Raw genomic sequence first — 72,089 nt, 5'->3', positions numbered from 1 at the left:
AAGTCAAAAAGTCTGCGAAAAGGACCTGTAAAAGGGCCAGGTTCAACATGCGGTAAAGGTGTGAAGAGCGTAGGCAGGGTTATTTTGAAGATCAAGGTAGAAGAATGGGTTTGGGATGAGTCAGAGTGGGGATGGAGGATAGTTTGATAGAGCCATAGGGTGATGGGGAGACAGAGAAAAGCTTACAATAGAGTAAAAATTATATTATTTAGTATTTATTTATTTATTTTTTAATTTTATTTATAGATTTAATTTTGTTCATTTTTATTTATGTTTTCTCAAGTACAGTAGGACTAGAGTAATAAAGATATGTAAATACCTAGCAAGGGAATAGATGTGCAAGGAATATATTAATGGTTAAAATATTATGAGAAGTAAAGTTGTACTGTATAATCACAGACTTTCAAGATTTGTAATATTTGATGTTAATTAAGTAGTGTACTTTTATAACATTAATTTATCTTTCCTCAGTTTTTCAGTAGGGAAATGCTTGCTACTCAACAGTTAAGATAACATGTGCCCATTGTGATATAAAAAAGAAAGCAGGGATTTGTGAGAAAACAGGGCTGATTGCAGAGGCCCCCTAACTTTTTGCCCCCATTTTCCACTTTTTGCTGGTGTTTTCCTGACTCTGATGGTGCTCTGGGTACTGCTAACCAGTCCCAGGGCCTGTGCTCTGTGTAAAATCAATATGCAAATTAGGCTAATTATAATTGGCTAAGTTAACCTACCTATAAGTCCCTAGTATATAGTGCACCCATAGGTGCACTGCTGAGGTGCCCAGTGTCATTTTAAAGGCAGGCCTGCCTTGCTGGCTGCTTTTAAATTAAAGTCATATGCAAATTCGACTTTGGAATTAAAAGTAGTTCCAAAGTCTTAAACTACCTTATTTTTACATATAAGTCACCCCTAAGGTGTGCCCTATGTGCCCCTAGGGCTGGGTGCCATGTAACTATAAGCAGGGACTTTATAAAAATAGTTTTATAAGCCCTGGTGAGGTAAAAACAGCCACGTTTGTTTTTCCCTCATTGTAGTAAATGGCCTTCATAGGCTAGAATGGGGAGACTTTGTTTTAAATTTTAAAGTCTCCTTCAAAGATGCATACCAAGAATTTGGTATCAAATTAATTGTTGTAATAAATCCCACAACTTCCAGTTGTTGGATTTAATATAACTTGTTCAGGTAAAGAGTTTTAGACTTTACCTAAAAAGTTGCCAATTTCAGCCCTGCATTGTTTTTGCTGCTGTGCTCTGATTGGCCAGCCTGTAGCAGCTTAGGCAAGCTGCCTTGATGAGGTGTGAAGTGGCCTGGCTTCACACAAAGGAATGTGCCTGTGGGAGGGAATCTCCCCTCAGCAGATGGTGAGGCAGGAAGGGGGAGGGCTGCCAAACTGGTATTCAAAGTCAGAGAAAGACATTTGGAGCAACCAGCAACACCCCCACATCCTGCAACCCCAGACAACTAGGTGCCCCCTTGATTAGATTAGGAGAGGGCAGGAGAGGGGTGTGTTTATGATTTTTAGCCACACCAGTGGGTGGGCTCAGCCAGATGTAACCTCCAAAAATCAGATTCAGCCATGTTGGATTTTTAGAGAATGTTGCCTTCTGGGATGGATTTTTGCCACACTTCCCAGGAAGTGGTCATCACAGGGGGACAACCCTGTACCTGATTGGAGAACCAGGACCCCCCTGCTTTTCACCCAGGAGCAAGGATAAAACTGGCAGACCTGCACCCACACCTCAGATCCCCACCAGATTTCAACAAGAAAAGAACTAAAGGAGAAGAAGGACTGCCCTGCTGGACCCCTGGCCTGCACCTGGAACCTGCACTCAGAAGGACTGCACCAAATGCACACTTGGGCTTCACCACCGGAAGGACTTTGCCTGGCTTCAACTGGTTCAAGGAGGGACTCCCTGTTTGCTACAGGTGAAAACTTGCTATCCAGAGTCCCCTGCTCCAACTCCTGAAGAAAGTGACCAGCTGACCAATGTCCAGTGGCCAAAAAGGAGTTTGCGCCAGGTGCATTCTGGGAGTGGTAGTCCGCACCCCCCAAGGACCATCTCAGAACTTCTGGACCCTTGGGGTGAGCTGTGGACCCCAAAAGAACCTTAAAAGAACATCTGGGTGAAGCCCCAGAAGTTTGGAGAAGATTTGAGAATTTTTGTAAAAAAGCTCCATAGAGGGACCGACCCGCCGCGGAAATTCTAGCCGGCTTGCCTCAACCGCGACCCGGCCTGATTTGGTGGTTCGTCCCGGTAAAGAAAAATCTCTGAAAAAGAGACTAAGTCCGAAGGTAAAAAGTCGACCGGGACCTCCCAGCCATCGTATCCGAGAAGGGCTCCATGGACGTCGGATCAAGATCCAGGTTTACCCCGGTCGAAGGATTTTCACCTCGAAAAAAGACTAAGTCCGAAGGTAAAAATCTCCACCGAGGATTCCAGCATCGCGTATCCGGAGAAGGGCTGCAGGAGGTCGGACAGGACTGGCAGGTTCGTCCCGCTGAAGAAAATCTTCAAAATAAAGACTAAGTCAGAAGGTAACTTTTTAACCGAGGCCTCCCGCGACCTGTAGCCGAGCAGGGCTCCATCGCGGTCGGCCTGAAATTTTGACTTTGCCCCGGTCGAGGTGCAACCAGATGACCCGATTGGCGCTTTTTGTGTCTAAGCGCTAGAAAAATAATAATCCTTTAAAAATTCATATCTCCGGTTCCCTTTATCCGATTTTATTCGTTTTGGTGTCATTTTAAAGATAAAAATATAAACTATTTTTATAAATTGGTTTTGGATTTTTAAACTGTTTCCTGTGTTTTATTTAATTACTGTTTTGTGATATTTGAATGCTTTACACACTGTCTCCTAAGTTAAGCCTTGACGCTCGTTGCCAAGCTACCAAGGGTTGAGCTGGGGTTAATTTACTGAGACCTAACTAGACCTAAGTGGAGGTTAGTGGCTTGTTGCTAGGTGTAGGTACCTACCTGCCCTTACCAATAACCCATTTTCCAACATTTTTGGTGGCAGCGTTGGGATCCTGTACTTGTGTTCAGTATCACGTTACAGTTTTAAGTAAAACAAATTAAAAATCCTTTAAATTGTCTTAGTGCAAAATTATTATTATTTTTTTTTATTAATTTTTTTTTAAATTAATTTTTTTAAAATTTTTAATTTGGATTAATTTCTATTATTGAATTTTTGTAATTTTTCTAAATTATTGTTTCCAATTTTTGCAAAAAGGTTTTTTTTGACACAAACCAGGGAACCATGGAGCTTGATCTGGCTAGCCTACCCACACTGACAGTAGTCCAGCTTAGGGGGTTGTGTACTGAAAGAGGGTTGCCTGCAACCACTGACCTCAGGAAGCAAGTCCTGATCAAATCCCTGACAGCATGGGCTGAGGCCCATGAGGTAGACCTAGGGGAAGCTCCAGAGGAGGAAGAAACAGGGGAGGGTGCTAGCTCTAACCACTCAGGGGAGGGAGGGCATCTGAGCCTAAGTGAGGATGAGGAAGAACGGTCCTCAGTACATACAGTCACTAGGGGCAGACCCAAAGCTAGTGGTGGGAAGGGGGTCCCTTCAGGAGGAGAGAACCCATCCATCAGAGAAAGAGAGCTGGAGGCCCAGCTAGCATACATAGCTTTGGAAGCAGACAAGCTGGCCCTAGAAAAGAAAAAGTGGGCAAAGAAAGAGAAAAGAGATGGTGGCAGCGACAGAGAAGTTAAGTTGAGAAGTTGAGGTGTCCATGGGTGGGGGAGTTTGCCCCAGATTACCCAAGGGGGTGGTTCCTGCTTATGTAGAGGGGGATGATATAGACAAGTGGTTGGAGGCCTTTGAGAGGGCACTCCAAATGAGAAGGGTTAGGCCTCAATACTGGGGTTCCCTTTTGTGGGAGTTGGTCCCCAACTCAGGGAGGGATAGGCTTCTGACCTTAAGGGGGGAGGAGGCAGATTCGTACCCTAGTATGAAGAGGTGCTTAACTAAGAAGTTTGGTCTGACCCCAGAGCAGTATAAGCTCAAGTTTAGGGACACCCAGAAGGTCAGTACCCAGTCTTGGGTTGACTTTGTAGACACCTCACTAAAGGCACTAAAGGGCTGGATTATTGGTAACAAAGTAAATACTTATGAGGGGTTATACAATCTGATCATGAGAGAGCACATCTTGACCAATTGTACCCAAGAAAGGTTACGCCAGCATCTAGTGGACTCTAAGCAGACCAACCCTAGAGAGCTAGGGAAGGCAGCTGATAAGTGGTTGAGAACCAGGGTGGTTGTCAAGTCCCAGGTGGGAGACTCCAAGAAGGGGGGGTCAGGTCCCCAAAAACCGAAGGAGGGAGGGGGTAAGCCCCCCACTTTACAAGGGACTAATAGGTAAATTAAATATGCCAATTAGTATAAGCCAATCATACCAATTTTACAAGGGAGAGCACATGCACTTTAGCACTGGTTAGCAGTGAAAAAGTGTTCAGAGTCATAACGTCAGCCAACAAGGGTCAGAAAAATAAGGAGGCAAAAGTCAAAAAGTCTGCGAAAAGGACCTGTAAAAGGGCCAGGTTCAACATGCGGTAAAGGTGTGAAGAGCGTAGGCAGGGTTATTTTGAAGATCAAGGTAGAAGAATGGGTTTGGGATGAGTCAGAGTGGGGATGGAGGATAGTTTGATAGAGCCATAGGGTGATGGGGAGACAGAGAAAAGCTTACAATAGAGTAAAAATTATAATATTTAGTATTTATTTATTTATTTTTTAATTTTATTTATAGATTTAATTTTGTTAATTTTTATTTATGTTTTCTCAAGTACAGTAGGACTAGAGTAATAAAGATATGTAAATACCTAGCAAGGGAATATATGTGCAAGGAATATATTAATGGTTAAAATATTATGAGAAGTAAAGTTGTACTGTATAATCACAGACTTTCAAGATTTGTAATATTTGATGTTAATTAAGTAGTGTACTTTTATAACATTAATTTATCTTTCCTCAGTTTTTCAGTAGGGAAATGCTTGCTACTCAACAGTTAAGATAACATTTGCCCATTGTGATATAAAAAAGAAAGCAGGGATTTGTGAGAAAACAGGGCTGATTGCAGAGGCCCCCTAACTTTTTGCCCCCATTTTCCACTTTTTGCTGGTGCTTTCCTGACTCTGATGGTGCCCTGGGTACTGCTAACCAGTCCCAGGGCCTGTGCTCTGTGTAAAATCAATATGCAAATTAGGCTAATTATAATTGGCTAAGTTAACTTACCTATAAGTCCCTAGTATATAGTGCACCCATAGGTGCACTGCTGAGGTGCCCAGTGTCATTTTAAAGGCAGGCCTGCCTTGCTGGCTGCTTTTAAATTAAAGTTATATGCAAATTCGACTTTGGAATTAAAAGTAGTTCCAAAGTCTTAAACTACCTTATTTTTACATATAAGTCACCCCTAAGGTGTGCCCTATGTGCCACTAGGGCTGGGTGCCATGTAACTATAAGCAGGGACTTTATAAAAATAGTTTTATAAGCCCTGGTGAGGTAAAAACAGCCAAATTTGTTTTTCCCTCATTGTAGTAAATGGCCTTCATAGGCTAGAATGGGGAGACTTTGTTTTACATTTTAAAGTCTCCTTAAAAGATGCATACCAAGAATTTGGTATCAAATTAATTGTTGTAATAAATCCCACAACTTCCAGTTGTTGGATTTAATATAACTTGTTCAGGTAAAGAGTTTTAGACTTTACCTAAAAAGTTGCCAATTTCAGCCCTGCATTGTTTTTGCTGCTGTGCTCTGATTGGCCAGCCTGTAGCAGCTTAGGCAAGCTGCCTTGATGAGGTGTGAAGTGGCCTGGCTTCACACAAAGGAATGTGCCTGTGGGAGGGAATCTCCCCTCAGCAGATGGTGAGGCAGGAAGGGGGAGGGCTGCCAAACTGGTATTCAAAGGCAGAGAAAGACATTTGGAGCAACCAGCAACACCCCCACATCCTGCAACCCCAGACAACTAGGTGCCCCCTTGATTAGATTAGGAGAGGGCAGGAGAGGGGTGTGTTTATGATTTTTAGCCACACCAGTGGGTGGGCTCAGCCAGATGTAACCTCCAAAAAACAGATTCAGCCATGTTGGATTTTTAGAGAATGTTGCCTTCTGGGATGGATTTTTGCCACACTTCCCAGGAAGTGGTCATCACAGGGGGACGACCCTGTACCTGATTGGAGAACCAGGACCCCCCTGCTTTTCACCCAGGAGCAAGGATAAAACTGGCAGACCTGCACCCACACCTCAGATCCCCACCAGATTTCAACAAGAAAAGAACTAAAGGAGAAGAAGGACTGCCCTGCTGGTCCCCTGGCCTGCACCTGGAACCTGCACTCAGAAGGACTGCAACAGCTGCACACTTGGGCTTCACCACAAGAAGGACTTTGCCTGGCTTCAACTGGTTCAAGGAGGGACTCCCTGTTTGCTACAGGTGAAAAATTGCTATCCAGAGTCCCCTGCACCAACTCCTGAAGAAAGTGGCCAGCTGACCACTGTCCAGTGGCCAAAAAGGAGTTTGCGCCAGGTGCATTCTGGGAGTGGTAGTCCGCACCCCCCAAGGACCATCTCAGAACTTCTGGACCCTTGGGGTGAGCTGTGGACCCCAAAAGAACCTTAAAAGAACATCTGGGTGAAGCCCCAGAAGTTTGGAGAAGATTTGAGAATTTTTGTAAAGAAGCTCCATAGAGGGACCGACCCGCCGCGGAAATTCTAGCCGGCTTGCCTCAACCGCGACCCGGCCTGATTTGGTGGTTCGTCCCAGTAAAGAAAAATCTCTGAAAAAGAGACTAAGGGGGTTATTCTAACTTCGGAGGAGGTGTTAATCCGTCCCAAAAGTGACGGAAAAGTGACGGATTTACCACCAGCCGTATTACGAGTCCATTATATCCTATGGAACTCGTAATACGGCTGGTGGTATATCCGTCACTTTACCGTCACTTTTGGGACGGATTAACACTCCTCCAAAGTTAGAATAACCCCCATAGTCCGAAGGTAAAAAGTTGACCGGGACATCCCAGCCATCGTATTCGAGAAGGGCTCCATGGACGTCGGATCAAGATCCAGGTTTACCCCGGTCGAAGGATTTTCACCTCGAAAAAACGACTAAGTCCGAAGGTAAAAATCTCCACCGAGGATTCCAGCATCGCGTATCCGGAGAAGGGCTCCAGGAGGTCGGACAGGACTGGCAGGTTCATCCCGCTGAAGAAAATCTTCAAAATAAAGACTAAGTCAGAAGGTAACTTTTTAACCGAGGCCTCCCGCGACCTGTAGCCGAGCAGGGCTCCATCGCGGTCCGCCTGAAAGTTTGACTTTGCCCCGGTCGAGGTGCAACCAGATGACCCGATTGGCGCTTTTTGTGTCTAAGCGCTAGAAAAATAATAATTCTTTAAAAATTCATATCTCCGGTTCCCTTTATCCGATTTTATTCGTTTTGGTGTCATTTTAAAGATAAAAATATAAACTATTTTTATAAATTGGTTTTGGATTTTTAAACTGTTTCCTGTGTTTTATTTAATTACTGTTTTGTGATATTTGAATGCTTTACACACTGTCTCCTAAGTTAAGCCTTGACGCTCGTTGCCAAGCTACCAAGGGTTGAGCTGGGGTTAATTTACTGAGACCTAACTGGACCTAAGTGGAGGTTAGTGGCTTGTTGCTAGGTGTAGGTACCTACCTGCCCTTACCAATAACCCATTTTCCAACATTTTTGGTGGCAGCGGTGGGATCCTGTACTTGTGTTCAGTATCACGTTACAGTTTTAAGTAAAACAAATTAAAAATCCTTTAAATTGTCTTAGTGCAATTTTTTTTTTTTTTTTTTTATTAATTTTTTAAATTTTTTTTAATTTGGATTAATTTCTATTATTGAATTTTTGTAATTTTTCTAAATTATTGTTTCCAATTTTTGCAAAAAGTTTTTGTTGACAAAAACCGGGAAACCATGGAGCTTGATCTGGCTAGCCTACCCACACTGACAGTAGTCCAGCTTAGGGGGTTGTGTACTGAAAGAGGGTTGCCTGCAACCACTGACCTCAGAAAGCAAGTCCTGATCAAATCCCTGACAGCATGGGCTGAGGCCCATGAGGTAGACCTAGGGGAAGCTCCAGAGGAGGAAGAAACAGGGGAGGGTGCTAGCTCTAACCACTCAGGGGAGGGAGGGCATCTGAGCCTAAGTGAGGATGAGGAAGAACGGTCCTCAGTACATACAGTCACTAGGGGCAGACCCAAAGCTAGTGGTGGGAAGGGGGTCCCTTCAGGAGGAGAGAACCCATCCATCAGAGAAATAGAGCTGGAGGTCCAGCTAGCATACATAGCTTTGGAAGCAGACAAGCTGGCCCTAGAAAAGAAAAAGTGGGCAAAGAAAGAGAAAAGAGATGGTGGCAGCGACAGAGAAGTTGAGGTGTCCATGGGTGGGGGAGTTTGCCCCAGATTACCCAAGGGGGTGGTTCCTGCTTATGTAGAGGGGGATGATATAGACAAGTGGTTGGAGGCCTTTGAGAGGGCACTCCAAATGAGAAGGGTTAGGCCTCAATACTGGGGTTCCCTTTTGTGGGAGTTGGTCCCCAACTCAGGGAGGGATAGGCTTCTGACCTTAAGGGGGGAGGAGGCAGATTCGTACCCTAGTATGAAGAGGTGCTTAACTGAGAAGTTTGGTCTGACCCCAGAGCAGTATAAGCTCAAGTTTAGGGACACCCAGAAGGTCAGTACCCAGTCTTGGGTTGACTTTGTAGACACCTCACTAATGGCACTAGAGGGCTGGATTATTGGTAACAAAGTAAATACTTATGAGGGGTTATACAATCTGATCATGAGAGAGCACATCTTGACCAATTGTACCCAAGAAAGGTTACGCCAGCATCTAGTGGACTCTAAGCAGACCAACCCTAGAGAGCTAGGGGAGGCAGCTGATGAGTGGTTGAGAACCAGGGTGGTTGTCAAGTCCCAGGTGGGAGACTCCAAGAAGGGGGGGTCAGGTCCCCAAAAACCGAAGGAGGGAGGTGGTAAGCCCACCACAGAGACTCCCTCTGTACCCCAGAACCCTAAGAAGGAAGAGAGTAAATCCCACTCCCACTCTGACAAGCAGAGACAGGGAGACCCAGGGTTAAAAAAGCTCTTGGACAGTAGGGCTTGCTTTGACTGTCAGCAGACAGGTCACTTCAGAGGAGATGCAGCCTGTCCAAAGAAGGTGGTTAGCACTGGGCTGTCCAGTGTAGCCATGGAGGAGGACTCCTCAGATGATGAAGTCCTCCTAGCATTGAGCTGGGAGACAGGACCAGATGGTAAGCTGGTGATCCTGAGGGTGGAAGTAGGCACTTCCACCCCATTCAGGTGAATGGGATCCCTACCACTAGCCTGAGAGACACCTGTGCCAGTCACACTATAGTGAGTGACCGGTTAGTGACCCCAGACATGTATGTCCCAGGAGAGACAAGGAAAGTCAGGATAGCCACAGGGGAGGTCACCACCAAACCTGTAGCCATAGTGCCCCTAGAGAGGGAGGGTATCCTTGACTGGTTTAGGGTGGTAGTCAGTGCTGACCTCCCCCTAGATTGTATCCTGGGCAATTACCTCCCAGAGGTGGGTCTGGTCCCAGATGGGGCGGTCGCCCAGGGTGCCCCCCCAAACCAAAGTCCCGGGGAGTCAGTCCCTACAGTTAGGAGACAGGGGTCCCCAAGAAAAGGAAAGAAGAAAAGGAAGGGTAGGCCACTCTTAAAGAGAGTTCCAGGGAGCCAAAGGCCTTCTGCCCCAGTAGGGCGGGAGCCCAGAGTTGGCACTGGTGAGGCCTCCCCTGACCCCAAGGAAGTCCTGAGTAGTCAGGCAGCTGTCCAGATGCAGGGTGTTGCCCCTGCACTGACAGAAGGGAGAGTGGAAGGAGGGTGTCTGCCACAGGAGGTGGTAGCCCCCCACTCTAGACAGCAAGAGGGGTGCCAGGACCCCAAAGTTGCCCCTAAAGCAGCTCAGCCACCTGTCAGTGGAGAGCTTAGGGTGTGGTTCTGGGTACTGACAGCTGTCAGTAGCCTCTGCTGGGTGCTAGCCTTCCTGGCAGCACTGTACTTGGCCTGGGAGGCAGACCCCAGGGCCAATAGCAAGGTAGGGCCCCTGACCCTGTTGGTCATGGTGGGGTTGCTCAAGTGTTGGGTGACCTCTTTGGGTAAGCTAGGTGTTGCCCTAGCAAAGTTAGGAGTAGGGGAGGTGGGCACCTCACTACCCAAGTTGGCAGAGAGAGAGGAGGAAGACCCCCCTAGAGGGAAGTTTCAGTTTGAGATGGGTCCTTTCACTGTTGGGATGGCTTCACTACCCAGAGGGAGTGACCATGACAGGAGGATGTAAGGCAGAGTAGGCCCTGCAAAGGGACAGTCAGTTTTCTTCACTGTCTTCCTCGCCTAACAAGCCAGGAAGACTCTCCCAGGGTTGGGCTGAGTCTCCTGGGCGAGTGGGCTGGGGGGGCTTGTGTGAGAAAACAGGGCTGATTGCAGAGGCCCCCTAACTTTCTGCCCCCATTTTCCACTTTTTGCTGGTGTTTTCCTGACTCTGATGGTGCCCTGGGTACTGCTAACCAGTCCCAGGGCCTGTGCTCTGTGTAAAATCAATATGCAAATTAGGCTAATTATAATTGGCTAAGTTAACCTACCTATATGTCCCTAGTACATGGTAGGGCATGTAGGTTTAGGGACCACAGCATAGGTAGTGCACCCATAGGTGCATTGCTGAGGTGCCCAGTGTAATTTTAAAGGCAGGCCTGCCTTGCTGGCTGCTTTTAAATTAAAGTCATATGCAAATTCGACTTTGGAATTAAAAGTAGTTCCAAAGTCTTAAACTACCTTATTTTTACATATAAGTCACCCCTAAGGTGTGCCCTATTTGCCCCTAGGGCTGGGTGCCATGTAACTATAAGCAGGGACTTTATAAAAATAGTTTTATAAGCCCTGGTGAGGTAAAAACAGCCAAATTCGTTTTTCCCTCATTGTAGTAAATGGCCTTCATAGGCTAGAATGGGGAGACTTTGTTTTAAATTTTAAAGTCTCCTTAAAAGATGCATACCAAGAATTTGGTATCAAATTAATTGTTGTAATAAATCCCACAACTTCCAGTTGTTGGATTTAATATAACTTGTTCAGGTAAAGAGTTTTAGACTTTACCTAAAAAGTTGCCAATTTCAGCCCTGCATTGTTTTTGCTGCTGTGCTCTGATTGGCCAGCCTGTAGCAGCTTAGGCAAGCTGCCTTGATGAGGTGTGAAGTGGCCTGGCTTCACACAAAGGAATGTGCCTGTGGGAGGGAATCTCCCCTCAGCAGATGGTGAGGCAGGAAGGGGGAGGGCTGCCAAACTGGTATTCAAAGGCAGAGAAAGACATTTGGAGCAACCAGCAACACCCCCACATCCTGCAACCCCAGACAACTAGGTGCCCCCTTGATTAGATTAGGAGAGGGCAGGAGAGGGGTGTGTTTATGATTTTTAGCCACACCAGTGGGTGGGCTCAGCCAGATGTAACCTCCAAAAATCAGATTCAGCCATGTTGGATTTTTAGAGAATGTTGCCTTCTGGGATGGATTTTTGCCACACTTCCCAGGAAGTGGTCATCACAGGGGGACGACCCTGTACCTGATTGGAGAACCAGGACCCCCCTGCTTTTCACCCAGGAGCAAGGATAAAACTGGCAGACCTGCACCCACACCTCAGATCCCCACCAGATTTCAACAAGAAAAGAACTAAAGGAGAAGAAGGACTGCCCTGCTGGACCCCTGGCCTGCACCTGGAACCTGCACTCAGAAGGACTGCAACAGCTGCACACTTGGGCTTCACCACAAGAAGGACTTTGCCTGGCTTCAACTGGTTCAAGGAGGGACTCCCTGTTTGCTACAGGTGAAAAATTGCTATCCAGAGTCCCCTGCACCAACTCCTGAAGAAAGTGGCCAGCTGACCACTGTCCAGTGGCCAAAAAGGAGTTTGCGCCAGGTGCATTCTGGGAGTGGTAGTCCGCACCCCCCAAGGACCATCTCAGAACTTCTGGACCCTTGGGGTGAGCTGTGGACCCCAAAAGAACCTTAAAAGAACATCTGGGTGAAGCCCCAGAAGTTTGGAGAAGATTTGAGAATTTTTGTAAAGAAGCTCCATAGAGGGACCGACCCGCCGCGGAAATTCTAGCCGGCTTGCCTCAACCGCGACCCGGCCTGATTTGGTGGTTCGTCCCAGTAAAGAAAAATCTCTGAAAAAGAGACTAAGTCCGAAGGTAAAAAGTTGACCGGGACATCCCAGCCATCGTATTCGAGAAGGGCTCCATGGACGTCGGATCAAGATCCAGGTTTACCCCGGTCGAAGGATTTTCACCTCGAAAAAACGACTAAGTCCGAAGGTAAAAATCTCCACCGAGGATTCCAGCATCGCGTATCCGGAGAAGGGCTCCAGGAGGTCGGACAGGACTGGCAGGTTCGTCCCGCTGAAGAAAATCTTCAAAATAAAGACTAAGTCAGAAGGTAACTTTTTAACCGAGGCCTCCCGCGACCTGTAGCCGAGCAGGGCTCCATCGCGGTCGGCCTGAAAGTTTGACTTTGCCCCGGTCGAGGTGCAACCAGATGACCCGATTGGCGCTTTTTGTGTCTAAGCGCTAGAAAAATAATAATTCTTTAAAAATTCATATCTCCGGTTCCCTTTATCCGATTTTATTCGTTTTGGTGTCATTTTAAAGATAAAAATATAAACTATTTTTATAAATTGGTTTTGGATTTTTAAACTGTTTCCTGTGTTTTATTTAATTACTGTTTTGTGATATTTGAATGCTTTACACACTGTCTCCTAAGTTAAGCCTTGACGCTTGTTGCCAAGCTACCAAGGGTTGAGCTGGGGTTAATTTACTGAGACCTAACTGGACCTAAGTGGAGGTTAGTGGCTTGTTGCTAGGTGTAGGTACCTACCTGCCCTTACCAATAACCCATTTTCTAACAGGATTCATAAGTATCTAATATAACAACTTATCTAGGGGCTATGCAAAATATGCAATGACCTATGAACATATTAAGCATGGAATGAAAAAACATAAATATGTACAGACACAGACATATATATACACATGCACATATATATATATACATATATGAATTAATTTTAATACATATGTGTGTATGTATATATATATAATGATATATATATATATAAATATAGATATATATAAAACAATGAATAAAGAACAGGCTTAAAGAGTATGTGTATAAATTATCATTATGAAATAGTAACTATACATATTTCTTAATGAACTATACATATCTAGAATATGCACATAATCAGATTATAAATATTTATCAACACATGCATATGCAGTTCATTGCTGTTCAAATATGGTGGTTATGAAGGAAATAACTAACTTTTAAGTAGTCTTCTGAAGACAAGATAGTTATTCTTGGATCGTATATTAGGGAGTAATGAACTCCATAGTCTGGCTGCTTGAGCAGAGAAGGATGTACCACCTATTATCTTTTCCATGATGGTGGTGTTTTAAGGCGGAGTGCAATCTTAAGCGGAGGTTTCTTTGTTGAATGTATTTGGTTATTTTGTTCCTGATGAAAAGCATCCCTGTTCCATGTATAGCTTTCTAGGTGATACAAAGCAGCTTGAAGGTGGATTTTCTGGCAACCTGTAACCAATGTAGTGCTCTCAAGGCAGAGGAGATGTGGGCTTGTAGTTTACATGTAATAGTAGCCTGGCAGCTGAGTTCTGAATATGTTGTAGATTTTTCATACTAGGTACAGATGATCCATGGTCGAGGCCATTGCCATAATCCAGTTTAGATAGTACAAGAGAGATAGTAGACTGCACGTTGTGTGGAAATCTGAGGTGGGGGAAGATACGTTGCAGAGTGTTCAAGGTGGTGAAGCTTTATCGTACTAATTTGTCCACTTGGACATTCATTGTTAACATAAAGTCCATGGTGATTCCAAGGTTTTTAACTTCCTTGGATACTTGAGAAGATGGTCCCAGATTGTCAGGCAAGGTGCACAGTGGGTCATAATTTTTCCACTCACCACATGTGCATATTTCTGTTTTGGGAGCATTCAGTTTGAGATGACTGCAAGTCATCCACAGATCAACGGCTCTGTGGCAACTCAAGATTTGTGAGTTTTCAATGTCTTTGGTGCATTTCAATTTAAGTAGTATTTGTGTGTCATCTGCATTGTTGAAGCATGTGAGTTAAAAATCATTGATCAATTCTGGCAATGACATCATTTGGATATTGAAAAGCATAGGTGATATGATTGATCCTTGGGTAACCCCTGCTTTTTTGAGGTAGGATTTAGACAAGAAGGTAGGAGAGTAGGTAATGTTAGTTCTGCTTTGAAGGTAGGATGTAATCCAGTCAAGAGCAGTCCCTTCTATGCTGGCTTCATGGAGTCATTGAATTAGGGAGTCATGGTCAACAGTATCAAAGGCAGCTGAGCGGTCCAAGAGAAGTAGTGCAGCAACTCCATTGCAGTCAACTGTGTTTTTAAGATAATCCCAGATTGCTTTGAGTGCCAATTCAGTGCCTCTTCCTGGGCGGAATCCAGTTTGGTAGTCTGAAGGTACAGGAAAGGTCCATTTGTAATTGGATTGTAGTTGTTGAAGTCATGTAGGTCTAGGTTTGTCTTCTTTAATAATGGACATATTTATGCTTTTTTCAGGTGTTCAGAAAACGTTCCTGTTGTTAAAGAGTTATTGATGATTGTTCTTACAGGTGTGACACCAGAAGTAGTTAAAATAATGTTTTGTGTGATGAAAAAAGGATCAGAAGGGCAGCCAGAAGGCCTGCTTGCTTTGACCAAAACTATAAATTCACCTTATGATATTTTTTTGAAGGAGTGCACAGGCTGGGTTAGTTTACTCTTGGAGGGGATTTTAGGAAAGGGGTTGGTGCTGATGTTTTTCTTCTGTTTTAAAAAGGAGTTCAATGTGTCTGTCCTTGTTATGTAATGAGTTGCCAGTTTGTTTGTGAAATCTTGAGTAGTGGGATGACTTCCTTCCATGCATTTAGGTTTTAGAAAATCATTGAGAATTTTATAAAATTCTTTAGTTGCAGATTTAGCCTTTTGAAGTCTGACTGAGTAGTACCTTTTTTTAGCTTTCTTGATTGATGATTTGTATATTTTGTTAAGTTTGTGTTGCTTTATCTTTTTATGTTCTGTGTTTCTCCAAGGTGCTGATTTTCTTTTGTCCTGTTTAGTTTTCCTGAGTGGTATTAGGACATCGAAAGCTTCCTGTAGCCTCTCATAATGTTTTACAATAGAATTAATTGTGTCTAGATCTGTGTTAGCTCTGTTTCTAAGTCATCAAAATTGAGTTTGCTCCATGGTCGATAGATGCATGTATGTAAGGTGCTATGTGGTGTGTTGCCTTGTGGTGTTTTATGTCGGAAAGTTACCAAATGGTGGTTCGACCATGTGATTGGCGTGATGCTTTGAATGGTATCTAGTTCATGGTTTGCAAACATGACATCTAGGATGTGACTAGTGATGTGCGTGGGATTGTATACAATCTGATGTAGGTTCAATTTGACAAGGTCAGTGGTGATAGCTTTTGGATGGGGCATGTTGGGTTTGTCAAACTACATGTTTAGGTCCCCAAGAATGCATAGGTTTTAGTATAATGTTTTATGATTTGAGACTGTATCTAGAATAGTGTCTGTGAATGTTGAATTGTTAGGTGGAGGTCTGTAAAGGAGGAGAAAGTTACCGGAGGAAGTTAGTGTCGGGTTGCATCTGGGGAGTAGGGCCTTACAACCATGTATGGAAATGTTTGTTTTACAGAGATGTATTGCTTGTTTGAATATAATAGCTAGTCGACCTCCTCTATTGCCTATACTGTTTTGTGTGATTGTTTGATAGCCTGGAGGAACGGCTTCATGCAACACTGCGGCCATGTCATCTCCCAACCATGATTCAGTTACGAATAGTAAGTCAGGTTGTGTGTCAGTGAGCATGTTATAGATGCGGTGCTTGTTTTGTTAGAGTGATCGATCATCTATGAGCAGGCAGTTTAGAAAATGTGTGTTTGTGGTGGTATTGTTTTGTTTTGGAGAAGGTTGAGCAGTAAATTTTGAGCTTGTAGAAGGTGTTTTGTTAGTTGTGACAACTGTATGAGGGTCACATTAGTCCTGTTTTTCTATATAGTGTTCCTCTTCCAGCAGGCTTAGGAGGCATTGTGTTAGGTCTTTGTGTGTTGGAGGTGGAATTAGTGGCTGAGAGTGACATGATGAGTGTATTTCTTTCTGTAGAGTAGCCTTATTGTGTAATAGACAAGGGGATGCAAAGTTGTTAAGAGTGGCATGTTGTTTATTTTGTTTGCGTCTATTTAGTGTGGAAGGATTATGGGTTATGGGTGGTGGAAGAGCATGTGGATCATAATGTAAAGCTCTAAACTGTGCAATGGATGAAAGGTGGGTGAATGAATGTTGCTGTGTTGGGGTGCTTGTTGTAGATGTTTGTGAAGAGTGAGAATTTAGGAGTAAAGATTGGGCAGAATTTGTGTTATTTGTGTAGTCATGAGAGTGGGAGTGAGTGGGACAGAAAGTATAAAAGTTTGTGTTATTTTGTGTGCTGATGTGTTTGGTTTGTTTTGTTTTTGTGGAAAATCAGAGACTATATTGATGTAGTGGTTTACTGTGAAAGATTTGTATGTGAGTTAGTACTGGTGAGTGGTATTAGAATATTACAGGGGGTGTTGATGTATTTTGTAGAAGAGTGTTAGAGGTGTGTAAGAGGAGATGGATGAGGGTTAGGGTTAGGGGTGTTTGTGTTAGTTTTGTTCCCTGGAAGAGGTAATATGTGTGGTAGAGTGGAGTATAAAGATTGTATGGTTGTGTGCAGTTGGTGAAGAGAGGGGTAGGGTGTTTGTTGATGATATGTTGGAAGGCTGGGTTTAGGTATTATCATGATAAGAGGTGGTTTGGCAGGAGCAAAAAGAGGATAGTGTTGTAGATTTGTATAAAAGGGAGTGTGTATCAGGATTGCTGAAAGTAATGTATAATGTGGTTTTGTGTCGTACAGGAGATGGCAGGACGTGTTAGTGGGAATGGACAGAGTAGTGTTTGGTGTGAGAATGAAGGTGTCTTTCTGTTGTAGTTTTGGTGGACCTGTGTATAAGTCTTGTATGAGTGGGTTTTCTGCTGGTTGATGAGACATTCCAATCTGTATGACTTCTGTTTGTGGTGCATGAGTTGATTGTCTTTGCTGATATCGTGTTTGGGTGTTGGAGAATGTGGAGGGAATAAAGTCCTTTCTGGTAAGTGGGAAAAATGGCAGCATTTCTGGCCCTAGTACCGTTTAGTCCCGAACAGGCCCAAACAGGCAACTGCCCTGGTCCTCTCTGCCTTTATCCACAATGCCCGTGCTGAGACACCCTGAACCCTAGGCCTAAATAGCCCTACTGGCCAATAGAAACCTAGTCCTAACCAATCAAATTTGAAACTCTAAAACCTAGAGCCAATGGGAGACCTAGCTTTCAAAACCTATCACACCCCTACTCATGACTACCAATCACAAAACTAACCCTCAAGCCACGAACCAATAACAATCCCAACCCTTGTACCAATCACAACACTAATCCTAAAACCATGAACCAATAGGAATCTCAACCCTAGTACCAATCACAACACTAACTCTAATCCTTAAGCCAATAGAAATACTAGTCCCAGCAACCAATCAAAACACATGCAACAACCAATAGAAACATTCATAAGGGTCAAGTTCACTGAAGCCCAAGCCCTTGTGGGAGGAAGGAGAGAGCTGCTGCTCTATTCAGCATCTCCTTGGATAAAGCCAGGCAGAATCCACACTTCCAATCCAGCAGAGTCTACTTTCCAGGTAACGGACAGATTGAAAAGCAGTGAAATACTGCTTTGTCCCCTACTCAGATATTTGGCTTTTTCATGGTAAAAACAAGTGGTGCAGACACTTTCTAGACATAATTCTAATCACAGAAACAGATTAAGTAGTCTCCTAAACACATTCTGGTTAGCCACTGAGTTGTTTGTATCCTTTTTTTAAAAAAGGACGGGGTTGGCGGTTGGCTTTATGCAGTCTTTTGCCACAAACTAGAAGGACACATTTCAAACAGTCACAGGTAACAAAATGACAGTTTAAAAAGGCCAAGCTAGCTGCCTACAGTAAACAGGCACGGGTAGCAGTACAAACACTTTTTACAAATATCAGGATTTCCTAGAAAGTCTGGGTCTCTTACCAGTCTCCCATGATCACTGGGCTGCATTAGGGCACAGAAAAAAGATGGACTCACAAAAAGGAGGATGAAATACTATATATATATATATATATATATATATATATATATATATATATATATATACACCTATATATTTATATAATATATGGTGTGAAATTCTTGTGAAATTTCGCCCAGGAGCACACAAGAGGCTGACCTGAAAAGGCAGAGATGACTCCTCTGAGCACAATAGAATAAGCTTAAGCTGGGTGGGGGTTGTCCACCTCCTGTTGACACCCCAGTGTACTAAATGACAGGCCTGTCTAAATCACTTGTACAAATTGTGTACCATTCAAGGGTAGCAAACAGGATGCTGGGACAATTCTTGTACATCTCCTCTCTAGTTCCTTGAAGTGTACTTCTGTGGTAAGTTTGGGCGGCAAAAGAATTTTGGAAACATTTCCAAACCTTTTGCTACAGAGCTCCAGAGTTTCAAAGAGAACAACCATGAAATGTGTCCAGCACTTCTACAGCGTCAGACTGAATTTCAGTTTTTTACTGTATGGAGAAAAGATTATTTTCAGGAAAACTACAAAGTTCTTTTTCAAATTATGACGATTTTGTTTTTCAAACTTCTCTAGTTTCAGGCTATAGAGGGGCCAGTCTACTTGGTGTATCTGAGTCATGCTTCATCGTTATTAGTCTTAAATTGCACTTTGGGCCATTTACCAGAGTTTTGCACATCATAATGCTATTTTCTTCTTAATCTTTGAAAAATGAATGTCTCTGGTTACTCTTGTTGTATTGTTGTGGTGTCGGGTCATTTTGTTCATTCAATTTCGTTCTATTCTTAGAAGGTAGTCTGAGATTGTTATTGCGTTGTATTTTTGACTTTTTAACTGTTCTAGTTATTCCAAATGCTTTACATACTTTCTATAAGTTAAGCCTGTCTGTTGTGAGCCACAGCCACCACAGTTTGTGCTCAAATATAAAATACTGAACCTTTGGCTGTACCTATCAAGATCAGTTGTACATTGTTGTGGGAAAAACATTTGAGTAACTACTCATTTGAAAATCTTTGATTGTGATAAAATAAGTTGTCTTATCAATGTTTATGTTTCAATACCAATGCCTAATCATTTTCTTAACTAATCAAATATTTTCATTAAAGGAATATACTTTAATAATATACTAAAAGTAAACAAATTACTAAGTTGCTTGTAACCAGATAGCTAATTGAGCTGATTTTTAATGGATTTACAAAATTCAATAAAAAAATTGAAGGAAAGGCGAAGCTCAGAACAGTGGATTCTAACCTTGATTGTTGGTAACATTTATTTGGTAATAAGACAGAAGGATGCTGTTTTTTCACTCGTAATGCCAGTTGAAATTGAGAACGTTGGCCCTTTTTGAAGGCTGCCATGGTTAAGACTTCCTCTGCATACTACCTTGTGTACCTGGAGCTATGGGGTATGAAACGGAAAGCATCCTCCAACTCCATACCATCTAGGGAATGAGTCACTCAGATTGCAACTGTTTGGATAGCAAGGACAGAGCACTAATAGGTAGGTATGGACCAGTGCAAGGAGAAGGACTCTATACTTGCTTAGAGGAGTTTTTCCTTGTAGAATGGATGATTGCTGCAGAACAGCAGGAGTCTACTAATTATGTGAATGGTTGGGTTGGGTCAGTTGCCTCCTTTTCTCTTTTTAAGCATTGCAAGCTCACATTTCACATTTGCAAAGTACAATGAAAAATCCACTCTTCATAGGGACCAGACCTTTCCACTTCACAAACCTGTTTCAGACAATTAAAGATTGTCATTGTCAGAAACAGACAAATTCACCATGCTGGCTTACCATAAGCAAATTCTGTGAGGTGTGACATCTTTACATTCCATTTAGTCATTTGAACTGTCCATACTTCCACAGAAGGCCAGCTTCATGACTGACTGAAAGCTTCCCAAAATGTTTTAATGAGCGTTAAACACAGGCCGATGTGGGATCACATTTCCAAAGCTGATGCACAATGTTTTATTTCCAAGCAGTTTTATCACTATCACAGCCTAATAACAAAGTTGTTTACTGAAGTATAGTGGCAGGACTGCCAAAAAGGAGCAGACGTTATCCCTGATTTGGAGTTTGGCAGGGGGTTACTCCATCACAAATGTGACAGATATACCGTCCACTATATTACAGTCCCATCTTAGACTATGGGAATCGTAATACAGCAGATGGGATATCTGTCCCATTTGTCATGGAGTAACCCATCCGCCAAACTTTAAATCAGGCCCTTTCTCTCAGCCATCCTACATGTATTGGCGGTGCCTCCATGAAAGCGGAGGAGCATCGCTCCTCCACTGGAGAGCAGGAATCATGAATAATAAAATAGTAATAAAACAGATTTATTACCATTTACATTTTCATGCTGACATTTGTAAAGTCTAAGGGCTGGGCAGAATCATGAAGGAATAGTGTGCACTTCAGCTTAAAATGTGCATCTCACTTTGGCTGTCTGTTTTGTGACTGCCAGCCTGAAATGTGCACTTTAAACACTCCAATCCAAGCTGTCTTATCCTGCTGGGTGGAGAGCAAGCACAAACCCCCAGTGCTTTAAGGAGCATCGCACCAGCAAGCTCCAGCCAATCCTAATGCTTCTCTCATGCTTCTTGAGAAGCATTAAGGAAGCATCTGGAATGGTAGAAGGGAGTTTCTGACTGGCGCTCTGGGAGCCTGTATTGATAAAATGAAGAGGAGCACTGAGCACACTGCAGTAGAAGTCAGTCTTTTTATCTTATAAAACTTTGTTTAACTCACTGACAAGTGCTGTGAGAACATTGCAGTGCATTCAGTCTCAGCTCTAGAGCTCTCAGTCATGGGTTGTTATAAACACTGTTTAAAACAGACCATGATTGAGAGCTTTGCCTTGAGCCTAAGGGTACTGTTGTTTTTTTGTTAGAGCCTGTCAGTGCAATACAAATTCTCTCATCACCCTACCTGTTTTGTCTGCCACTGACCACCACTGCCTACATACCCCACCACTACATTCAGATTGCAGTAGTTTGTAGTATTTTTGAGGAACCATCAATGGTTCAGCCATAAGGAAGCGTTTTTCAGTGTTATTGACATAAAGAACTGGCATCAAATGGCTGTTTCAATTAGAGGAAGTTCATCAGACGCTGGTTCCACAATGCCACCATGGCATATTGTGTCTGATTAGGCTTCCATGCCCCCATTACGAGCTTTGATATTTCAACCAGAGTGATATCTACAGATGAGTCTCATCATCTTACGATTTAAATCTCTCTGGGCTAGAATTAATGAGACTATTAACTCTGGACCCAATTATTTCAGGCCCACAGGCACCAGTTTGTCTGCATCAGTGCAGGGGATGTTGCATCACAGTCCGAACCCTGCATGACCTCCTTAAGCACCGTGGCTGAGTCAAATATGCTTCCCTAGAGATAGACACAAGCCTGCCCTGCACCACTGTACCACTGCTCCGCTACCCCAGCTCTCAGTTCTTATCTGCCCTTCCGCTAAGACTTTTTGGCCACCTGGAGCAGGCTGAAAATGTCTGTTTTTTCCCCCTGGTTTTAGGAAAGTCTGCCCAGAAAAGGGCCCACTATTACAAGGTTAGAGCTGTTCTTCCCCATTCTGTGGAAAAGCTCCTAATCGTTGGAATTTGGAGTGGGGATATTAGCTGGAAACTATAGCCCTACATTAGAAACTATGATTTTTTATAATGACGCACTAAATGTAGTTTCTTGTAGCTTGCAATGCGGGGTCAGTTGTATGCAACACGGGCTAAAATGATGATTGCATGTACATTCAAACTGATAGAAGTGCATTGTGCAAGTATATGTCCTGAAAAGCAGTCTAACTTGTCATTTGTGCAGATAAAATGTGTGCTTGGAATGTTATGCTTTCTTATAACATGCCAACAAGACCGTGAAGTTGAATTTCCATTTTCAGGTACATGCTTCACTCATAAACATGGAGCTGAAATATGGATGCAAGGGTAAATATCCATGTGAATTCCATCTTAAGGTTAGCAGGAAGTAAGGTAGCAGTGAGCTTCAACATATATTTTAAAAAAATAGGCATTGTTCAGATATTCTGTATAATCATAAAGAAGCCAAGCCTGAGCTGACTCCTCCTCTCTCCATAGAATGCCATGCTAAAAATGTATATGAGATACGATAATAGTGATGGTGTAAGACACACAAACCATGCTGGAGAAGATGCTAAAATATGAAGATCTCACTTCAGGTCTGAAAGCACAATTGTAGTGTGGTTAGTTTTACGTATTCATTGCGCTTTAGCTTCAGGCTCTAGGCCTTTGTGCACTTTGCCCTGAATATATTTTATTCATTTGCTGACAGCTTAGAGCCTCTGTGCACTTTGCTCTACATGCTTTTTATTAGGCTTCGTACTGTTATTTTTCAAATAGCCAGTTCTACGGTGTTGTTTTTTATTCATATCACACTGTTTTGCCTACTTCAGCACTGGAGTTCTCCATAACATATTTACTCTGTGCTTCAGTCAAGGATACAGTCTGGTACATTGCTGATAGACGTGGTAGGAATTTAGACTTGGCATTCCTGCGTAGGGACATTTTGTGATCACGATGACATGTTAGTTATAAAATCACTTCCTTGTCCCAATACACGCAAGAGGGAGATTCCGACCAGGGAACCACAACTAGACGCTGACTGCCTCCTTGCAGATGCTGAACCAAGATCACAGGTCTTTGCTCAGGTATGAGGGCTGATGTCTCCACAGTGATTCTAATAGGCAAGCTAGAAGCTTAACATGCTGTGCTCTAAATAGAACAAGCAGAGGGAGAGTAGAAACTGTTAGACAATATGATAGCTTTGTTCTTATGTTTTACTCTCCTGGTGACTATTTCAATCCTACTGTCTTGTATCGTTCTGCTTATTGCGGCTCACGCCTTAATATCTAAAATACAGTTGTTTTATTAAAAACATTATATAAAACTTATACTGTCTTTGTCATTTGTATATGAGATCATATTGGAAATAAGAGAGTTGGTTTGGATCTGAGTAACCACGACTTCCCTCTGTTGACACATGGACTGACAGTCCAGGGGGGTCCAGTCACTTTTGTGGTGGACGCCCATGCAGCCTATAGAACGGAACTTTTTTATTCTTGGGTCGGATTTCCAGCAGTGGATGGGGGAACAAATACTTTTCACGAATACACTGTTGCGAATGTCCCTAGACAATACAGGGCTTACGCTTATTTAGAAATACCTCTATCTTATCAAGAACACCATAATTGGCTTGATGGCGTCCTCCTACACACAGTAGCACAAGTTAGGTTAGGTCCGCTGAGTAATGATGGTCCTACCTGGCCTTTACTGGCTACATATACACCTCATCCTGCGGTTGCTCAATTGGCAGTGGTTGAAGTTCGTCGTTTATATACGGAATTAACGGCTACATATAGACGATTAGTTCAGTTTGTAATGCAGACACTAAATACGAATGCAGCGCTTGCTGCTCCAGCGCACCCACAGGCAGTGGTTCCGGGTATTAATCCGGCCACTGTACACTCTGTTATAGGTAAAGTACCGGCTAAACGAGAGGAGACTCCATTTTGGCTGGCGCAAAAAATTAATACGCTGGAAGCAGTATTTCCTCATACGGGACCTCAGGATAAACGTAGAATTTTGACGATGTGTTTGCCGTATGGGATGGTTCATCCGGTGGACCTTTGTAATACCTGGGGCACGGTGTTTGCCGCGCTCTACACTATGGCACACGGTACACCGACATTAGCTAATTTACCGGACGTGCTTAAACAGATTCAGGATGAATATGGGGCTGCCCCTGCCTTAGATTTGGGCATGCAGTTGCTGGGCAATTTTGCCACAGTTTCTTCTATTATTTTGAGTAATCTCAAAGGAGAGGCAGTAGCACTAGCAGTGCGAATGCGTCTTCGGGATGTTCCGCTGCTTAATCAGGCGCGGGAGCTTCCGAGAATAATAGCGGAAACATATTCTAGTATTGGTCGTGATAGCCTAGGGGCTAGACCACAAAAACCCCAGTTACAGGGTAAAAATAATAAAGATAATGCTAAACAGCAACAACCTGAGGGTTCAAAAAAGCACTGGGAAAAGAAACAGCAAACACCTAAAAAAGATGGTGGGCATTCTCCGCAACCGGAGACCCCACAGAATAAGTATAATCTCAGGAATAGGGATACTTTGAAGACGCCTGATAGATATCAATATACTGATACACGCCAATCTCGTTCCTTTTAGGACTCCTCAGAAAAGAGAAGTGAGAGAGGTGGGCGGTCAGAGCGGAGGACGGAGTACGTGAAACCGAGACAGGATTCACAACGCTCGGCAGAGGTTTCTATTAAACAAGAAGAGAAACCGCTGCAACAAAAACAGCAATTTAAAAAGAAGAAAGTGGCAGCAGTCTCAGTTAGACATGCCGCTCAAGAAGAGAGTTCTCTTGACGAACAAGACATGGGCGTTAGCACTGTTAGACAGCGCGGCAGAGGTCACAATAGTTCGCCGGAGTCTTCTAGAGCATCTGGAGGTGAAAGCAACTGATGACTTCATACAAGTCGAGATGGCGGATATGCGAGTCTCTGATCCTGATAGAGTATATGAAGTGACTCTGCGATTGGAAGGGGACATTGACTGTATTATAAACGCCATTTTTTGGGACCATGTGGTAAAATCATATGATGTTCTGCTGGCCGAACAGGATTGGCCTCCTGACTTTGTTCGCGACTGTCCGGTTGGGGAGGAGGTTATTACACCTTCCTTCTCACCACTTGTTCCGAGAGAACTAGCGGAGTCCTATAGTAAATCATGGGCTCTAGCACAGGCTCCCGCCTTGTATAGAAATAACGTGGGGTGGGACAGACAATCACCTTATCATGTAATTCCGATAAAGGGCGAACCTCAGCCACAACCGCAGTATCCTATCAAATTTGAAGCAAGGGCATCGGTTAGAAAAAATTCTTACACAATTGGAGTATCAGGGTGTAATTGAGCCCTGTGTCTCGCCGATGAATAATCCCTTATTTCCGGTTGCTAAACCGGACCATTCATATAGGATCGTGGTGGATTATAGACATTTGAATAGTCATACACGCACATATGCAATACAGAATTCACACAGCGCAGCGCTTATGAATAATATAGTGCGTAAAACATACAAGACAACATTAGATATGTCGAATGGATTTTTCTGCCAGAATATAGCGCCCGAGAGTCGGGACTATACCTGTTTCAGTGCGTTTGGTTCTCAGAATATTTTTTTTCGTTTGCCTCAGGGGTATAAGAATAGCCCAGGACTGTTTTCGGCTCGTGTAACTGAAATGCTGCATGAGTTCGACCCTGAAGCGTTATCATATGTTGATGACATATATCTGACAGACGATGAGATTCTGCAACATCTAAGGCGTGTATCGCGCATTGTTGTGGGGTTTGCTGATATTGGCTATAAGTTTAATTTTAAGAAATCGAAGATTGCCTTCCTCAGCGTCATTTTCCTGGGATATGAGTTGTCGAGTGAGGGCAAGAGCTTAGCGCCACATTTTTGGGAGAAATGTGCTTTATTGCAGCCTCCTAATACGGTTCGTAAGCTCCAGTCATTGTTGGGGTTTCTGAATTTTGGCAGAACTTACATTCCTGATTATGCGACGCGTATAAAACCCTTATACGAGTTGATTCGCCCAAATTTTTCGAGTAGATTTTGGACGATTGAACATACACACATACTACGAGAATTACAAAGTGATCTCTTAGCAGTTAAAAACTTACACACACGGGACAATAAGACACATTTAGTCATCAGGGTGATACCTGGGGCTGTTGGGTTTACTTATGTCACCTTTAATGAGGGGGAGACAGTCCCGATTGCATACAAGTCTCACTTGTATTCTGCTGCAGAACAACGTTTTGCACAGACTGAGAACATTCTCACAGCAGTACAGATGGCTGTTATTAAAGAAAGACCGCTGGCCCAGGGTCAACGCATCGTTGTTGTTTCCCCAATTCCAGCCTTAGAGGCAGTTACAAAAGCGAGTGTTCCAAACTTGAAAGCTTTACACCCGCGATGGATACAATGGGCTACGTCTTTGACAGCCACTGATGTAGATTATGTATTTGACCCTAAACTGCAGACTCAAGAATTTCTTCAATATGAACTGGAATACCCTGTTCCTGCTGGTACGTTGCCTATTGACCAATATCAGGTGGTCATGTATACCGATGGCTCTGCGCAACCAGCGGTTGGGACTAAACAACAGTATTCTGCTGCATGTGCGGTGGTGAGCGGCACTATGGAGGGGGACGTGTTCTGCCCCCGACATACTTATACTAAAACCTTGGGAGATTGCACGGCACAGCTGGCTGAGCTCAAAGCTCTATTGTTAGCATTGGAGCACGCGGATCCGGCAACTTTAACCTTGCTGGTCTGTGACTCCTACTACTGTGTTCAGTCTTTCAATGAATATCTACACTATTGGAAGATGAATGGATTCAGAGATTCTAAAGGCAACAGCATTAAACATAAAATGTTGTGGGGTAAGGTTGCGGATCTGAAGGAAACGCTTCCTAAAGTCCATGTTGTGCATACACTTGGACACCAGCGCGTTGGAATATACGTTGCTGGGAATACTTTGGCTGATGAAGCCGCGAAATCGGCAGTGGCTGTAGCCACTGTGGCCGCAGTGACTAGTTCGAGTACCAAACCAGACACAGAAATTTCGGCTGCCATAAAGGCTACGGTTGATGGCACGCCCTTTCCTAAAGGATTTCCTTCAAAATATAGTTACTGCTTGAATGGTGCGCTGAATGCTACTGTTACAATTCCAGGCATTGGTGTACGTGAAATTCCCAATAAAATTGAGAGACCTCGATTGATTTCTGCAGCACATGAGGGGGTGGCTTCTGCACATGCTGGGGTGGCTGCCACGATTTCACTTTTACAGGCTCGTTACTGGTGGCCTGGTCTCTATAAAGAGACAAAGCAATATGTCCTTTGTTGTGACGTTTGTCAACAAATTAAAGCATCGTCGGCTAGACGCCCGCAGCAGACGCCCCTTCTGATTTCAAATAGACCATTACAGTGTGTGTACTTGGATCATTGTGGTCCGCTGACACCAGATAGTGCATACAAATATATATTGGTTGCTGTAGATTCGTGCTCCAGATTTGTGTGGGTCTGGCCACAACGCTCGGCTGACGCTCGAACTGTTATTAAAGATTTGCGCATCTTTGTCGATATATTTGCAGTTGCGGCTTTTCATTCGGACCAGGGCCCTGCTTTTGCCTCTAAGGCATTCAGGGACACCATGGCTTCGTTGGGGGTCCAACTCCAATTCTCGTCTCCATTTCATCCAGAGGGAAATTCTGTCGTGGAGCGTTTAAATCGTGATTTAAAGCAGTCCTTAACGGCCGGAGTTATAGGTACGGGTCGTGGTTGGCTAGCCCACCCATATGGAGTACAGAGAGCACTTAATAACTTGCCTAGAAGGTCACTGGGGGGTCGTACTTCATATGAGTGCCTGTTTGGAACATGAATGTATGTTCCTGATCTAGATGGTCCTGGTGTGGAGGCGGCAGATACGCCCTTTGACATAAATTATCATGTCACTATTTTGCAGGATTTACAACAATTCCGTGAAGATAACTCTTCTGCCAGTGCTGCCTCCTCAGGAATTAAGGATGAGCCAGTAACACCTACTGGTTGGATACCCAGGATTGGGGATCTAGTGCGTGAAAAGGTCGCAGTTAAAAAAGAATTTGGTCCTTCTTATCGAGAACCTGTCCCTGTGTTGGGGGTGAGCTACACGAGAACTGTGATTTTACCTCCGCTGCGAGGGGCCAAAGGAAATCGCTTTGTTTCCATTGATAATGTCAAGTTACAACATGTGGCCGATTCTGCACAGCAGACCAAGAGGGACACCCAGTAGTTCCAGAATCCCTCTCACTACTGGGGAAGAAGTCCCGCTGCAGGTGATTTTCACCGACACTGTTTCCTCTCCGAGCTTGGGGAGGGTGGATGAAGATCTTGCGATTGTTCCACCGACGGCGATTAATATGGAATCTTTTGATCAAATTGCTGTACGTTCTACTGATGTTTCTGAACATGTGGTTTATAGTGTGCCACGGCGAGAGCCTCCATCTGCTTCTTTGTTCACAGTTGCACCTTTTGCTAGAACTGCTTCTGGCTGCTTCAACGACGCTGATAATGATGTGTCCGGCTCCTCGTCCTCGATGTCTTCTGTCCACGGTCCACGACGGCTGCTGGGTTGGCTTAAACGCACATATTTTGTTTTTCCTTGGAACTATTTTTGCCTGTTTTTGGCCGTGATGACTCTTTTATTATGGTTGGGATTTGTGGTTACTTTTTTTCTGATAATACATGGTCATTTTCTTCCTGATCGATCTGACATTGAGCACGTGTAGACTGTGTTAAAACCGCATTTTTCGTCTCATATGGTTCGAAGAGACTTGTCCACTGTAAACATTTCTGCAATACCAGTTCCGGATGGAATTGTGTGGGATAAAGTAATGTTTGATATATATGGTCCCACTGAATTGATTCAAATACCGTATGTCCTCAAATTATCAATGAATGATATTCTTATACCTGGCATTGTTTCTGATGATTGGGATGTGAAGACAGTAGATTCCATGCTAACGGATTTGCAATATTATACTGTCTATGACGATGATGATGCTTACCAGTTTAGAGATAATCATGGTGACATGTTTTGTTACAACTATTATGGACACCACTTTATTCATAAAGCTAGTAGCTTTATTCCCAATAAAATTGAGAGACCTCGATTGATTTCTGCAGCACATGAGGGGGTGGCTTCTGCACATGCTGGGGTGGCTGCCACGATTTCACTTTTACAGGCTCGTTACTGGTGGCCTGGTCTCTATAAAGAGACAAAGCAATATGTCCTTTGTTGTGACGTTTGTCAACAAATTAAAGCATCGTCGGCTAGACGCCCGCAGCAGACGCCCCTTCTGATTTCAAATAGACCATTACAGTGTGTGTACTTGGATCATTGTGGTCCGCTGACACCAGATAGTGCATACAAATATATATTGGTTGCTGTAGATTCGTGCTCCAGATTTGTGTGGGTCTGGCCACAACGCTCGGCTGACGCTCGAACTGTTATTAAAGATTTGCGCATCTTTGTCGATATATTTGCAGTTGCGGCTTTTCATTCGGACCAGGGCCCTGCTTTTGCCTCTAAGGCATTCAGGGACACCATGGCTTCGTTGGGGGTCCAACTCCAATTCTCGTCTCCATTTCATCCAGAGGGAAATTCTGTCGTGGAGCGTTTAAATCGTGATTTAAAGCAGTCCTTAACGGCCGGAGTTATAGGTACGGGTCGTGGTTGGCTAGCCCACCTATATGGAGTACAGAGAGCACTTAATAACTTGCCTAGAAGGTCACTGGGGGGTCGTACTTCATATGAGTGCCTGTTTGGAACATGAATGTATGTTCCTGATCTAGATGGTCCTGGTGTGGAGGCGGCAGATACGCCCTTTGACATAAATGATCATGTCACTATTTTGCAGGATTTACAACAATTCCGTGAAGATAGCTCTTCTGCCAGTGCTGCCTCCTCAGGAATTAAGGATGAGCCAGTAACACCTACTGGTTGGATACCCAGGATTGGGGATCTAGTGCGTGAAAAGGTCGCAGTTAAAAAAGAATTTGGTCCTTCTTATCGAGAACCTGTCCCTGTGTTGGGGGTGAGCTACACGAGAACTGTGATTTTACCTCCGCTGCGAGGGGCCAAAGGAAATCGCTTTGTTTCCATTGATAATGTCAAGTTACAACATGTGGCCGATTCTTCACAGCAGACCAAGAGGGACACCCAGTAGTTCCAGAATCCCTCTCACTACTGGGGAAGAAGTCCCGCTGCAGGTGATTTTCACCGACACTGTTTCCTCTCCGAGCTTAGGGAGGGTGGATGAAGATCTTGCAATTGTTCCACCGACCGCGATTAATATGGAATCTTTTGATCAAATTGCTGTACGTTCTACTGATGTTTCTGAACATGTGGTTTATAGTGTGCCACGGCGAGAGCCTCCATCTGCTTCTTTGTTCACAGTTGCACCTTTTGCTAGAACTGCTTCTGGCTGCTTCAACGACGCTGATAATGATGTGTCCGGCTCCTCGTCCTCGATGTCTTCTGTCCACGGTCCACGACGGCTGCTGGGTTGGCTTAAACGCACATATTTTGTTTTTCCTTGGAACTATTTTTGTCTGTTTTTGGCCGTGATGACTCTTTTATTATGGTTGGGATTTGTGGTTACTTTTTTTCTGATAATACATGGTCATTTTCTTCCTGATCGATCTGACATTGAGCACGTGGAGACTGTGTTAAAACCGCATTTTTCGTCTCATATGGTTCGAAGAGACTTGTCCACTGTAAACATTTCTGCAATACCAGTTCCGGATGGAATTGTGTGGGATAAAGTAATGTTTGATATATATGGTCCCACTGAATTGATTCAAATACCGTATGTCCTCAAATTATCAATGAATGATATTGTTATACCTGGCATTGTTTCTGATGATTGGGATGTGAAGACAGTAGATTCTATGCTAACGGATTTGCACTATTATACTGTCTATGACGATGATGATGCTTACCAGTTTAGAGATAATCATGGTGACATGTTTTGTTACAACTATTATGGACACCACTTTATTCATAAAGCTAGTAGCCCTAAGCCCATGTTTAATTATGTGCAATGGGAACATTGCTCGACTCCTCCACAAGGGAGTTCGAAAACGTATTATGATAAATTTGCATATTTTTCTGGGCATGATCAACGTAATGCTAAGTCCTACTATTTTAAAGTTGCACCGTATTCTAATAAGCAAATGTTATTGACCGATACTAAATTACTGTATTCCAATTTGTTTGTATCTAAACTTTCGGTCGAGGGATATGAATACTGGTTTAAAACTGTTGACTTGAAAAGTGTTTGGGGTTTGAAAAATTGGCAAATGCAAGGCAGGGACACGTTATTTAGAGCATGTATTATCCCTGTGCAGATGAATTTCCTCAATGACACAGTACAACAGACTAGCTGTTTGGGCTTAGCAACAATTAGGGAGTTGACTTTGCCTAGTATACCTGTCCCTTCTAAATTAAAAAATTGGCAGCACTATGTGAGTGCTACTTTTAGTGACTTTACACATTGGGTCCGGAATGGTACGCTTAACACTTCATCGTTACATCCAGGCGGGTGGTTATTATGGTCTGTAGACACTAATGTGTGTCATCAACGTTTTGTCACCTCTTCAGGGGGGTTCAGGACTAGTAGGGCAGACCCTCGTTACGTATCACCAGAACATGCTGATATTATAACTACATACAGTGTGGGGAAGCTTTGTCAGCAATGGTTGAAGTCATCCACGCTGGATGCAGTTAAGTCACATCTCACGTTACTGTCTAATGATACTGATTTACAAGATTTTTTGTCAGGTCCCAAAGTACCACGGAAGAAAAGGTTCTTATACGAGGTTTATAATGAGATTTGGAAGCTTTCACAACAAGAGGCTGCAGCCCGGTTGAGGCAGATTGATCAGGAAAATCTGATGCAGACTTTGGGGGTCATTCTGACCCTGGCGGTAAAAGGCAGTTACCGCCGGTCAGAAGACTGCCATGACACCGCCGCGGCCGCGGTAACCCGCCAGGGTCATTCTGATCCACAACTGCCAAACCGCCAAAAACCCGACCTCCACTGAAGGCCGCCACATCAGCGGTCAGCGATAAACTGGAGATGACCAAACCTCCACCGTCACGCCAACAGAAATACGCCCATGCCATTACGACCAACGAATCCACGCGGCGGTCTTTCAACCGCGGTATCCCATTGGCGTACACACCGCCGCGGTCAAAATACACACACCTTTACAAAACACAGCCACATTGGATAATTCAAAATACACACACCTGATACACATACAAACAGCACTCCCACACAATCAATACGATATAAAACACACACCCACATCACCCACAAACCCCCACAAATCGAAATTCAGAGACAAGGCGCAATACACAGAGAGAGAGCACAGGGAACGCAAACCACAATACACACAGGAACCCAACATCATCCCCCACACTACATCTACGCACAAAACACCACACACCACTACACTCATCACCACAAACACCACCCCACATCTCATCCACACCACCCCATGGCACCCCAAAGACACCCCAGGTTCTCGGACCAAGAACTCAGGGTCATGGTGGAGGAAATAATTAGGGTAGAGCCCCAGCTCTTCGGCACACAGGTGCAGCACACCACAATAGCCAGGAAGGCGGAGCTATGGCAAAGGATCGTCGACAGGGTCAACGGTGTGGGACAGCATCCCAGAAATCGGGAAGACATCCGAAAGCGCTGGAACGACCTACGGGGGAAGGTGTGGACGATGGTGTCAAGACACAACATCGCTGTGCAGAAGACTGGCGGCGGACCCCCACCCACTCCACCCGAATTCACAGCATGGGAGCAAGAGGTCTTGAACATCCTGCATCCTGAGGGCCTCGCTGGAGTAGGTGGAGGAATGGACTCTGGTAAGTCTAATCTCAACTACTCCCCCCCCCCAACCACCAGCATGCCAACCCCCACCCCCACCCTCACCCCCAACCCCCCAGCACATATCCTCCCTGCTAATGTCTCACCAGCACAACCCACCCAAACCAACACCAACCCCTGAATGCCAACACAAACCATGGACACCCATCACCTAAGCATGACCACTGCACATACCCATCCCCCCCCAAACCACTCTCACAACTCCTCCCACAAGGGAATGCCAGCACTGGGGGACAAGGGCACCCACAAATCGCACGCCATGGCACACACAGAAGCAATAACCATACTCTTTCACCCCTGCAGGGCCCGAACGCCAACACACCGGCCCGGAGGGTCCAGAAATGTCCATCCCACCCCCAGAACAGGCCCCCAGTGATGACAGCAGCTCTGTCGACCTAGAACCTGATGACCAGCCCGGACCATTGGGGACCTCTAGACAGTCGGTTCCCCTCAGGCAGCCACAGGCCCCAGCAGACCTACCCCCCTCTGGAAACCCCAGCACAGCACCCACCCAGCGGGCCCATGCCTCTGTCTCCAGGACAGGTCAAGCAGCGGTGTGTCTACCACTACAGGGCACCCAGGGCAACCCACCACCCCAACAACAACAGGGACCTGGGGGCAGTGGTAGTGGACACACCGTCCAGGGGACAGAGGCCCAGGAACAAAGGGGAACTGGGAGGGCTGCTGTGCGACAGAGGGAGGACAGGCCTAGGGAACCCACTGTCCAAGAGGCCCTCACCACCATCATGGGAGCGTACCACCACTCCCAAGAGACGATGGCGACGGTCCTGGCCAGGTTCCAGGAGATCCAGGCCATGCAGGAGGGCGAGTACATGGGGTTCCGGGAAGAACTGCGCAGCATCAGTTCCGCAATGGGTACAATCGTGGTGGCACTCAACCAGATTGTCACCACATTGCGGGACCATGTGGCCCCCCCAAAGGGCCCCTGCCACTAGCATGGAGGAAGAATAGCCCACCACCTCCGCCGGCGCTAGTGGTCAGGAGGCCCCGACACAACAGCAACGGCCCACCCGGACCCCACCCCCTGCAGAACATGAACCACCCCACAAGAAAGGCCTGAGATCGAGGAAGAAGACAGAGTAGGATGTCAAGACCCCCGCCATGCACGGATCCCCCCGGATGTCATCCCACTGTCCCACTTGTTCACCCTGTCCAACCTTGAACTGCCCCTGCTCCACCTTCCACAGGCATATGGACAATGCACCTGTGCGAACGTGAGTCTGGACTCTGCCATGGACATGCCTCCACCATCACCCATCACCCTTTTTGAACTATACACCAATTTTTGCACTTCAATAAACACAATTATTGCACAAAAACCATCTGTAGTCTGCTATTTATTTTTATAAACCAAATGTATTCGATATAACCAACCAAAAATGTCCAAATACATTGTGATGACAACATACCAGTGTCACACAGCGGTAGTCCATGGGGAAATAAACCAGAGGGCACTCCGTGGGGACCACATCACTGAAATAGGAAGGCAAATTCACAACTAAGTTACCATACATTGGGGTGAAAGGTCAGACAGTAGAGAGCCAGTACTGTTACAGATATAATAAAATGCAGGAGTAGATTCTTACCTGTGTGTTACTGGAAATACTGCAGTATCACTCTGTCCCTGTTGTCTGTGTCGTCCTCTTCGTCTTCCTCCTCTTCACTCTCCGCAGGCTCCACAGCGGCCACAACACCACCATCTGGACCATCCTCCTGCAGGAAAGGCACCTGGCGTCGCAAAGCCAGGTTGTGAAGCATGCAGCAGGCCACGATGATATGACACACCTTCTTTGGTGAGTACATTAGGGATCCACCTGTCATATGCAGGCACCTAAACCTGGCCTTCAGGAGGCCGAAGGTCCGCTCGATCACCCTCCTACTACGCCCATGGGCCTCATTGTACTGTTCCTCTGCCCTTGTCCTGGGATTCCTCACTGGGGTCAATAGCCAAGGCAGGTTGGGGTAACCAGAGTCACCAATTAGCCACACACGCTGTCTCTGTAGCTGTTCCATCACATAAGGGATGCTGCTATTTCGCATGACGTACGCGTCATGCACTGACCCTGGGAACTTGGCATTTACATGGGAGATGTACTGGTCAGCCAAACAGACCACCTGGACATTCATCGAATGATAACTTTTTCGGTTCCTGTACACCTGTTCATTGTCTTTTGGGAGGACCAAAGCCACATGGGTACCATCAATGGCACCAATGATATTGGGAATGTGTCCAAGGGCATAGAATTCACCCTTCACTGTAGGCAAGTCACCCACCTCAGGGAAAATGATGTAGCTCCGCATGTATTTCATCAGGGCAGACAACACTCTGGACAAAACCCTTGAAAACATAGGCTGAGACATCCCAGATGAAATGGCCACTGTAGTTTGAAATGATCCACTAGCCAAAAAATGGAGTACTGACAGCACCTGCACTAGAGGCGGAATCCCTGTGGGTTGGCGGATGGGTGACATCAGGTCTGGCTCCAGCTGGGCACACAGTTCCTGTATAGTGGCACTGTTGAGTCTGTAGGTGAGTATGACATGTTGTTCTTCCATTGTCGACAGGTCCACCAGCGGTCTGTACACGGGAACATTCCTCCGTCTCCTCGCAAGTCCCAGCGGACGGTGCCTAGGAAGGACAACATGGAGCACAGAGTCAATCAACCCACAGGTAAGTTCCCACAGCCTGCACAGTACACGAATCTCTCTGGATTGAATAGCTTGTATGAGTGTCGATGCAAGGCCTAGCCATGTGTGACGCAGTAGGAATTAAGCCATGTGGGCCCTTGAAATGGCGGCTGCCTGACCTGTGAAGTGTGACAATGTGAAGTGAGGTAATTGCGCTGGCGTGGCACGCCGTGGCGGTAGGCGGTCGAAGAAGCAGCATTGGTTAACATTGAACCCTATGGGTTTCAGGATCCAATGACGATGTGCGCCGGCGGTCGCGGTACGCACCGCCGCGGGCGTGACCGCCATTTTCTCTCTGCTTAATCACACGAGACCTGAGCATCCACAGGAGAGGACCTATACTGCAAGTGCTGAAGTGACAATGGCTGCTGCGACTGGGGAAAGGGCCCCCGCCTTCAGTTCCGAAGAGTTGGAGAAGCTCGTGGACGGGGTCCTCCCCCAGTATGCGCTACTCTACGGTCCTCCAGACCAACAGGTGAGTACACGGGGGCCAATGCATAGTGGGCAATGCCTGTGATGAGTGGGGTGGATGTACGATGGAGGGGAGGGGAGCGAATTACGAATGCATGGCACGACAGATGAGAGCATGTGCCACCTGGCAAGTTTGGGGAGGGGGGGCCACTCACATCGAGCATGCAGAAAAGTGATGATGTTACTTTTCCCCCCCTGTACATGTCACATAGGTCAGCGCCCATCAGAAGATCGATATTTGGCGTGCCATCGCCAAGGACGTCTGGGCCCTGGGGGTCCACAACAGAGGGGGCACCCACTGCCGCAAGAGGTGGGAGGACATCCGCCGCGGGAGCAGGAAGACCGCCGAGGCTCTGCTGGGGATGGCCTCCCAACCTAGATGGGGTGCCAGTCGTACCTTGACCCCACTGATGTCCAGGATCCCGGCGGTGGCCTACCCCGATTTAGATGGGCGCTTGAGGACATCACAGCAGACACAAGGGGGTGAGTACCAGCACATTCAGCTATATTTGCGCGCAGTGGAGGTGCCTGGGTGGGGGAGGAGGGCTGTGGGTATCCCTAGGCCAGGGCGATTTATGTAGGCTAGGCCCCTCCGTGAGGTATTGTCCTGTGCCCCCGCCCCCCACCTCTGTAGGGTGCCTAGTAACGCTATTCATGGACCTGTGTATTCTGTGTGGGCAGTTGTCGCCCATAGGCTTGTAGGGCATGTCCCAGGGAATGAGTAGTGTACCCCAAGTGCGCAGCGTAGTGCAGGGGGCTTCTGTGTCTGTCCTCTCCGCCAACGGTGTCCCCAGTGCATGAACTCAACTTGTCTTTTTTTCTCCATCCCCCCCCCCATTTTCCCGCAAGAGGGAGCTGCATCTCACATGGCCCCGGAGGGCCATGCAACGGACTCCGACATGACCAGTGGGACGGAGGGCGAGGGGGGCTCCACCACGGGGACCCGTGCAGACGTCAGTGACACCGACACGTCCTCGGATGGGAGCTCCCTTGCGGTGGCGGCAACATCCGTGCCCACCGATACTACAGGTACAGCCGCCACCCAGCGCACCAGCTCCGCCCTCCCAGCAGCCCCTCGGCCTTCGGCCCGTGCCCGCACGGCCAGGAAGGCGGCCATCTCCTTCGCCCCAGGCACCTCAGGCCCTGCCCCAGTCACCCCTGCTGCCCTCAGTGAGGAGGTCATTGACCTCCTGAGGACCATCATTGTTGGGCAGTCTACCCTTTTGAATGCCATCCAGGGTGTGGAGAGGGAGGTGCATCAAAGCAATGCATACCTGGAGGGCCTTCATTCGGGTCAGGCTGCCCATCAGCGATCGTTCAACGCTCTGGCCTCAGCACTGACGGCAGCGATTGTCCCTGTCTCCAGCCTCCCTCTTCTAACTCCCTCCACCCAGTCCCACTCCCCTGTTCCTCTGCCTATCCCATCCACACCTACAGACCAGCCTGCACACACCTCAACACCCAAGGGAAGCTCATCCAGACATAAGCACCACAGAACACACAAGCATTCACATAAGCAACATACAGATGCAGACATGCCAACAGCCACTACCTCCTCTGTGTCCCCCACCTCCTCGTCTCCCTCCTCCCTCCCTGTGACGTCTACACTCACACCTGCATGCACACCACCATCAGCCAGTACACCCATCACCAGCACACCCTCCACACCAGTCCGCACACGTGCAGTCACCACCCCCACTGCCATGTACACGTCCCCTGTGTCCTCTCCCAGTGTGTCTGTCACCCCCGCTTCCAAACCACACAAACGCAGGCAGGCACCCAACCAACAGCCATCCACCTCACGTCAGCCTCCAGCCCAAGCACCTGCACCCAAAGACACCAGACTTGACTCTCCTACAACCACATCCTCTTCCTCCACTCCCATACCCACTCCAGCTACCCTTCCCATGGCTCCTAAAAAACTAATCCTCTATAAACTGGACCTCTTTTCCTCACCTGAACCACCCCCTCCATCTCGTAAGAGTTCCAAAAACACCTCAGCCACCACCAGCCCAGCAACTCCCAAGAACGTCGTGGCTGGTTTTTGGAGTCCGCCCTTTCCTTGTGCAGGGACATCGGCCAGCAGCAATGGCACAGCCAGCCCCCCCCCCCCCTGGGAAGAGGAGCAAAAAACTGAAGGGCAGGCGCGACAGGCCTGATACGCCTGCCCACCAAGGAGGGTAGCCTTGCACCGTCACCTGCCACATCGGGTAAGGGAGCCAAGGGCGACGGAGAGTCTGCCAAGGAGGGCAAGGGCAGCAAAGCGCAAAAGGCAGGGAGCAGCCGACCTGGCCATGAGGGCCCCACCAGCCCCATTCCGGGGGTATCGGAGGAGACCCAGGGCCCCAGGACTCCAACACAGGAGGGCCCCGCAACGGAAAGGTCCGATGCTGACTGAGCAGGAAGTATTGGCCAGGTGTGGTTCACTCGAAACACAAGACAGGCACCGCTGAACAGGGCCCCACCAAGACAGGCACCGCTGAACAGGGCCCCGCCGTGAGGGGCACCGTTGAACAGGGCCCCGCCGTGAGAATCCCCGCTGAACAGGGCCCAGCCAAGACAGGCACCGCTGAACAGGGCCCCGCCGTGAGGAGCACCGCTGAACAGGGCCCCGCCGTGAGGAGCACCGCTAAACAGGGCCCCGCCAAGACAGGCACCGCTGAACAGGGCCCCGCCGTGAGGAGCACCGCTGAACAGTTCCCCGCCGTGAGAAGCACCGCTGAACAGGGCCCCGCCAAGACAGGCACCGCTGAACAGGGCCCCGCCGTGAGAAGCACCGCAGCACCGCTGAACAGGGCCCCGCCGCGAGGAGCACCGCTGAACAGGGCCCCGCCGCGAGGAGCACCGCTGAACAGGGCCCCGCCGCGAGGAGCACCGCTGAACAGGGCCCCGCCGCGAGGAGCACCGCTGAACAGGGCCCCACCGCGAGGAGCACCGCTGAACATGGCCCCGCCGTGAGGAGCACCGCTGAACAGGGCCCTCCTGTCAAGCACCGCTCCCCTGGGCCCTCCTGTCAAGCACCGCTCCGCTGGGCCCTCATGTCAAGCACCGCTACGCTGGGCCCTCCTGTCAAGCACCGCTCCGCTGGGCCCTCCTGTCAAGCACCGCTGAACAGGGCCCTCCTGTCAAGCACCGCTCCGCTGGGCCCTGCTGTCAAGCACCGCTCCGCTGGGCCATCCTGTCAAGCACCGCTGGCCCATTGGCAGGCCCGGTTCTGTGTCGGGCAGGGCTTCACGAGGCACTCTGCCCACCATGCCTCCTCCATGACCAGTGGACTCTGTAATCCACCTGATGGACTGTGGCTTTGCACCCCCCAGGATGGCACAGTGGGCAATCCACCCACTGTAGAGACTTGAGAGACTGTGGCTTTGCACTCCCCAGGATGGCACAGTGGGCAATCCACCCACTGTAGAGACTTGAGAGACTGTGGCTTTGCACTCCCCAGGATGGCACAGTGGGCAATCCACCCACTGTAGAGACTTGAGAGACTGTGGCTTTGCACTCCCCAGGATGGCACAGTGGGCAACCCACCCACTGTAGAGACTTGAGAGACTGTGGCTTTGCACTCCCCAGGATGGCACAGTGGGCATGGAGGCCCTTCGTGGATCTGGCGTCGTGGACTCATGTGGCTGAGGTGACCCCCCTTCCCTTCCCCCTGAGGTGCCAGTATTTGATTTTTGTGATGCCCCAGCAGTGTTCTCTCCAATGGACTCGATCTCGTGTGTGGGCTTTGCCCATGTGTTGCTGCACATTGGCCCACGGACATCATAACTTTGCAAAACTGTGCCGGACTTTTGCTACTTGTATATATATATAGTTCTAGATGTGTAATAATTCTTTATATATTGCTAAGTTCGCTATTCTTAATTCTTGCTATAATATAGTTCTATTTTTACAATCATTGCCCTTTGTCTTTGCTTTTTTGTTTTGGGGGTTTGGGGGTGTCACTCTGACTTTTTAATCTGCATTGGTGTGTAGGTATTTCGGTGGGGGTGAGGGTGGGGGTGGGTGTGTGGCGTATGTGTGTGCCCATAAGCTTTCCTCCTCCTCCCTCCCCTGTGTCGTAGGTGCAGTACTCACCGTTGTCGTCTGTGGCGACGTTCGTGATCCTGGAAGAAGAGCAGGAAGGCAATGACTGGGAGGATGTGGAGTTCCGGTTCCATGCTGTCCCGATTCCGCGTGGAGTGTGTCGAGGTGAGCGTTTTCCATTGGAAATGTCTGTTTCCGCCGTGTTTTTATCGGTGGGGCTCCCGCTCCGGAAAAGGTGGCGGATTGGTGAGTCGTGATAGGGTGGGCGGTACATTGTCTGCCGCCTGGCTGTTGGCGGTGACCGCCGCGCTGTTTGTTTGTGCCGCCGTGGCGGTCGGAGTGTTAAAGCGGCGGCCTGTGTTGGCGGTTCCCGCCAGGGTCAGAATTCCATTTTTTGGGCCGCCAGCCTGTTGGCGGGTTGGCCGCCGCTTTAACACTGACCGCCAGGGTCAGAATGACCCCCTTTGTCTGTTGTTGATAATGGCCTGCATACCCTTTCTGACCGTGTTTACACGATTGACAGCATTGTTTCCTCTGCCATTGACATTATTAAATCGGACATGTCTTCTTTATATCATGGGCAGAGTCAGACGCGGTCCATCATGCAGCTGGGTTGGACTCTTCAGACCTTGAAGGCGGGTCGCGTTCCATGGAAGCACGTTCGTGCCAGAGAGATCTATATCTCTTTTAATTTGACTCGTCAACAACAACTGATGGCTAAAAAGGAAGCGACATATGTTATGTTAAATATTGAGAAATTAGAGAAACTGCCTTTCACGGTATCTGAGATTCCGTCAGCTGAATGGTTAATACATGGGGTTATTAATTTGCCTATCTCTACTTTGCAATTTACTTCTTGTTTGAAGCACATTCCGTTGGGTAGATATGAACTATTGGGAGACAGTTACATACACGAGGTGTGGGACCTTCCCTTTCAGTACAGATGTGTTAATGGCTTGAAGGAGGTTTTTCTTAGCGGCAGCGAATGCGAAGCTTCTGTCAGCCATTCAATGGTTTGTAAACAGCTGTTCTTGCACGGGGCGTGTAACGCTTCGATTGCTAACTTAGCTTGTTATCTGAAGGGAGTTCCAGTCCCGGTTATTAAAAACACTTTCCAGGTGCTTTCTAACGGCGGTTACATTAGTTCTTAAAAGCGAACACTGCTGTGGCATGCGTGCCGGAATAGTTTACATCGTCGTTGTCAACAAGGCCGTTACGTGCTGCGGGAATGTGTTGTTTCCCCCCACTCAATTTATGGAGGTAGCGGACATCTGGCCTCATATTGCTACTTCCAAGGTTGATTTCGACAAGTTGAGTCGGCTAAAAGCTTTATTGTTTCAAAAGCATGTGGCCCTTACATCTGCTAGCGAGACCTACGCACTTCAGGTGGCAAGGTCATCGGCGGAGATACAGTCCCTTTTGAATACTAACTTTCCAAATCACTTCGGTGAACTTGTGGGACGTATATTTAATGCATCCAGCACTGCTGGTATTGCACATTTTTTCAAAGTCGTTGGTGTTGGTTTTGCCCATACCTTCTCTTCCATATTCGGTTTGATACCTTCGGCTATACATTCTATTTTCGGAAGCATTTTTGGGGGTTTCCCGATTACTTTGGCTTTATTGGCTTGGGTCTTGCTGTTGTTGCTATTTTTTCGCAATGGCTGTCCCGTCACGACGAGATCCTGTATTGCTGCTCCCGTCAGCGCAGCTGTGTCGTGAACGCATGATGCAGCATTTTGGAGCGACACTCCTGGGACATTTGGAGTGCGACTGGTCTCTGTCATTCAGACCGGTTTTGGATTGTGTGCAACCTGTGTTTCGATGCCTTTGGTGCTCGTTTGAACATGCACTGGCTCTCTGTCTCTCATTGCTGCGCCCTCCAGTGGTCGATACTGATCTGTTGATGTTCCCGATTAGGGCTCATTCCCAGACTTGTGTACTATGGATGCGCTTGCTTCGTGAGGCAGTTTATGAGATTCCCTTCCTAGAGGAAGATGGTATTGTCTCTTTCATAGGCCCTGCACAGGGTGGCGCCCTGAATGGTTTTGGGGCTTTGGATCACACCTGCTCCATGGTACTTTGTGGCGTGGATCTTCCGATATTGACATATATCGAAGTGGAGGAACTCCTGCGTTCTATTGCTTCCATCTGACGATTGGATTTTTACGAAATTGACAATATATATAGAATTTTGCTTTATGGTCACATGTTACCTAAATTTATGACTTTGTTGTCTTCTCACCTTGTCGAAATAATTGTTTTAGGTATTGTTTATATTTGGGGCATCCTTTTATATTATTGGAACCACTTGCTACCGACAAGGGGAGGGTGTAGTGTGGTTAGTTTTACGTATTCATTGCGCTTTAGCTTCAGGCTTTAGGCCTTTGTGCACTTTGCCCTGAATATATTTTATTCATTTGCTGACAGCTTAGAGCCTCTGTGCACTTTGCTCTACATGCTTTTTATTAGGCTTCGTACTGTTATTTTTCAAATAGCCAGTTCTACGGTGTTGTTTTTTATTCATATCACACTGTTTTGCCTACTTCAGCACTGGAGTTCTCCATAACATATTTACTCTGTGCTTCAGTCAAAGATACAGTCTGGTACATTGCCGATAGACGTGGTAGGAGTTTAGACTTGGCATTCCTGCGTAGGGACATTTTGTGATCACGATGACATGTTAGTTATAAAATCACTTCCTTGTCCCAATACACGCAAGAGGGAGATTCCGACCAGGGAACCACAACTAGACGCTGACTGCCTCGTTGCAGATGCTGAACCAAGATCACAGGTCTTTGCTCAGGTATGAGGGCTGATGTCTCCACAGTGATTCTAATAGGCAAGCTAGAAGCTTAACATGCTGTGCTCTAAATAGAACAAGCAGAGGGAGAGTAGAAACTGTTAGACAATATGATAGCTTTGTTCTTATGTTTTACTCTCCTGGTGACTATTTCAATCCTACTGTGTTGTATCGTTCTGGTAATTGCGGCTCACGCCTTAATATCTAAAATACAGTTGTTTTATTAAAAACATTATATAAAACTTATACTGTCTTTGTCATTTGTATATGAGATCATATTGGAAATAAGAGAGTTGGTTTGGATCTGAGTAACCACGACTTTCCTGAGAAGTTCCAAAGATGTCATGCGCTCGGCTGCCAAATCATTCCTTCCACATGGGAGAAATGAGGCACTGCTAGTTAGCCGGAGCAAAAACCGGATTTTGGGTGACAGAGTTCTTTACACGTGGGTCAGACTCAGTCCCCCACACCGTTATAGATCCTGCTACCTAGAAATCCAGTAGTCTCATTTAGAATAATGAGAGCCCACGCGACACAATTAGATGTGTGTAGAGGCATTACAAGACTTGACGTATCATGAAGGCTTGTGCAACTCTGCTGTTACACAGTTGGTTAAAACGTATATGGACTAAACAAATACAAATATATCAGAGCATTGGGGATGTACTGTGCACTTTCCACTGTGAAGCCTGTTAACCCAGGCCCTAACAGCCTTCACTGCAGACAGCGCAATCACAACTCTGATAGTACATACTGGCTGCTCTCTCCCTAAGTTCACCAGCTTCATCATTGCGGTTGATGGCTTCAGCAAATCTTTCTTAAGGAACTTGTTAGAAATTAGGTCTTTGGTTGGCAGTCTGGTTACCCCCTGTCCAAGCAAGGACCCTCCCCTTAGTCAGGGTAAGTCACACACAATCCAAATTATCCTGTGCCACCCTCAGGTAGCTTGGCACTGAGCAGTCAGGCTTAACTTAGAAGGCAATGTGTGAAGTATTTGTGCAATAAATCATACAATACCACCATATAGCACCACACAAATACACCACACAGTGTTTAGAAAAATATATAATATATATCTGGATAAATGCAGGTCAAAAATGATCAAAGATGCAATAAGTAAATATAGAGATATCACTGAAAAGTCATATGATGGCCTTCATTACAACCCTGGTGGAAACTCCCGCTTACCACCGTGCTGACGGCCGTCAAGATACCGTGGCTGCGGCGGAAATCTGCTACAGGTATCACGACCCACATCTCGTAATCCTCCACAATACAGACACGCACACAAGTCCGCCACACTAAAGGTCAGTGATAAACTGGCGATAGCAAAACCCACACCTTCACGCCAACTGAACTACGCCCACACTATCACAACCCATGAATCAACTCAGCGGTCACTCAACTGCGGTAATCCATTGACAGTACACACCGCCCCACTCAAAATACACACACATTATCAAAACACAACCACATTGGAAAATTCAAAATACACACACCTGATACACATACATACACCACACCCACATACTCACAACACTATAAAACACACACCCACATTACCCAAAAACCCTTACAACTGATTGTTGGGAAGAAGCAGAGAGAGAGAGAATAGCAAACACAACACCAGCATCCACAGGCACACAACACCATCACTCATACACCATCCACGCACAAAACACCACAAACCACAAAACATCACCCCACAGATCACATCATACATCACCTCACACATCACTCACACCACATCATGGCACTTCAAAGGCACCCCAGGTTTTCTGAGGAGGAGCTCAGGGTCATGGTGGAGGAAATCATCTGGGTAGAGCCACAGCTATTCGGATAACAGGTGCAGCAGACCTCCATTGCAAGGAAGATGGAGCTATGGCGGAGAATTGTCGACAGGGTCAACGCAGTGGGACAGCATCCCAGAACACGGGATGGCATCAGGAAGAGGTGGAACGACCTACGGGGGAAGGTGCGTTCCGTGGTGTCCAGACACCAGGTAGCAGTACAGAGGACTGGCGGTGGACCCCCACCTCCTCCCCCACAACTAACAACATGGGAGGAGCAAGTCTTGGCGATCATGCATCCTCAGGGCCTCACAGGAGTGGCAGGAGGACTGGACTCTGGTACTGCAAATCCTTACTACTTTATCCCCCCCACCCTACCTGCATGCTATCACAAACTCCTACCCCAACCCTCATACCCATCACCCCAAAACCCCACTGATACCCCACTATCACAATCCACACATCCCAATACCAAGGCCTGCATGTCACACCAATGCATGGACACCCATCACCAAAGCATGTCCAGTACAGATATTCACCCAGGCCCCAATATCACTAATCACACAAGGGTAAAAAAAATAAGGCAAGCACAGGATTAGAGGGTAACTCACCCATTGCACTAGATGGCACACACAGATGCAATAACTATGCATTCACCCCCCAACAGGACCCCTACCGAACGTCACCGGACAGGAGGTGCCAGACATATCCAGTCCCCCCACAGAAGAGGCCCTCAGTGATGACAGCAGCTATGCACGCCTGGATCAAGAGGACCAGCCGGGCCCATCAGGGACCTCTGGACAGTCGGTTCCTCTGCCCCAGTCACAAACCACCACTGAACCTCCCCCCTCAGGAAACACCACCACAGCACCCACCCAGCGGTCCCATCTGTCTGTCCCCAGGACACGTCAATCAGCAGTGTGTCCACCACTACCAGGACCCCAGGCAAACCCACTAACCCAAGACAATCAGGGACCTGGGATCAGTGGCAGTGGGCACACGGTTCAGGGGACAGAGGTACAGAATAACAGCGAAACTGGGAGGACTGCTGTCCGACTGGGGGAGGACAGGCCCAGGGAACCCACTATCCACGAGGCACTCTCCAACATCATGGGAGCATACCATCATTCCCAGGAGATCATGGGCACCGTACTGGCCAAGTTTCAGGAGACTCAGCGGCTGCAGGAGGAACAGTACCTGGGGATCAGGGAAGACTTGAAGTCCATTAACACCACCCTGGTCACGGCCAACACCATGAGGGACACAGTGGCCCACCAACGGACCCCTGACACTAGCCAGAACGATGAACAGCCCTTCACCTACGCCGGCGCTACTGGACAGGAGGCCCCACCACAGGAACAATAGGACACCAACACCCCACCCCCTGCAGAAGGAGAACCAGCCCGCAAATGGTCCCTGAGATCCAGGAACAAGATAGAGAACATTGCCAAGACTCCCGCCAGGAAATAAGACTCTCCTGATTGTCACCCTTATGTCTCACTATGTCACCCTGTCCACCTTGAACTGCCATTACTCCCCTTCCTATGCCCCATTGGAGAATGCACCTGTAATACCAATAGACTAGACTCTACCATGGACATTCCTCCACCATCACCCCAGCCCATTGCACAGCCCCCTCTACTTATCAGCACCTAAATAAACACCCTTGAATCACAAATCAATCTGGAGTCAGTCTTTACTTTCACAAATGTGTAATGGCAACCTCTCAGAAATATAGCAATGTCAATGTTCATTTGCACATACCAATGTGTGACCATTGCTGGGCATCAGTAAACATAGGAGAAGGCAGAAAGTAGTACCCAGATCAGTGAAATGGAAAGCCAAAGTGAACTATAAGGGTCCACACACAAAAGTAAAGAGGCAGAATCATGCAATGTCCTAAAGTAGTATGATATGAGAGGAGCAGTGCCAGTCTCTTACCTGTGTCTCACTGGAAGTATTGCATGATGATGTTGTCTCGGTTGTCTACATCTTCTTCTTCTGCCTCTCCTTCTTCACTGTCCACAGGCTCCACATCTGCCACAAGACCAACATCAGGCCCATCCTCCTGCAGAAAAGGCACCTGGCTTTGCAATGCCAGGTTGTGCAACATACAACATGCCACGATGATCTGGCACACCTTCTTCGGTGAGTAGTATAGGGAGCCACCTGTCAGATCGAGGCAACAGAACCTCTCCTTCAGGAGGCCGAAAGTGCACTCAATTATCCTCCTAGTTCGCCCATGTGCCTCATTGTAGCATTCCTCTGCCCTTGTCCGGGGATTCCTCACTGGGGTCAGTAGCAATGACAGGTTGGGGTAACCAGAGTCACCTGGCAAATGTCGAGGGGCAACTGTTAGACACAGACTAACCCTTAGGGACAACCCCATACCCATACACCAACATATACTGGGTGGGGACCATGGGCTCACCTATTAGCCACACACGGTGCCTCTGGAGTTGCCCCATCACATAAGGGATGCTGCTATTTCTCAAAATGTAAGCGTCAGGATACTTGGCGTTCACATGGGAGATGTACTGGTCTGCCAAACATACCATCTGCACATTCATGGAATGGTAGCTTTTGCGGTTCCTGTACACCTGTTCTTTCCTGCGAGGGGCAAAAATGCCACATGTGTACCATCAATGGCACCAATGATGTTGGGGATATGTCCTAGGGCATAGAAGTCACCTTTCACTGTGGGCAAATCCTCCACCCGAAGGAAAACGTTGTAGCTGCGCATGTGTTTAAGCAGGGCAGACAACACTCTGGACAACACATTAGAGAACATTGACTGTGACATCCCTGATGCCATGGCCACTGTTGTCTGAAAGGACCCACTTGCCAAGAAATGCAGTACTGACAGGACCTGCACTAGAGGGGGATTCCTGTTGGCTGGCGGATAGCTGAAATCAGGTCTGGCTCCATATGGGCACGACTGGGGCCAATGAGTATGAAGTTTGATTGTGGCCCAATCAAGTCTGTAAGTGGTAATGATGTGTCTGTCATCCATTGTCGACAGGTCCACCAGGGGTCTGTATACCAGAGGATGACGCCATCTCATCATCTGCCCCAGCAGACGTGCACTATGGAGGAGAAGGGTGAGCAGGGTCATACACCACTTAGCTTGAACAAGGGTGTTTAGAACAATCGCGATGTAGTCGTTGTGTTGCGCTGTCTGTTCGTATTCATGCCCAAAAGTGTTGTGACGCAGTTAGTTGCCCTGCCATGTGGCCCCCTGACATGGCGGCTGCCTGACCTGTAAGGAGGGACAAGGGGAAATGAGGTAACTGCGCTGGCCTTGTGCAGCATCGCGGTAGGCAGACGAAGACCGCGGCGCAAATCAGCATTGGTTATCATTGGAGCCCTATGGGTTCCAGGAGCCAATGACGATGTACGCCGGCGGTGACGGTACGCACCACCGCGGACGTGACTGCCATTTTCTATCTGTTCACTCACTTGATACCTGACCTTCAACAGGAGAGGACCTACACTGCAAGTGCTGCTGTGACCTCAGTCTGGAAGCGACAATGGCTCATGTGTCTGGGGAAAGGGCCCCTGCCTTCACCGCGGAGGAGTTGGACAACCTGGTGGCTGGGGTCCTCCCCCAGTACATGCTACTCTACGGTCCTCCAGACAAACAGGTGAGTACACCGTGAGCATGATGGATGGGACATGAATGTATGGAGTGGCATGGATGGAAGATACTGGGAGTGGGCAGAGGCCAGGATGTGAGGATGGTCAGTGTAAGTGTTTCTGAGCCAGGGTGGGAGGTTTGGGGCCAATGAGTATGAAAAACCAGACGGGGGAGTAAAATCCATTATTACTTTACTTTTCCTCTAGGTCAGCACCCACCAGAAGAAGGGTAGTTGGCGTGCCATCGCCAAGGAAGTACGGACCCTGGGGGTTTATCATAGACAGACCACCCACTGCTGCAAAAGATGGGAGGACCTGAGCCGCTGGTGCAAGAAGATGGGGGAGACCCAGATGGAGATGGCCTCCCAATGTGGAAGGGGTGCCCGTCGCACCATGACCCCCCTGATTTCCGGATCCTGGCGGTGGCATATCCTGAGTTGGATGGGCACTTGAGGACATCACAGCAGCCACAAGGGGGTGAGTACAGTCTCATTCAGCTTACTCAGAGTGCTTTCGAGGTTTCTGGGTGGGGGAAGTGGGCTGTAGGTTCCCCTAGGCCAGGGCAGACTTGCCAGGGTAGATCCATTGTTAGGCAGGTTAGGCAGTCTCCAACACAAGTGGTAGTGGCCTTCTACACCTAGTCAGGCTCCTGTGGGTTCCAGGGGTGCATCAAATGGGTCTAGACAACGTCCCCCATGGGCATGTGATTTTCCGCCGGAACTGTCAGTGCATGGCCTAGTGCATAGGGCTGCTCCCTGTGTCTTTTGTCCGCCAACGGTGGTGTTGTTGCAGGCATTGACCATGTGTCTCTTCTGTCTTTCCTCCCCTTTTTGTTTTGTCACCCTGTCCTTGTGTGCATTAGCATCATCTGGCGGAGGAGCATTGGCACAGGAGCAAGAGGGAGCTGCAACCCACATGGCCCAGGAGGGTGAATGTTTAGAGTCTGAAGGCACCAGTGGGACGGAGGGTGAGGGGAGCTCCACGACAGGGACAGGAGGAGACACCAGCAACAGCGACTCCTCCTCTGATGGAAGCTCCCTTGCGGTGGTGGGCACATCTGTGCCCACCTCAAAAACAGGTACAGCCGCCACCCCCCCTACCAGCAATGCCCTCCCAACAGCCCCTCAGCGTGTTTCCCGTGTCCGCTCACCCAGGAGGGTGGGCATCTCCTTCGCCCCCGGCACCTCAGGCTCTGCCCCAGTCAGCCCTGCTGCCCTCAGTGAGGAGGCTATTGACCTCCTGAGATCCCTCACTGTTGGGCAATCAACCATTCTGAATGCCATCCAGGGTGGAGAGGTATTTGCAACAAACAAATGCATACCTGGAGGGCCTTCATTCTGGTGTGGCAGCCCACAGAGAGCATTTCAGGCTCTGGCCTCAGCACTGATGGCAACCATTGTCAATGTGTCTAGCCTCCCCCCTCCAAGTTCCACTACCCAGACCCAATCCCCTCTACCTCAGCCTATCCTAAGCACACCATCAGACCAGCATGCACCCTCATCAACACACAAGAGTGGACATGGCAAACATAAGCACCACACATCCCACAGGCACTCAAACAAGCACCATCCCTATGCGGAGACACCAACATCCACTGCCTCCACTGCATCTTCCTCCTCCATGTCCTCCTCATCCCTCCCAGCCTCGTCTCCACTCACACCTGCATGCACTACATCCCCAGCCACTACTTCCATCACCAGCACACCCATCACCACACACCGCTCACGTGCAATCACCACCCCCACTACCATGCACATGTCCCCTGTGTCCTCTCCCAGTGTGTCTGTGAGCCCTCCTCCCAAAGTATACAAACGCAGGCACACACCTACTCAACAGCCACCCACCTCACAGCAGCCTCCAGCCCATGCACCTTCACCCAAACTCAGCAGACGTACAGCTCCTACAACCACTACCTCTTCCTCCACTCCCAAATCCCCTCCATCTTCCCGTCCCAGTGTGTCTAAAAAACTTTTCCTGGCTAACATTGACCTCTTCCCTACACCTCACCCCTCCGTCCTTCCCCTAGGGCCAGGATGTCCAGATCCCAGCCCAGCACCTCAGCAACGAAATCATTGAGCACTATGGTCCCTGCAAGTCCAGTAACATCACAGGTGGCACCCATCAGGCCTGGCAGTGTGCCACCTAGTGAGGCCAAGGATCACCCTATTCCGACACCTGCCAAGGTGAAGAAGGGGCCCACATGCCATAGGGAAAAGCTGCACAACCACCCAGAAAGCCATCATCCAAGACCAAAGAGGACAGTGCCAAGGTTCCAGCAGTGACTTCCAAGGTGGGGAAGAGACACAAGGCTAAAGGGAAGTCAGCCCAGGGCATGGAGCCTCCGGGGAGGGACTGGTGTAACCCATTCTGCGAGACAGAACAGCAACCTGTACGGAGGTGGCCAATGCTGCAAACACCGCCACCTGCACGGCCACCTGAACGTCTGCTGCCTCTGCAACAGTCCCCGGCATCATCTCCAGTGGGCAGCCATCCGAGGCTGCAGAAGACGCCCTGCTGTCTCCCTCCACAGGTGCTGACACATGCACCACCGGCAGCATCTCTGCCACAGACACCGCCGCAACCACCGCCACCTGCCCCGCTACGTGCTCAGACACTGCCACCACAGCCGACATGAACATCATTCCCAGTGGGCAGCCGTCTGAGGCTGCAGGAGACATCCTGGACCCTGCACAGAGTACATGAGGCACCATAACCAGCACTGGCAGTACCAGCAGTTGGCAGGCAAAGGCGTCGCAGGGTGGAGTGTGTCTCTGCCTCCATGGAGTATCATGCTACCTGTTTCCAGGAACTCTCGTGGCTCACACACCCAGGTGAGGGAATGGGAACTGCCATACCCCTGGTGTAGCATCACTGGGCACAAAGCCCCCTCCAGAACCAGTGGAGAAAAGCATCCACTACCCCAGTCCTTGGCAGGATGAAGCACTCTGTGCACAAGGCCCCCTCCAGAACCAGTGGAGAAAAGCATCCATTACCCCAGTCCTTGGCAGGATGAAGCACTCTGGCCACAAGACGCCCTCCAGAACCAGTGGAGAAAGGCATCCACTACCCCAGTCCTTGGCAGGATGAAGCCCTCTGGGCACAAAGCCCCCTCCAGAACCAGTGGAGAAAGGCATCCACTACCCCAGTCCTTGGCAGGATGAAGCACTCTGGGCACAAAGCCCCCTCCAGAACCAGTGGAGAAAGGCATCCACTACCCCAGTCCTTGGCAGGATGAAGCACTCTGGGCACAAAGCCTCCTCCAGAACCAGTGGAGAAAGACATCCACTTGTGAGACTGTGGCTTTGCACTCCCCAGGATAAAGCAGTGGGAAAACCACCCACTTGAGAGACTTGTGAGACTGTGGCTTTGCACTCCCCAGGACCAATCAGTGGGCAACCCACCCACTTGAGAGACTTGTGAGACTGTGGCATTGCACTCCCCAGGATAAAGCAGTGGGCAACCCACCCACTTGAAAGACTTGTGAGACTGTGGCTTTGCACTCCGCAGGACCAATCTGTGGACATGGAGCCCCCTCTTGAAGCAGTGATGTTGTCCCATCATCCGGCTGAGGTGCCCCCCCTCCCCCTGAGGTGCCTGTTTATTTTCAACCTGATGCCCCTGCAGTGTTCTCTCCATTATGAGGCAGGTATCATGTGTGGACTTCACCCATGCGTTTTGGGACCACTGGTCCACGGACAATGAATGGAACACTATCCGGACTTGTGTAGTTGCTGTACAATTTGTATATACTGCTCTTTTACAGACCTGTTTCCCTATCTAGATTTTCGATGATTACACTCGTTACAATTAATGCATTTTGTCCTTGCGTTATTCCAGGGGGTGATGGGGTGTAAATGTAATGTTGATGCTTGTATTTGTGTGTATGGTGTTGTGGGTGAGGGTGGGGGTGTTGCTTGTTGCACATGTGTGTCACTCTCTTTTTCCTCCCCCCCCTCCCCTGTGTGCTAGGTGCAGTACTCACCGTGGTCGTCACCGCCGTCTTTGATGTTCCTGGTAGAAGAGGAGGTAAACCAACATTGGTAACACCTGTAGTTCAGGCTCAATGGCGTCCTGGTTCCTCGTTGGGTTTCGAGGGGTGAGTGGTTTCTGTTCCAAGTCCTGTTTCCACCATGCTTTTGATGGCATTGGTACCGCCCCGGAAAAGCTGGCAGATTGGTGCCTTGTAATACAGAGGGCGGTACATTGTGTTCCGCCTGTCTGTTGGCGGTTACCACCGCGGTGTTTGTTTCTACCGCCGTGGTGGTCAGAGTGTTAAAGTGGCTGTATGTTTTGCCAGTTTCCCCCATGGTCGTTATCCCATTTTTTACCGCCAGCCTCTTGCCGGTATTACCGCCGCTTAAACAACAACTGCCAGGGTTGTAATGAGGGCCAAAGTGTCTTAAGTCTTTTAAAAGCAAACAAAAGGGGTCATTACAACATTGGGTGTTAAAGCCGCTTACCGCCGTGCAGAAGACCGCCAACACACCGCCGCGGAATTCCGCCATGGTCATTATGACCCACAGCTTGGAATCTGCCAGAATCCAGAACCCACACAAGTACACCACACCAAAGGTCAGTGATAAACTGGCGATAACAAAACCTCCACTGTCACGCCAACAGGAATACGACCCACGAATCCACGTGGCGGTCTTTCAACCGCAGTATTCCATTGGCGGAACACACTGCCACGCTCAAAATACACACATATTTACAAAACACACCCACATTGGACAAATCAAAATACACACACCTGATATACATACACAGACCACTCCCACACATCCAATACAATATAAAACACACACCCACATCACCCACAGACCCTTACGACCACAATTGCGACTGAAGGCCAGAGAGACACACCATCAGAAACAACACTAGCATCCACAGGCACTCAACACCATCACGCACACAACATCCAAGCACCTCACACAACACACCTCTAAATTTCAACCCTCACATCACAACACACACCACCCCACACATCACCCACACCACCCCATGGCCCCCCAACAACACCCCAAGTTCTCTGAGGAGGAGCTCAGGGTCATGGTTGAGGAAATCATCCGGGTAGAGCCACAGCTATTCGGATCACAGATGCAGCACACCACCATAGCTAGGAATATGTAGCTATTGCGAAGAATCGCTGACTGGGTCAACGCAGTGGGACAGCACCCTAGAACTAGGGATGACATCAGGAAGAGGTGCATTGACATACGGGGGAAGGTGCGTTCTGTGGTCTCAAGACACCACATTGCGGTTCAGAGGACTGGCGGCAGACCCCTACCTCCTCCCCCACAACTAACAACATGGTAGGAGCAGGATTTGGCTATACTGCATCCTGAGAGCCTCGCAGGAGTAGCTGGAGGAATGGACTCTGGTAAGTCACTCTTTACTACTTTCACCCCCCTACCTGCATGCCATCACATACCCCCACCCTCGCCCTCACCCCCATCACTCCAACTCCTCACATATGTCCCAATATCACAAACCACGCATCCCAAACCCAAGCCCTGCATGTAACACCAAAGCATGGGCACCCATCACCAAAGCATGGCCACTGCACATACCCATACACCCCCCTAAACCATCATCACACAAGGTCCTACACAGGAATGCAAGCACTGGGGGGACACAGTGACCCACCCATTGCACACCATGCCACACACAGATGCAATAATCATGCCTTTACACCCCTGCAGGACCCCTACCCAACGTCACCGGACAGGAGGGTCCAGATATGTCCACTCCACCCACAGAAGAGGCCCACAGTGATGACAGCAGCTCTGTCCAACTGGATCAAGATCACCAGCCCAGCCCATCTGGGACCTCGGGACAGTCAGTTCCCCTCACACTGGCACAGGCCACTACAGAGCTTCCCCCTCTGGAAACACCAACACAGCACCCACCCAGCAGGCCCATACCTCTGTCCCCAGGACACGTCAAGCAGCAGTGTGTCCACCACTACAGGGAACCCAGGCTAACCCACCACCCCAACAACACCAGGGACTTGGGGGCGGTGGTAGTGGGCACACGGTTCAGGGGACTGAGGCACAGGAACACAGGGGAACTGGGAGGACTGCTGTGCGACAGGGGGAGGACAGGCCCAGGGAACCCACTCTCCACGAGGCCCTCTCCAACATCATGGGAGCCTACCACCATTCCCAGGAGACGATGGCAACGGTACTGGCCAAGTTTCAGGAGACCCAGCGGCTGCAGGCGGAACAGTATTTGGGTTTCATGGAGGAACTCAAATTCATCAATTCCACCCTGGACACCATTGTAGGCATGCTGATGGAACTCGTCAACACCAGGAGGGACACTGTGGCACAACAAGGGGCCCCTGACACTAGCCTGGACGATGAACTGCACACCACCTCTGCCGGCGCAACTGGACAGGAGGCACCGCCACAGGACCACCACACCAGCACCCCACCCCCTGCAGATGGAGAACCAACCCGCAAACGGTCCCTGAGATCCAGGACAAAGATAGAGAACAATGCCAGGACCCCCACCAAGAAATGAGACCACCCTGATTGTCATCCTTCTGTCCCACTTTGTCACCCTGTCCATCCCTCAACTGCCCCAGCTCCACTTCCTATACCCCTTTGGGCAATGCACCTGTGAGACTAATAGACTGGACTCAGCCATGGACATTCCTCCACCATCACCCCTGACCATTTTACAACACCCTCCAATATTCAGCACTTAAATAAACACCCTTAAATCACAAATCAATCTGGAGTCTGTCTGTGATTTCGAAATTGTGTATTAGCAATTACAGTGGCAAAATGCTAAATCAAATGTAATGTCAACATACCTATGTCACACAGCTCTAGTCCATGCGGAAACAAAGCAGATGTCACACAGTGGGACCCACATCTGTGAAATCGTAAGGGAATGTGACAACTCAGTGACCATACACTGGGTGAAAATGACAGACAGTAGAGAGGTTTTAGAATTAAATCACATGTAGCAGGCAGTGTCATCTTCTTACCTGTGTCTCACTGGAAGTATTGCATGATCACCGTGTTCCTGTTTTCCATGTCCTCTTCTTCTGCTTCCTTGTCTTCACTGTCCACAGGCTCCACAGCTGGCACAACACCTCCATCTGGACCATCCTCCTGCAGAAAAGGCACGTGTCGTCGCAAAGCCAAGTTGTGAACCATACAGCAGGCCACGATGATCTGGCATACCTTCTTTGGTGAGTAGAATAGGGAACCACCTGTCATATGGAGGCACTGGAATCTGGCCTTCAGGAGGCCAAAGGTCCGCTCTATAATCCTCCTAGTTCGCCCATGGGCCTCATTGTAGCATTCCTCTACCCTTGTCCTGGAATTCCTCACTGGGGTCAGTAGCCATGACAGGTTGGGGTAACCAGAGTCACCTGTAAATGTCGAGGGACAACTGTTAGACACACACTAACTCATAAGGACATCCCCAGACCCAGACAACTATTCACACTGTATTGGGTCCATGTCCTCACCTAATAGCCACACACGGTGCCTCTGGAGTTGCCCCATCACATAAGAGATGCTGCCATTCCTCAGAATATAAGTGTCTTGCACTGAGCCAGGAAATTTGGCATTCACATGGGAGATGTACCCGTCTGCCAAACACACCATCTGCACATTCATCGAATGGTAACTCTTCCGGTTTCTGTACACCTGTTCACTCCTGCGGGGGGGACCAAGGCCACATGTGTCCCATCAATGGCACCTATGATGTTGGGGATATGTCCTAGGGCATAGAAATCACATTTCACTGTAGGCAAATCCTCCACCTGAGGGAAAACGATGTAGCTCTGCATGTGTTTCAGCAGGGCAGACAACACTCTAGACAACACATTGGAAAACATAGGCTGCAACATCCCTGATGCTATGGCCACTGTAGTTTGAAATCACCCACTTGCTAGGAAATGGAGTACTAAGAGCACCTGCACTTGAGGGGGGATTCCTGTGGAATGGCGGATAGCTGACATCAGGTCTGGCTCCAACTGGGCGCACAGTTCATGGATTGTGGCACGATCAAGTCTGTAGGTGATGATCACATGTCGCTCCTCCATTGTCGACAGGTCCACCAGCGGTCTTTACGCAGAAGGATGCCGCCATCTCCTCACATGCTCCAGCGGACGGTGCCTATGGAGGAGAACAGCGAGCAGAGAGTCAACCAACTCTGAGGTGCGTAAACACAGCTTACTCTGAAAATATTAGCAAATCGACATTTGCCTGTATGAGTGTTTAGGCAAGGCCTAGATATGTGTGACGCAGTCCAAAATAATGCTATGTGGGCCCATGAAATGGCGGCTGCCTGACCTGTAAAGTGGGACAAGGGGATATGAGGTAACTGAGCCGTCACACTAGGCGGTCAAAGACCGCGGCGCAATCCTGCATTGGTTAACATTGGACCCTATAGGTCCCAGGAGCCAATGACAATGTACATCGGCGGTGACGCTACGCACCGCCGTGGACGTGACCGCCATTTTCTCTCTGTTCAATCACTTGATACCTGATCTTCGACAGGAGAGGACCTACACTGCAAGTGCTGCTGTGACCTCAGTCTGGAAGAGACAATGGCTCGTGTTTCTGGGGAAAGGGCTCCTGCCTTCAGTATGGAGGAGTTGGAGAAACTCGTGGATGGGGTCCTCCCCCAGTACACGCTACTCTACGGTCCTCCAGACAAACAGGCAAGTACATTGTGAGCATGCTGTATGGGCAATGCCTGTGTGGAGTGGTGTGGATGAAAGATGTGGGGGTTTGAGACTGAGGCGTGCATGAAACGACGGAGAGTGCATGTGCGTCATGGCAAGGGTAGGGATATGGGCCAATGACTGTGACGGTGCGGACAGTAATAACTTCTCTTTTTTCCCTGTACTATTTCTGTAGGTCAGCACCCACTAGAAGAAGGACATTTGGCGTGCCATCGCCAAGGAAATCCGGACCCTGGGGGTCTACCACAGACAGAGCACTGCTATAAAAGATGGGAGGACATTCGCCGCTGGAACAAGAAGATGGTGGAGGCCCAGCTGGGAATAGCCTCCCAACGTGGGAGGGGTGCCCGTCGCACCATGACCCCCCTGATGTTCAGGATCCTGGCGGTGGCGTACTTGGAGTTGGATGGGCACTTGAGAGCATCACAGCAGCCACAAGGGGGTGAGTACACTCTCATTCTGCTGATTTAGCGCGCATTGTAGGTGTCTGGGTGGGGAGGTGGGCTGTGGGTTCCCCTAGGCCAGGGCGAGTTTAGTAGGCAAGGACCCTTCTTAAGGCAGGCCCTGTGGCACCCCACCCCACCTGTGTACAGTGGCAACTACACCTAGTCAGGCTCCTGTGACATCTATGTGTGCAGCAATTGGGCATAGCATTGTAACCCATGTCCCTGGGATTTAATAGGGAACTCCAAGTGTGCGGCGTAGTGCAGGGGGCTTCTGTGTCTGTAGTGTCTGCCAACGGTAGCGGTATTGCATGCACTCAACATGTCTTTCTTCTGTCTTCCCCCCTTTTTGTGGTCTACCTGTTCCTGTGTGCTTTAGCATCATCAGGCGGAGGAGCAGTGGCACTGGAGCAGGAGGGAACTGCATCCCACATGGACCAGGAGGGCGACACTATGGAGTTTGAATTCACCAGTGGGAATGAGGGCGACGGGAGCTCCACAGCGGGGACAGGAGCAGAGACCAGCGAGACGGACTCCTCCTCTGATGGGAGCTCCCTTGCGGTGGTGGGCCCATCTGTGCCCACCGCATCTACAGGTACAGCCGCCACCCCCCTACCAGCACCGCCCTCCCAGCAGCCCCTCAGCGTGTGTCCCGTGCCTGCTGACCCAGGAGGGTGGGTATCTCCTTCTCCCCAGGCACCGTAGCCCCTGCCCCTGTCACCCATGCCGCCCTCAGTGAGGAGGCCATTGACCTCCTCAGGTCCCTCGCTGTTGGGCAGTCTACCATTTTGAATACCATCCAGGGTGTAGAGAGGCAGTTGCAACAAACCAATGCATACCTGGAGGGCATTCACTCTGGTCAGGCAGCCCATCAGCGAGCTTTTCAGACTCTGGCCTCAGAACTGATGGCAGCCATTGTCCCTGTCTCTAGCCTCCCCCTCCAACTTCCTCCACCCAGACCCAAACCCCGGTACCTCAGCCTATCCCAAGCACACCATCAGACCAGCATGCACACACCTCAACACACAAGGGAAGCTCTGGCAAACATAAGCACCACACATCCCACAGGCACTCACGCAAGCATCAGACACATGCAGACACACCAACATCCACTGCCTCCACTGTGTCCCCCTCCTCCTCGTCTCCCTCCTCCCTCCCTGTCTTGTCTCCTTTCACACCTGCATGCACTACATCCTCAGCCACTACGTCCATCACCAGCACACACACCACCACACCCCGCTCACGTGCACTCACCACCCCCACTACCATTCACACTTCCCCTGTGTCCTCTCCCAGTGTGTCTGTGAGGCCACCTCCCAAGGTACACAAACGCAGCCATACACCCACCCAACAGCCACCCACCTCACAACAGCCTCCAGCCCATGCACCTTCACCCAAAGTCATCAAACGTACACCTCCTACAACCACTACCTCTTCCTCCACTCCCAAACCCCCTCCAACTACCCGTCCCAGTGTTCCTAAGAAACTTTTCCTGTCCAACTTTAACCTCTTTCCCTCACCTCTCCCACCCCTTCAGTCTCCTAGGGCCCGCCTCTCCAGGTCCCAAACCAGCACCTCAGCCACAACATCAGTGGGACCAGTGGTGCCAGTAGTAACCAGCTTCTGGAGTGTGCCAGGCAGCAGGGCAGCCAGTTGGGAGTGTGGAGACAGCTGTGCCACCATCCAAGGCCGGGAAGGGGCACAGTAAAACCGGCAAGTCTGGGAAAATCTGCACGGCGGACAAGGCCGCCACCAGCCCCGCTGCCCAGGACACCGCCGCCAGAAGCACCGCTGCCCAGGACACCGCCCACAGCACAATCGCTGCCTAGGACACCGCCGCCAGCAGCCCCACTGCCCAGGACACCGCCGCCACCACAACCGCTGCCCAGGACACCGCCGCCACCAGCACAGCAGGCCAGTGAGCGCCAATGACTCTGACGCTACTGAGGCCGAAACGGTCAGGATGAAGCACTCTGGGCACAAAGCCCCCTCCAGAACCAGTGGAGTCAAGGACAGAGGTAGTGGAGATTCACATCCACTACCTCTGTCCTTGACAGGATGAAGCACTCTGGGCACAAAGCCCCCTCCAGAACCAGTGGAGATTCACATCCACTACCTCTGTCCTTGGCAGGATGAAGCACTCTGGGCACAAAGCCCCCTCCAGAACCAGTGGAGACTGTTATCCACTTGACAGACTGTGGCTTTGCACTCCACAGGATAAAGCAGTGGGCAAACCACCCACTGTATAGACTTGAGAGACTGTGGCTTTGCATTCCGCAGGATTGAACAGTGGGCAAACCACCCACTGTATAGACTTGAGAGACTGTGGCTTTGCACTGCCCAGGATACAGCAGTGGGCATGGAGCCCTCTCGTGGATCTGGCGTCGTGCAATCATCCGGCTGAGGTGCCCCCCTTCCCTTCCCCCTGAGGTGCCTGGTTTTTTTCTATCTGATGCCCCAGCAGAGTTCTCTCCGTCTTGTTCGGGTATCTTGTGTGGGCCTCACCCATGCATTTTGGGCCCAGTGGTCCACGGACTATGATGGTGGAATACCTTGGACTTGTATTCTTGGTGTATATATTTGTTTATAGTGTACATATCTTTATATATGGATATATTTTTTATTACTTTATTTGAATATATTAAAATCATTCGACTAATTGCCTTTTGTCCTTGCATTCTTCCAGGGGGGGTGAGGGGGTGTAACTGTAATGTATTGTGATGTATTAGTGTGTGTGTTGTCGTGGGTGAGGTTGAGAATTGGGGTTTTGCGAGTTGCGTGTGTGTGTCACTGATTTTTCCCTCCCCTGTGTCGTAGGTGCAGTACTCACTGTGGTCTTCGCTGCCGGCGTTCGTGCTCCTGGTAGAGGAGCAGGAAGATAAAGGCTGGAAGAATCTGGAGCTTGGGCTCAATGGCGTCCTGGTTCCTAGTGGGGTGTGTAGAGGTGAGCTATTTCCCTTCCAAGTCCTGTTTCTGCCGTGTTTTTGTTCGCGGTGAATGCGCCCCGGAAAAGGTGGCGGATTGAACTGTTGTAATTCTGTGGGTGGTACATTGTCCTCCGCCTTTCTGGCGGCGGTTACCGCTGCGGTGTTTGTTTCTACCGCCGTGGCGGTGGGAGTGTTAAAGTGGCTGTCTATGTTGGCGGTTTCCGCCACGGTCGTAATTCCAGATTTTTTACCGCCGGCCTGTTGGCGGTTTTACCGCCGCTTTAACACTGACCGTCAGGGTTGTAATGACCACCAAAGTCTCTTTCAAGCACAAAGCACCTGGTTTGCATCAAAAATCTCCACAAGGGGCTGCAGAGGAGGAGAAGCGTGGAAACAAAGGGATGTGTGTCGATTTCTCGGGCCGCACACAGTGATGCCTCATTTAGTTTCCACGCAGGGATGGCTGTGCGCCGATTTCCGGCACTCGATCTTGGATCCTCTTTGGGTTGCAGGGTTTTCAGACGCCCTTGGGATGGTGAGTGGATTTCCTGTGCTGGCAGGACGAAGTCACAGGAGCTGCGTTGATCCGGTTGGCGTTGTGTCTAATTTTCTACTGCACGGCAGGCGTTGCATCGATTCCTCTCTGGAAGTTGGGCTGCATCGTTCCGGCTCAGCTATGCGTCGATCCGTGTGTTGAATTTCAGCTTGCTACGCTGGCACTGCGTCGATCTTCTCATTGCGAAGTCAGGAGGTGCAGGCTATGCGTCGTTTCTGGCAGGCTGTGCGGCGAATTTCGCCACACAAGGAGTCCTTCTTGAAGAGATTAAGAGGGTCATTCCAACTGTGGCGGGCGGCGGGCGGCGGGCGACCGCCAAAAGGGCGCCCGCCGGCCCAGCTGGAAAGACCCTGCAGCAATGAAGCCGGCTCCGAATGGAGCCGGCGGAGTTGCAGGGGTGCGACGGGTGCAGTAGCACCCGTCGCGATTTTCACTGTCTGCAAAGCAGACTGTGAAAATCCTAATGGGGCCCTGTTAGGGGGCCTCTGCACTGCCCATGCCAGTGGCATGGGCAGTGCAGGGGCCCCCAGGGCCCCGCGACACCCGTTCCCGCCATCCTGGTTCTGGCGGTGTAAACCGCCAGAAACGGGCTGGCGGTAAGGGGGTCGGAATCCCCATGGCGGAGGATTCTCTGGGCCAGGGGTAATCCGGCGGGAAACCGCCGGATCCCCTTTTCTGACCGCGGCTTTACCGCCGCGGTCAGAATAGCCCTGGAAGCACCGCCAGCCTGTTGGCGGTGCTTCCGTTGCCCTCCGCCCTGGCGGTCATAGACCGCCAGGGTTGGAATGAGGGCCTAAGTCTTTTTGGTCCTGAGACATCAGGAGGCAAGCTCTATCCAAGCCCTTGGAGAGCACTTCTTCACCTCAGCCAGAGAGCAGCAAGGCAGCAGGGCACCAGCAAGACAGCAGTCCTTAACAGAAAGCAGTCAAGTGAGTCCTTTGGGCGGACAGGCAGTTCTTCTTGGCAGGATGCAGGTTCTGGTTACAAGTTTCTTCTCCAGGAAGTGTCTGAGTTGGTAGGGGCAGAGGCCCTGTTTATATACCCAAATGTGCTTTTGAAGTGGGGGAGACCTCAAAGAGTAGCTTAGAAGTGCCCCAGGTCCCCTTTGAGTTCAATCCTATCTACCAGGGTCCCTGTAGGGGGTGTGTCAGTCCTTTGTGTGAGAGCAGGCCCTCCACCCTCCCAGCCCAGGAAGACCCATTCAAAATGCAGATGTATGCAAGTGAGGCTGAGTATCCTGTGTTTGAGGTGAGTCTGAGTGAATGCACAAGGAGCTGTCATCTAAACCCAGCCAGACTTTGATTGTAAGGCACAGAAAAACTTAAGTGCAGAGAAATGCTCACATTCTAAAAGTGACATTTCTGAAATAGTAATATTAAATCCAACTTCACCAGTCAGCAGGATTTTGTATCACCATTCTGGCCATTCTAAATATGACCTTCCTACTCCTTTCAGATCACCAGCTACCACTCAAGCAATGTATGAGGGCAGCCCCAATGTTAGCTTATGAAGGGAGCAGGCCTCACAGCAGTGTAAAAATGAAATTAGGAGTTTTACACTACCAGGGCATGTAAACTACATAGGTACATGTCCTGCCTTTTGCCTACACAGCACCCAGACTTTTGGGTTACCTAGGGCATACCTTATGGGTGTCTTATATGTAGAAAAAGGGGAGTTTAAGGCTTGGCAAGTACTTTTAAATGCCAAATCGAATTGGCAGTGAAACTGCACATACAGGCCTTGCAATGGCAGGCCTGAGACAAGGTTAAGTGGCTACTTAAGTGGGTGTCACATCCAGTGCTGCAGGCCCAATAGTAGCATTTAATCTGCAAGCCCTGGGCACACATAGTGCACTCTACTAGAGACTTATAAGTAAATTAAATTGTCCAGTTGGGTATGATCCAATGTTACCATGTTTAAAGGGAGAGAGCATATGCAATTTAGCACTGGTTAGCAGTGGTAAAGTGTGCAGTCTTAAAACCAGCAAAAACAGTATCCAAACAATGCAGGGAGACAGGCAAGAAGTTAGGGGTGACCACCCCAAGGCTGTCAGGTCTAACAGAACTCCTACAAGATATGGTACAATCAAGAACCTTCAGTCTCTCCCATACTCCAAATCCCACCTTCTGAGTCAATAAGTCACCAGTAGCCAGAAAGTAATTATGGCAGCTGAACCAATTAAGCCTAATACCATTGAAGGTAGAGGGAGGGTATTTACTAGAAAATAACATACTACATACATGTTACAGTGTGTTTGGTTGGCTGAGCTCTGCACTGAAAGGCTAAAGGTTGTGACTTTTATACATTAGGTTAAAGAAAGAAAACCAAAATGCACAAGTGCATAAATAGTACTTTTCCATTGTTAGCCATTATTTTGATGTAGAAAGAAAGGTCTATTGCTTGCGTGCACTCCTGCATCATCTTCACATGGGGGAACATAGGGGCTTGAGGTAAGGACAGTAAGGATAACATAATCCAAGTCAACGTTACAGTCGACATTCACATGGGATGAGGGAGAGATTAAGGTGTGAGGAGTGAAGTTAGAGTCTGGCACAACCTGAAACTGGAGAGACTCTACTTTCAGTGGCAGTCTGCAGAAATATATTCCTGAACAGATGAGTAGGGAGAAGAGTGATGTGTGATGTGTGCTGTGTCCGGCAACGAGACAAAGGATATGGCTGGAGACTATATAACTGCACTACGTACACTAAAATAAACTACTGCACGTTCATACACTCATACAAAACAAGAAATCAACATAAAAGACTGCAAAAGTCTCTGAATATGAGATGAAATGTGAGTGGGGTTATTTACTCTTTGCTCTATTTTTTGTAAATATTGCTGAGTTGTTTGTAATGCTTAGAATCATCCTACCACATATGCCTTCTAGTTTATTAGTATTGTCAGTTACCACAATAGGTTTGTATGTAATATCACAGAATAGAAGACATACTGCCTCATTTTCCCCATGTGGACTCCATCATACTTGCTAAAGCTGCTTTTAGATAAAGGACCAGATGTATCAAGATCTTGGTTTGCACATCGCAAATAGCGAATTAAAAAAAATCGCTATTTTCAACATGCAAAATGGAATGTCAAAAAATCAAAATCGCGAGTTGGAAATAGCGATTTCTTAAAATTTGGTAACGCAATTTTCAAGATTCAAATACCGAATCACTGTAGGAAAGTATCATTGTGCCTGGCATGTTACCCCCATTTTTACTGTATGTATGTTTGTTTTTGCCTGTGTCACTGGGACCCTGCTAGCCAGGACCCCAGTGCTCATAAAGTATGCCCTGTATGTGTTCCCTGTGTGGTGCCTAACTGTATCACTGAGGCCCTGCTAACCAGAACCTCAGTGTTTATGCTCTCTCTGCTTTTAAAATTGGCACTGCAGGCTAGTGACTAATTTTACCAATTCTGATTGGCACACTGGAACACCCTTATAATTCCCTAGTGTATGGTACCTAGTTACCCAGGGTATTGGGGTTCCAGGAGATCCCTATGGGCTGCAGCATTTCTTTTGCCACCCATAGGGAGCTCAGACAAATCTTACACAGGACTGCCACTGCAGCCTGAGTGAAATAACGTCCACGTTATTTCACAGCCATTTTACACTGCACTTAAGCAACTTATAAGTCACCTATATGTCTAACCCTCACTTAGTGAAGGTTAGGTGCAAAGTTACTTAGTGTGTGGGCACCCTGGCACTAGCCAAGGTGACCCCACATTGTTCAGGGCAAATTTCCCGGACTTTGTGAGTGCGGGGACACCATTACACACATGCACTACATATAGGTCAATACCTATATGTAGCGTCACAATGGTAACTCTGAACATGGCCATGTAACATGTCTAGGATCATGGAATTGTCATCCCTATACCATTCTGGTATTGGGGGGACAATTCCATGCATCCCCGGGTCTCCAGCATAGAGCCCGGGTACTGCCAAACTAACTTTCCGGGGTTCTCTCTGCAGCTACCACTGCTGCCAACCCTCAGACAGGTTTCTGCTCCCCTGGGGCCTGGGCAGCCCAGTCCCTGGAAGGCAGAACAAAGGATTTCCTCTGAGAGAGGGTGTTACACCCTTTGGAAATAGGTGTGAAGGGCCTGGAGGAGTAGCCTCTCCTGGCCTCTGGAAATGCTTTGAAGGGCACAGGTGGTGCCCTCCTTGCATAAGCCAGTCTACACTGGTTCAGGGATCCCCATTAGCCCTCCTCTGGCACGAAACTGGACAATGGAAAGGGGAGTGACCACTCCCCTGACCAGCACCTCCAAGGGGAGGTGCCCAGAGCTCCACCAGTGTGTCCCAGACCTCGGCCATCTTGGATGCAGAGGTGTGAGGGCACAATGGACAGCTCTGAGTGGCCAGTGCCAGCAGGTGACGTCAGAAACCCCTCCTGATAGGTGCTTACCTTTCTCTGTAGCCAATCCTCCTCTGAGGGTTATTTAGGGTCTCTCCTGTGGGCATCTCACCAGATAACGAATGCAAGAGCTCACCAGAGTTCCTCTGCAATTCCCTATTCGACTTCTGCCAAGGTTTGACCGCTGACTGCTCCAGGACGCATGCAAAAGCGCAACAAAGTAGCAAGAAAACTACTAGCAACATTGTAGCACCTCATCCTGCCAGGTTTCTCAACTGTTTCCTGGTGGTGCATGCTCTGAGGGCTGTCTGCCTTCACCCTGCACTGGAAGCCAAGAATAAATCTCCAGTGGGTCGACAGAATCTTCCCCCTGCCAATGCAGGCCCCAAACTTCTGCATCACCGGTCCTCTGGGTCCCCTCTCACCCTGACGAGGTGGCCCCTGGAACACAGGAGCTGGGTCCTAGTGTCCCCGACAGTCCAGTGGCCCTTCTGTCCAAATTTGGTGGAGGTAAGTCCTTGCCTCCCCACGCCAGACAGCAATCCTGTGTACTGCATGAACTGCAGCAGCTAGGGCTTCTGTGCACTCTTGACTTCCTCCATGCACACCGTAGCCCAGGTCCCCAGCACTCCGTCCTGCATTGCCCAACTCGCTGAGTTGGACTCCGACTTTGTGGGACTCCCTTTTGTTGTGCTGAGTTGACTGTCATGCTCAGATCTTCTAAATGCCTGTCCAGGTGCTTCTGCAGGTGCTGCCTGCTTCTGTGTGGGCTCTCCGTATTGCTGAGCGCCCCCTCTGTCTCCTCCTCTAAGGGGCGACCTCCTGTTTCTTCGTGGGCCCTGGCAGCACCCAAAACCTTCAACCGCGACTCTTGCAGTTAGAAAAGGCTTGTTTGCCATCTTTCTGCATTGAAACAACTCTGCATCCTCTAGCACGCCATGGGACATCTTCTGACCAAAGGAGAAGTTCCTGACACCTTCCGTTGTTGCAGAATCTTCTGCTTCTCCACAAGAGGCAGCCCTTTTACACCTTCATCTGGGGTTTAGTGGGCTCCTGCCCCCCCTGGACACTTGTGTGACTCTTGAACTTGGTCCCCTTCCTTTGCAGGTCCTCAGGTCCAGGAATACGTCTTCAGTGCTTTGCAGTCAGTTGTTGTCCTTGCAGAATCCCCTATCTCAACTTTACTGTCTTTCTGGGGTAGTAGGGTAACTTTACTCCTACTTTTCAGGGTCTTGGGGTGGGGTATCTTGGACACCCTTATTTTCTTACACTCCCAGCTACCCTCTACACACTACTCTAGGCCTGGGGTCCATTCGTGGCTCGCATTCCACTTTTGGAGTATATGGTTTGTGTTGCCCCTAGGTCTATTTCCTCCTATTGCATTCTATTGTGTTCTACAGTGTTTGCACTACTTTTCTAACTGTTTACTTACTTGATTTGGTTTGTGTGTGTATATGTTGTGTATATTACTTACCTCCTAAGGGAGTATATCCTCTGAGATACTTTTGGCATATTGTCACTAAAATAAAGTACCTTTATTTTTGGTAACTCTGAGTATTGTGTTTTCTTATGGTATAGTACTAAGTGATATAAGTGGTGTAGTAGGAGCTTTGCATGTCTCCTAGTTCAGCCTAAGCTGCTCTGCTATAGCTTCCTCTATCAGCCTAAGCTGCTAGAACACCTCTAATTACTAATACGGGATAACTGGACCTGGCACAAGGTATAAGTACCACAAGGTACCCACTATAAGCCAGGCCAGCCTCCTACAATCGCAAGATAAATAGCAAATCGCTATCTGAAAATCGCAAATTGCGAAAACAGCAAACCGGAACAGCCTGATGACATCACAACCAGGAAGTAAGTCAGCCCATGCTGTTTCCAGGAACCACACCCACAGGAGCAGGCAAGGAGACACAGACCAGCACCAGGGAGCCAGCTTAGTGAGCCTGCCAGGATCAAACTGCACCATGGCCAATGATGGGAAGGAGAAGTACTAGGGAGACAGAAAGCGCAAGATCAAATTCAGTGAGCAGGAACTGGAGGTGCTCAGGAAGAGGTTGTCAGGAACCATGACAGACTGTTTGGAAACAACTCACTACAGGTGCCAGAAAGTGAGAAAAGGAAACTCTGGTTGGAAATCCAGACAAAATATGTACAGTGGGTACTGCGCAGCGCTCTGTGGAGGAGATACGCAAAAGGTGGACCACCGACCCACCATCTACACCACTGGAGGACATGGTGGAGTCCACACTGCTCCCTGAAGCTGTCAGTGGGGTTACTGACATTGACACCTCAGGTACACCCAGCATCAGCAAAGGTAAGGTCAGTAATGATGTGTATCCCCATATGTGCATGTACAAATTCCCCTTAGAAAATAGCTATCAGTGCAATGCAATGTGATAAGTAGTCCATGCCACATCTTACATACAACACACCAATGACTTATGGGAGTGCTAGTCCACAACCCTAACCTGCAAATACCACATAGATATCAAGTAAGTGTACAGCCACACAGAGGAACAACACACACAACTCACAGTGAGACGATGTAAGAGTACAGTTGCTACTATTGTGCAACATTTAGTGGTACATCCATAAATTATATGCTGCACATTGTTGTTGCAGATGTTTCAGGCCCTGCTGCAGCAGAATGTGGAAATGTGGGGGATGTTGAAACACAGCCACAGTCCGACTCGAACACCAGTGAGTCATTGAATATTGCACCAACTAGGCGCAGGGCAAGGGTGTTACCTCTCCCAGAGTTGAACATGGACTCAGACGAAATGCCAGATGAAATCCACACACCACCCCAGAAGCTACATCCACAGGAAGACAGCAGTCCCTGCCCCAGCGTCAGTCAACTGGAGGTGTCACGAAGCAGGCAGACAGTGCACAGATGAAGGAGAGGGCCCATCAATCTTTGGTGGCCTTGAAGCATCCGTGCTGAAAGTGCAGCGCCTGTAATGCAAACACATGAGGTTAATGCACAGGCAATTGGTGTCAATTGATCATAACATGGGCACAATGCACAGGCAGTTGGAGTCTCATAATGACAATATGGGAGTACTGCACAAGCAGTTAGAGTCCCTGCATGAGGGACAGCACAAAGCTGCAGAAAACACCAAGGAGTTGACAAACGCCATTGAGGAACTCTGCATTGAGATGAAGCATGGGTGTGTCAACCATCGCAGGCGCCATCACCAATTCATGGGAATGTTCAATGGGTTCTGCAGATCCGTCAATAGTCCCGCTGGTTCAACTGCCTTGATATCACGGCGTGCTGTGGCCTCACAGGTGGGGATAGCACATTGCTGTTGGGACGTTACACAGGGATTGGTGCAAATAACCAACGTTCTGGATGCAATGCAGACAGCATGCAGTGCTATAACCAGCGAACTGGGTGTTTGGGATAGTGAGGAGTCTTCTAGCCTCAGCAGTCCTACAGTCTCTGTGATAGATCCTAGGTGTCGCAGGGCCAGACACAGTACTGCCTTTGACCCCGCTACAGGAGGTGCCAGCGAGGGCACTGCACACTCAAGTAGAATGCGTGGATGTAAGAATTGACATTGAGGGCTACAGGGGACTACCCTCACATGTAGCAATACAGTTATACTATGATGTTAATAGTGTGACACTGTTAATCACTCATGTCTGCCTATAGTGCATAGCTATGTCCTATTGACACAAATGTTACGTGAGGTCAAGACAATAAAGATGCTGACTACAGGAATACATATTATTGAGGTTGTTTTTTCATTACTTACATCAGAAATGGTTGTGCGTGATTCCAGCACGCCTTTGCCTGCCCTCTGCTGCGCTGGTCCTGTCTGCTGGCTGTAGGGGTGGTATGGGATAATCATCCTCATCTGAGTCTGGCTCCGTTATTTCCACTGGTATGCCCCTGGTGGTTGCTATATTGTGCAAGATCGCACATGTGGCCACTATTTTACATGCTGTCTCTGGGCTGTACTGTAGTGTGCCTCCACTTTTGTGAATACACCTGAAGTGGTTCTTCAGCAGCACGAAAGTGTGCTCCACCACATTGCGGGTTGCCCTGTGTGCTGAACTAAACCTCCGCTCTCCTGGTGTTGCAAGGTTCAGGTAGGGCATCATCATATAGGTGCGCACTGCGTAGGAACTGTCTCCTAGGAGGAACAGAGAGTAAAATGAGTACTTGTGCCATCTGAGGCCATACTGACATCAATGCAACATTGTAAAGTGGCAATTTACCTAGTAGATGGCCATCACCAAATTTCCCAGCTAGCAGTCTTGTGTAAATCCTGCTGTGGCGGAATATGTACAAATCATGTGTGCTCCCTGGTTACCTGGTGACGAGATTTGTAATGATGTAGGAGCCATTGCATGTCACCTGTATGTTTATTGAATGTTGGTTTTTAGGGTTGCGGTACACATACTCTGTGGCTGATGGTGGACAGATTGCAACATGTGTCCCATCTATGGCACCTAGGACATGTGAGAACTGTCCTATCTGGTAGAATGCGATTTTAGTGTGCTGTTATTCCTGTGGGGTGTGGGGGAATCTGATATACTGGTGTATTCTGCTAGCATGGCATTGAGAAATGCATTGAGAAATCTAGAGAGGGCACTCTGTGATACCCCTCCAGCTGCTGCGATGACCCCTTGATAGCTCCCAGAGGCTAGTAGGTGCAGGGAGCATAATACCTGCACATGGGTGGGGATGCTATTGGTCCTGTGTGTTGTGCGCTGCATCGTAGGTTGTAGCTCAGCTATCAGGTCAAGTATCATGGCCGAGCTCAACCTATACTTCTCATAAATCTCCTCCTCTGTCTGGTTGAAACGGGGTATGCGCACTCTGAAAATGCGCTCCTGTCTCCTCCTCCCTCTCCTCAAACCTGACAAGATCCTCATTCTCCTCGCCATCACGTAGCGTGCGGCCATTGTGGAAAAGAGGCTGAGTCATTCTGGGCCTCTTTTTATAGTTTGCACCTGGTTACCACCTGGTTTCAATTTGTGGTAAATTGCATGTGCAAAATGCCATTCTGCGAATAATCGCAATTTGCGATTTTTTGATGCATCGCATTGCGATGTGCTTTTGCGTGTCGCAATCTGCGCTTCGCAAATAGCGGCATGATTTACAGAATTGCTATTTGCGAGTCGCAAATCAAGGTCCAAATTTGCGATGTGCAAATAGCGATTTGGTATTTCATGTTGCTATTTGCGAAACGCAGATTGCGACACGCAAAACCCCGTTGCATTCGCAAAAATTTGCAAATTTTGTGAATCCTTATTTTCACGCTGTGAATGCCTTTCATATATTGCAAAAGGCATTTTTGCATTCTCAAACGGCCGATTTTGGCAATTTGCACTGTTTGCAAATGCAAAAACGCTTGATACAGCTGCCCCAAAATGCCCACTGGCATCTTCACGTTTCACGGTGCAGATGCTGTCAGTAAGATTTCACAACTTTGATGGTGTGGAAACTTAACTATGAATCTTCAAATGATAGCCACAATGTGTTGCTATTTTTATCTCCCTTGAGAGAAAAAGAAACTGTGCACCTGCAGCACAACAAACGGCTCCCACTCGAGCAAAATTCATGAAAATTAAATGAGAAGCACTGACAGTTTTGTATATATATAAAGAGAGAACCACTGTACATTTTAGTTGAATGTGCCCCTACAATCAAATTAAATGGATGCACATACTTTAAATACAAAATATAGAAGACACCATACAAATCCTATCCTTGAAATTGCTATGGTTACTTTGCTAACTTTGTGTTATATTTATAGCCACAGCTATTGATTGAGTGATTCAGTTAATCAACAGATTTCACTTTATAACTAGACAAGACTTCAATTCCTCAGAGCTTTAATCAATCACAATCAGATATATCTACAGATAAATGTATGATTACCTTCAAAAACATGGCCAATGGCCAAAAACATGGTCAGCATTTCAGCGAGTCTACCAGAGCAATGGATTGATGAGTGGTATAACCAATAAGCAATGAGAGTGTGCGCATTTCTGTTGCTCGGAAAAGAATGGGCCCGATTCACAAAGGTAAACTTGGACTTTTGTTCTAAACAGAAGTCTAAGTTTATGACTTTGGGAATTCACGGAGGGAATTCAGGATTACTTTCTTTATGTCCTCACTCGCGGAGGGGCCACTGCAAGTGCTTAATAAATATCATTTTATAATTGCAACACTACTCTTCAGTCAGAGGTACCTTCTCTAATCTTCAACTAGCAAAAAATGTATTATCTATTTAGTAGTGCATAATACATTTTTCATTTTCAACACTAGAGTTTTGAACTATGTTGTTGTCTGAACAGATTGAAAGGATCATTTTAATGTTAGGAACAATTTTCAAATACAACATTCTACCCAGAGAGAACGTCATTTTTTTTATGTTGTACCTCTAATTTTATACATCTCCTATGATTCGTGACTATGAAATGCATTCTCATCTAATGTAAAGCCCTGTTAAAATGTCATACTTTGTTGCATCCTACAGTGTTCACCTTTTAGAATAACGTCAGCTGCCTGTGAACAACTAGGGAAGGTGTTCTGGGTAGATGGCAGATTACTGACTGGTATAAGTAGGTACTCATATGAAGTCTGAGTGAGGATGACTTTTGTGTGACTGAATCTGTCATCCGTGCATACTTAGGCCTGTTGGCAGGTGAAGCCCATTTGTTATTCTGTTTTCATCTTAATTGGGTCACGAACAGTAGATTCCTTTTGTCCCAAAACAATGATGTCCCTCCCTGTAGATTCACTAAGCCCCAAACTGAAAAGAAAAGTTGATATTTTAAACTGTATACATATTTACCATATAATATATT

Source organism: Pleurodeles waltl, chromosome 1_2 (genome assembly GCF_031143425.1).
Source record: "Pleurodeles waltl isolate 20211129_DDA chromosome 1_2, aPleWal1.hap1.20221129, whole genome shotgun sequence".
Taxonomy (NCBI): Eukaryota; Metazoa; Chordata; class Amphibia; order Caudata; family Salamandridae; genus Pleurodeles; species Pleurodeles waltl.
Note: the sequence above shows the minus strand (reverse complement) of the source record.